The sequence below is a fragment of the Malaya genurostris genome, chromosome 1, assembly GCF_030247185.1.
Source record: "Malaya genurostris strain Urasoe2022 chromosome 1, Malgen_1.1, whole genome shotgun sequence".
NCBI lineage: Eukaryota > Metazoa > Arthropoda > Insecta > Diptera > Culicidae > Malaya > Malaya genurostris.
Genome location: NC_080570.1, coordinates 10,246,773 through 10,308,926, shown reverse-complemented (window position 1 = coordinate 10,308,926; position 62,154 = coordinate 10,246,773). Strand labels below are relative to the sequence as shown.

Here is a 62,154-nt window from a genome sequence, read left to right as displayed (position 1 = left end):
GAAAATAAAATGATTTACTTTACACTAATTTGCAAGACAATGTTCGATACTACTATTACTTCGATTTATATATTCGTTCTCGAATACTTAAAAACCAAGCCTACGATTGATATTGGAAATTTTAAGGACATTTCTATTAGGGCTCCGTAAAAATCTTTCTCCGGGCAGGACAAGCCTAGTGGCCGTGTTAAATAGCGTTGCGAGATCATATTTTCAAAAATCTGTATGAATAGTGAATTATTGGGATTTTAGGAGAACATATCTGTATTGCGGTAAAAAATCGGCATAAATACCGAGAAATCGGTATAACTGGTAAAGTTGGTGTGGAATCCGGTGGCAAAAAAAAATGTAGCCAAGAGTAGATCTACTTCCAGTTACCGGAAAACTTTTTTACTCAACTATAATTTCGTTCAACAACGTGTTGTTTTTAATGTGAATACGTATTACTTTACTATTGGGAGCGTCTTTTCGAAACTAACTTTGTACAAGAATGGGTAGAACTGAATCGTGAATATCTCTTGTTGTATTTAAGATAGCAACATAAATTTTTTACCGTACAATCATGAATATGTTCAGTAATTTAAGATCAAATTTTCAGTTTTATTAGATAATCACAAATAACTCAAAATTGAAGTTTTTTTTTATATTATGGGTATGAACTAGGGTTAAGGTGAAATTTAGTGCCAAAACAAGGTGCGCAAAAATCCCACCGCATGAAGTGAATGAACCGTTGCACAAAGCGTATGAAATACGGAATCTTTTTAGTGATTGAACGCTGTGGACTGACGATACGCTTTGTTCGTTAGTAAACAGGCACTGTGTATGATGTTTTTAATTGTGTTCAATTGATTAATATGATGGAAACACATTTGTGCATGTTGTTTAAAACGATCAATTTAGTCATTCGATTTATAATGTTGTAAGTTATTGAAATTGATGTCAAAACAACATAAATTTAGAAATCCTAGATGGCCACAAACGATTTGTTATAAATTTTTCAAATTAATATGAATTTATGAGTGAATTTGAACATTGCATTTTTATTGTTATCGCGATCAGTCTTATCCCCTACACAATCCTGTAATTTTGTGCTATCTTGTGTTCCGTTACAATTTTGCTAGTGAACCATTGAAAGTGTGCAAAATTCACACAGTCAATCAACCAGTACGTGCGAATGTCGATATTCGGAAGTGTGTAAAAGCATGTTAGTATTATTCGTATTCACGTCATTCAATTATGCCTGACGGCTGTGTAACATGGAAACGTTGCACAGTGGAAGAAAATTAATCAAAAACGCGATTTTACTAAAAATTGCATGGGAATCCAAGCAAATATTTTCATAGTCTCTTATACAAAAATATTCGTAGCGTCTACTGATAATAGTTGGAGTGGCCGCCATATACACTAACATGATTGTTATGCCGCAATTTCGCTCTTTAGAAATTACTTTGAAGATACACAGCAGAATATTATGAAATTTACAGATGACGCAAATCCTCATATGACACAATTCATAAGAACGTACACGAATGATTCAAATATAAGTCAAATCAACCCCGTCTTTTAGGCCAACGTGTAAATTTACATGTTTTAGCACTTAAAAATGTGTCAGAATGCATAAAATATAAGCTAGATTTACTGTAAAATCGAGTCGTTTTCGACGTTCATATATGGCGGTCTCAGAAGACGTAAATTTACACGATTTTTTCTAGGTGTGCAATTTTAAGTTGAGTTTGGATCTATAACCACACAACTAAAAAATTTGAATTTTACAGGTGACTTAATCCCTCATACAATGTAATTCATAAAGACCTAATTTGTCAAATGACGGAAAATCTCATTTGTAATGAATTAATGTTAGATGAGCTTGAATTTTACTGGTTTCGACTGTAACTTGCGTTCTGCTAACAGGTGCGACTGTATGAATTTAAATGCACCTTATACCAGCCAAGCAGATGTATGCTTCTGTGGCTCGGTCGATTAACAGACGTACTTGCGATCCAATGATTCTCAGTTCTAGTCGCGACGGTTGTTCCTCAGTATTCTTTTTTTTTTTTATTTCAATGAATTCCATGTATACTCCATAGACACAATATTAAATGTTCTTCCACGTAAATTTGCGTGAGCTGCGATGCTCCTTTTATGTGCATTTACAAAGATGTAAAATCACAGTTTTTTTTAAAGTGTGCACACACTTGGAAAAAATTACAACTTAATAGATGCACATAAAACGAGCGTCATGATTTACAGCTGAAGCTTACATCAACACAGACGCAAAATTTATTTTTACATATTAGTAGATGTTCTATTGTGTCATCATCGAAGAAATTACGTCATGTTTGAATTTAGGTGAAGCGTAAATTTCATTTTTTTTCTAAATGTGCAGATCAAATACGACCTACTAAAATTTGATGTAGAAAATTTATTCGCTGCTTTCATGCCAAATTCAATTTAGAACTAAGTTAAAATAAAATTCAATCGATCAATTAAATTATCTGTAATCTACTACATAGAGTGTTCTATGTAATGTAAATCAATTTTGATAGAGCACAATCAGCCTCCCCACTCAGCAAGCGATTATATTTTATTGATCGTTGAGTGATTGTTGATCGGCACACTGCACGAAATAATCGTTCAGTTTGCAGGAACGGTTTGTTGTTGTTTTTATTCCCACAAAAATAGTGTGGAAATTTGGTGTTATCTTCGTATAGAAATAATTAGTCCAACGGAGCTCAAACTCCTCATATTGAAAATAGCCCAACAATGGATCTCTGTCTGCTTGATTTACTGAACAAAAAAAAATGGCGCTCGGTTCAATGGTCTGTTTCAAAATCGGCAAACGAAGGTTTAACGATTAACTAGACGTTGATTGGACCATCAACACAACGTTTTGGACCAATGGAAGACCACCGTTGAACGTTTTTTTTCTAAGAGGGTCCTTTCGGAATGCGGGAGAAAGTTTAACTAATGATAGGTTTTTTCAAGAATTATTAGCATAGATCGGATTAAATAATGGGCACTCTTTCTTACTGTCTGAAATCAGATCACTGGAGTTTTATATATGATTAAGGCAAATTTTGGTAGTACACATTCGATATGTTTAAAAAAGTAGATTAAAAACGTTTCGCAATAATAAAATTTTGATCGCTTTTATCGAAATGGCAAAAACTAAAACAAGTAAAACCATAGCGTGACCACGAACCATTCTAATACAGTCTAGAAAGCGACATCTAGCGTCATAATTATATTTGCATGCAAGCAAATCTTGAATACAAATTCGATGTAAAGTGGCTAAATATCGAGGTTCCGAACACGGAAAAGATCAAATGCAATGAATTTCATTGCATACATTCGGGATATCAATAAAATTTATCTGATGCAAGCAGAATGCAAATTGAATTGAACAAGGTCTATGTTTTCGATGTTCATCGAATATTTACATGTAAACTAAAAGCTTTGTAATTAAAAATTAATTAAAATTAACGATCGACGGCATTGTAGATCCTTATAGTTTTTCATTAGTTCAAGTTACCTAAATGCAATTCGGGTCTCTTCATGTTAAACAAATTCATTTTTTTCTAAATTGATATTTATTAGTATGAAAACCTCAAATTTTACATTTGATAATCGTTATCAAAATCGTAATCATCCGCCGAGGACACCTTCTTTTTCTTCGACTGACCATCAAGAGAAAACGACTCCAGATCGTCCGCCACTTCCGTCACCCGTCGTTCACCCTTGGCAACGGCTTTCTTCCGGGCTTTCAATTCAGCCTTACGATTCTTGTTGACCGTTTTATTTCCATCCAGCTGAAACATGGGATCCTTACGGAATTTCTTTTCCTCCTCGGCATAATCGTTCAGCTTACGTTTCTTTCCCTTGGCAGTCGCTGTCTGCTCGTCGGTTTCGATAATTTTCCCACTTCCATTGTTGAACAGCTCGTCCAGGGCTTTCCGTTTTTCGTCCTCTTTCGAAAGTTGCATACTGACGGGACCTTTGGTATCGATTTCCATCGTCAGTATCTCATCTTTCGAGATGACTTCCATCTCTTCGCCATCCTTGTCTTTCATCTTGAAACTTTCTTCGTATTCGTTGCCTAAAGCTTGCATCACTTGATCTAAACTATCCAACTTAAACTCCGGGGCATCGGCCGACACTAGCTGGGCACTAACGTGAATGTCGTCTCCATCCTCCGGTGGATGAGTGCAGTATTTAATCTTACCAGCATTCCAGTCTTCGATCAACATGCGTGCCGCTTTCTTGACATCGGGAATACCTTTCTTAGCAAGCGCTCCCATTTTGATCGCCTTTTTGGCCAGGAATTCATCCGGCGAGTGAAATTCCGAAACATCATATAATTTACAAAAGAAGCTCATAGTCCCTCGTTTCAGAATGTCAGCTGCTAAAGGAAACGGATCCTGAATTTCCGTTACCTTTTGGGCATTCTTCAACGCGTAAAAGCGATTGTTGTCTTCGTCTTTTGGTCGTTGAAAAATTATTCCGGGACTGTCAATCAGTTTCACGTGCGAATAGATCTGGACTTCCTGCATTTGTTTGGTAATTCCAGGTTTGGCACCTACCAAACAGGCTCGCTTACGTTTCAACGAATTAACCAATGAGCTTTTGCCCACATTAGGAAGTCCCACGATTCCGACCCGTATGGATGTACGAATGTCGTCACTGCGGCAGTAGTTTGCCAACAGTTCTTTCAGTAAATCTGCTCCAATACAAGGAGAGCATTCCAAAGTTTTAGTAGCTTTAAATTTGCGATTTCCGATACGATACTTCTGAGTCTGCGTGGTCGCTTTGAACGGAATTACCGGACTCGATTTTCGAAGATACTTGAGCCATTTCTCTAAGTTTTCTCTCGGAACGAGATCGGCTTTATTCAGTATCAGCACCAACCGCTTTTGTCCCGGGGCTTCCCGTACAATGTGTGCAACCTCAGTGCATCTAGTGCCGAGAGGATCTCTGGCATCGACAACTTCCAATACCACATCGGCCGCATCTATCACTTTTTTAAACTCCTTGAAGTATGCCCTCAACGAACCTTCCTTCCCTTTGCCAACATTTGTATATTCTTCCTGACTTTTTGCGATAGCCGTTTCTGCTTTGTCTGGGTCGTACTCCTGACTGCGCTTATTTGCATCAGCAGCTATGGATTCGATCGTTTGTCCCTTGAGCGCTTCCTGTCTCTGTTGCTTCAGCAGCTCTCGCTTTCGTTCCTTTTCCTGTTCGTTAAATTGCTTATGCGCCGCAACATCTTCCAGAATCTCTTTCTTGAACGGACATATATTCGGTACCTGGATAAGTTTTTGCTTTTTGGATTTAAATTTAGGTAACTTTTTAGATTCCTTTTCCTTCTTTCTCTTACTGGCTGCAATCTTCTTAAGAACTTTGTACCTGAGTGAGGCTTTCTGTCTTTTCGATTGGCGACCTATAAAATCAGAATAAATCGACGTAATAATACACTAAAATTATTCACAAATCATTGTTTACTGGTAGTACTTACATTTTAGCGCTTTCAGTGCCATTTTCAGAGGAAAAACACGATTTCTCCGACAGAGCTAAGAACCCAGGCGAGCACGTTTTCACGTTTGTTTTGAAAAGAACGGGCAATGCATTTGACAGCCGGAATAGAAACACGTTTCGTTTTGTTACGAAAAATGTAACCAAAAGAAACTGTCAGACGACAGTGGGATTGGTGCACTGAATCGAATTTTCCCAGATCCCATTCTGTTTTCGAACACGGTAAAGCTGGGTGAACTAGGGTAACGGAGATATTTTGACCATCTATATTTGGTCGTGAAAACGACTTTACTCAGACAAAACGAGTAGTGAAAATCATGATTAAGATCATAGAAAAATCATCTTATGATGCAACAAAAATCACCAAAATTGCCATATCATGAAATCAATATGAAAAATATACCTATATTATAATGTTTATGACTCTGCAATATGTATTTCATGTATCTTTATTATAGTTTTCATACGAACGACTTATGAATTCCACAGTATATGAGAGAAATTATGTTTTTCATAAAGATTTCGCATAATGTGCTGAAAACTTCGTATATGAATTTCATAAGGCTTTTTATTGGAATTGAAATTTTCGTGTCATATTAAGGCGGTCTTATATCGCATATGATATTCTTGTGGCTAAAAAGCAATAATATTATTATGAAATTCCATGTATTTTTGCCTGAGTGTTACTTTACTGTGGGGCCCCTATTCGACATTTACACTGTACTAGAATTGGTAGAACCTAATCGTGAATATCTCATGTTGTACATAACCCAACAACATGATTTTTGTTCTCTGCTATCGGAAATATGATCAGCAATGTTAAAAATTTCGATAGTCTAAAATGACTAAAAACTACAGTTTTCAAAAATATTCGGAATATCAAAGAGAACAGAAACCGTCATGGCTCGTATGTCTTTCTCGTGTTCGGACGACCGTTTTGATACAGTGAGCAATATTGCATTCTCGCGGTACTTACTGAGGAGGCTTAAAATGTAAAAATTGACACGTAATGATACTTAATAATACTACTTTTTTGACTAATAAAGCAAAGCAATAACTTACGTTTTTTTGCATGATGGAATACACCCTCATACATACACTCGCGCCAATACACCGAATCGATATACGAGATATCGAAAGTGCGGCATCTTTAGTGACGCGAGGTCTCACCCGAATTTACCCTACAGACAAATCTGCGCTGGCATATAAAAAACAAGACAAGTTGTAGTACAAAAACCATTCTTTTCAAAACAATACAATGCTTCTGCAGAATATTCAATGCAATGCTTCTTTGGTGTTAATCTAGCCCATCCATTCCATAACACGCAAAGAACCACGAGATCTGTAGATACAAAAAAACTAACTGCGTATTTGAGTTGTTTCTCTATGGATAGTCAAAGTCGTAGTTTGCTTTGCAACCATCAGTTAAGTAATGTATTGTATCCACAAATCTTCCAAATTCTGGAAACATTTCTCGGATTAGTATTAATATGTACAAGATAAACAATATTTCAGAAAATTTATACGATTTTTTGGTTCAAAAACAAAGAGAAAAACATTGCAAAAATAACCAAATTTTTACTATTTTAATGAATGAAGTTGTTCCAACAAACGCTTTTGTTTGTTCATACATTTTTGTTGGTTTTGAGAATAAAATAATTTCTTTTAAACTAATTCTCAAGCTACTTTTATGTCGATTTATATTTGTTATCAAATTCTTAAAACCCAAGCTTTTGGTTGGTGTTGTAATCGCGAGACGATCGAATTTTTCACAATTAACAATCAAGTCATGATATTTTATTAGTATCCAATGATTCGGTGCTTCATCAGTCCTGTAAAGAACTCTGCATCAAATATTTTTGTTGGACAAATTTTGAAATTAATAATAATCAATACATACGCTTGATTTTTTTAAAACCCTCTTGGAAAAGAGAGCAGTCAAAATTTTACTTGTAAAACGTGTACGTTGAAATGTAATACATAGTTTAGCTCAACCATAAAATCGGCCGGAATATTTTTATTTTTCATTCGATTGGACCAAAATTTTGATTCAAATCATTGTTGACGTTTAAGGGAGAAATTAGTTAAGACAATCATTTTCTAATTAGCAATCATCATAAATCAAGCTCAAAAATCTACTAACAGTTATTCTCAGCATGCTGCATTTCTCTCCGTGAAGAATCAAAACTTTTCAGTGACCATAGGAATATATTGCAATGTATGTGATGTGATGTGAAGTGAAGCCACCATCAGTTCAAGGACTTGCCAGTGGATACGGGTAGACTTACAGTAGCTCCGATATGACTCATCCATTCCCCTTCTTACTATAGCTGTTACCGAAAAGCGAACAAAAAGGGTTGGGCGGATATGTAAGTAGAGTCACTTACTCGTATTCCGCGGGAATAAAAGATGCTCTTCCAACCATAATATCCAGTGCATGGATGAAGCATATCGCTATACATGCTTGAACCCGCCTGATGGTTTGTTTGAGAAGGGCGCGTCAGACTCATTTCAAACCTTCAGAAGGAAACAAGTTTCCTTCAAGTGACTTGGGCTGGCTATCCACAATCCCTCGTCCAGTCATCAATTCGTCCGATGCCCTGATGCTCCCTCCCCTTTACGTCCCCGTGATAAATGTTTTATATTGATAAATACAATGAAACATAGTGTAATGAAATTAATATAACATAAAATGATAGATGATAGATTACAAAATAATATAATATAACATAATATAATATAATATATTTTAATTTAATATAATATAATACAATGTCATACAATATGATATAATATATTATAAAACATGATATAAAATAACAATTAATGTAGAGTGTCAGTTATGCTCTTCTATCTTCGTTATACTGCTGGAAGTAGAATATTTCTCTTCTAATAACAATGATAATATCCACATCTATAAAAATAATATATGTTTTTATTATTAATGACAAATTAATAATAATAACAATAAATATAATAATGAAAATAATAATAAAAAACAATATAATATAATACAATGAGATATATAATAATTAATAGAATGAATAAAATGATATGTTGCGATATGCTATGATATTATATTACTTGAATTTATATGTTATTTCTCATCCTCTCATTCTGCCATCAACGCATTCCATCGACCAATTGTCACCACAGACACACGTGTAAGCAAGAAACAGGAACCAGTGAGGACCAAGCTCATCTTGTGACGACCTTGATATTTAGTTAAAAGATTACTTTAAAAATGATAACTTATAAGGAAAACAAATTTATATTTTGCGCAGAGGTACGTAGTACTACTCATAATAAACCCTATAATATAATATAATACAATATAATATGATATAATGCAATGCAGTATAATACCATACAACATATTATATAATAACATAAAAGACAAAAAAACACGTAAGACGATAATATATGAAATAATATGCTATGATACAATATAACAGTTAATGTGGCAGTGTAAGTTACGCTCTTCTAATAATAATAATAATAAAAATAATAATAATAATAATAATAATAATAATAATAATAATAATATTAATAATAATATTAATAATAATAATAATAATAATAATAATAATAATAATAATAATAATATTAATAATAATAATAATAATAATAATAATAATAATAATACATGATGTAATAAACAACAGAATCATATGTTGTAATATACTATGATAAACATTGCACTTTAGGATGGGCTTTAACTTATGAGTCAATTCGCACCCTCTCATTCTGCTACTAACGCAGAAGGCGATAGCACCCAGTCGACGCCGTTCTATTGACCAAATGTCATCATAGACACACGGGGAGGCATGAGATAGGAACTTGTGAGGACTTAGTTATCTCACCATTTGACGACCAGGAATATATTGCAATGTATTGCTATAAACTGTCCAATTATTTGTGAACAACCTTTTTACAATAGGTTTAGGTTGTTAAATATCGTAACAAATGAAATTACTTAATTTTTCAATAAATTTTCTCTTGAAAAACAACAAAATGTAAAGTTAGCCTATTGTTCTAAATACCACGAATACATTCAATTCAATTGTGAATCGTAACAAAGATATACTGAATCGTTAAGCATAAATATTTTCCTATCTAAAAAGATTGATAATCAATTGATTCTTATGTGGAAATAATGGTTCATAGTTTTTCGGATTTGTATTGGTGAGAGTAATTGAATTTATATGCGATATACTTTAACAATTTACGCCTTGGAAGCTATTCGATCAGTTTCGTCAAACCCACCGAAAAATGCATTGAATGAACTGTCAAAACTTTTCGCTCATCTCTTCTTGCGCCATGTGAATTAAGAAATCATTCGTTCGAAAAACCGCAGTAAATATTGCGTCTCGCGGTATTGTCCGTGGGAATCCAGTTGGTATTAAGAAGTCAACAGATATATTTTTCCTTATTCATTGTGTACTTTGTAATGTCGCCAAAGATATCGATTGACTACATGAAATGAAATCCCGGCCGAATCTGCTGAGAAGGACGATCCAATTCAACTAATATGCTCCGAGGGCTTATCAATTGCTTGAAGTATGAGAAAATACGACATTCGAACTTGCAAAATGTGTTGCTGACACATACATGGAGAGGGCACCCGCCCAGTAAAATATGGCAGGTGCCTATCGGAAAATTACCTGGCACGTTAGCTAGCGCGAAAGCGCCTTTCAACAGGAGTTGGCCATTAGATGCTAGGATAGTATCTCAGGAATGTGCTATTGTAAGAAATTTTAGTAGTCAAGTTAGTGATAAGGAAAATGAACCAAAGGGTTTACTACAAAAGCTGGGAAAGAATCCGTATGCTAGATTGATGAGGATAGATCGGCCGATAGGATCATGGTTGCTGTTTTGGCCGTGCGGATGGAGTATAGCGTTGAGTGCACCGGCTGGTTGCTGGCCGGATCCATTGATGCTGGCCCTATTTGGCACGGGAGCCTTCATAATGCGCGGTGCCGGTTGCACTATCAACGATATGTGGGACAAAGACATCGATGCAAAAGTGGCTCGAACGAAAGGCAGGCCTTTGGTTTCGGGACAGCTAAGTCAATCGGACGCATGGGTGTTTCTATCGGCACAGCTAGGTTTCGGGCTGTTGATTCTTCTGCAGCTGAACTGGTACTCGATTGTGCTGGGTGCTAGCTCACTGGGTTTGGTGATCGTTTATCCGTTGATGAAGCGAGTGACCTACTGGCCACAGCTGGTACTGGGAATGACCTTCAACTGGGGCGCACTGCTAGGCTGGAGCGCAACGCAGGGTTCCGTACTGTGGTCCGCTTGCCTTCCGCTTTATCTCGCTGGGGTTTGCTGGACAATTGTGTACGACACGATCTACGCCCATCAGGATAAGGTGGATGATATTCTTTTGGGTATCAAATCGACGGCAATCCGGTTCGGTGATCGGACAAAACTTTGGCTTACGGGATTTTCGACGGCGATGATTGGCAGTTTAATCACGGCGGGGATGGTCTGTGAGCAGACCTGGCCGTACTACTCGTCGCTGGGAGTGATCACTGCCCATTTGGCGCATCAGGTGAGTGTTGGTTTGTTTGTTTTCGAAAAGGCAACGGATTTAAAACTAGTTCTGTTACAGATTTACTCCCTGAATATCGATAATCCAACGGACTGTGCGACGAAATTCATCTCCAACCACCAAGTTGGTTTGATCCTGTTTTTAGGCATTGTGTTAGGTACCCTCTACAAAGGTTACGGTCAAATAAATTCATCACCAAATACGCTGGCCCTGGCCAACTCCAGCAGTTCTTCATCAGCCCTACTGATGAGCGCAAACAGTCAAACGGCACCGAGTCAAACTGGAGTTGCTAGTGGGCGCAACGTTGTGCTACGAAATTAGAAACTAAGTCGAGTTTAAGCTCTTCTAACTACAGAGAATTTTGGTGTAACGAAGGAACTATTGTGAAGTAAAATTGGTAAACATTTTATCAAATGAGCCATCCATTTTTTTAATTTCAATCAAAACTTCCCCGAACAAACAACTAACATTAGGAATTTACTACCGCGAACAATAATTTAAAAAAAACAACGGTTCCGATCATTCCTCGGCCTCGTAGAACTCCTGCGTTTCAATTTCATCGTCATCTTCAAAATCATCGTTCGATTCACGACCGGGCCTGTACTCGTCGGAATCGCTTTCGTACTCGAACAGGTCTTCGTCGTCATCGTCATCCTCGTCACTGCCGGCAAAGAGCCGCGGATTAGCGATAGCGGCTATGACTATGTCCCGCGCCAAATCACGACGTCGACGACGCAGCCTTTGATCATCGTTTGGTGGAGGCCTTCGAGGCGGTAGTTGCTGCTGCTGCTGCTGCTGTTGTGGCTGGTAGAGATTGACAGGTACTTGATTCACGCGAGTAACCGATGCTAAAAGTATGAACCTAATTGAATCCATGGTTGCAGGTTTTGTTTTCATATGATTGCTTTATTGATTAACTTGAAAACTCATATCATAATGCATTGCGTGAATAATAATAACATGTTTTTTGGCATTAAAAATGCCTTACTCTTCACTATATGGGGCCGGGTGTCAATTAAAAGTTTCAAAAATAGTCGCGTAACCTTTTTGTGTCATAATTTTGAACGTTAATAACTCGGTCATTTGTTGATGGATTGTTATAATTTAACAACCAATCGATCCGGAAACTTTTAACTTAAACATGTATGCCGACGTCGTTTCAGTATTTCAATAGCATACTATTGAAAAAATGGTTGGAATCGACCTATGTTTTCATCCACCAATCCCTGTTGTAGAAAATGACGTCAACTTCTTGTTCGGCATAGGAGGCTTTGCGTCATGCATAAAAAATACCGTATCGTTCTGCGTAGTATGAAGAGAAATCTATAAATATAGGCTGCACAATATTTATTTGCCTAGTTGATGTTTGACTGTGAATGAAACAAGTAGCTTGTCCAGTGATCTGATGACTGGATTGTATATGCGTTCACTTGCTGGATTGTCGCCTTTGCATTATGCGTTGGTGAAATTTCCTGTTGTCTGCAACACCGTGTTCGCTTGAGTATCTTATATATCATCTAGCTATTGAAGAACCGAATCAGCGTGGTTACCGATTCTTTTAAAATATCCCATGTATTTAGCAAATTTTTGGCCGATTTTGCCATTAAAAATGCTTTACACTTCGCTTCCCGAGGCTGGGTGTCAATTGAAAACATGCAAAACTAATCGCGTAACATTTTTCTGTCATACTTTTGAACGCTTATAACTCAGTCATTTGTTGATGGATTGATATAATTCAACAACCCATCGATTCGGAAACATTTAACTAAACCTTATGAGATAACGTCATTTGAATATTTTAATTGCATACCATTGAAAAATTGGTTTGAATTGAGTATTTTATGTTGGTTCTCTGGTAACTATCAGGCTAATTTAGAATTATCGGCGATTGATTTTTCGGATCTAATTTGCAGCGCTTGTTCCTCGAGGATTTGTTAATGGATTTTCCTCATTTAAATGATTCCAAAGCTTCAATATTGTAAGCTTAAAAATGTTTTCATTTTTCAACGGATCGGTTTGCATACTTAAATCTCCATTCCCATACGAACAAAACGTGACAATGTGACTGAACAAGTTGTTGTCCCACCAGGAATTAAACGCTTCAAAAGATTCAAAATTAAATTCTGAAACTTATCTAAAAGCGGTCTCCTCGGTTTAGTAGTATAATTGAGTTCCACAGGCTCACATATACAGTACAATTAGATGCAATATCATATAGTATCAAAGATAAACTCAAGGTAAGTTTACCTACGATTTTACATGTATAGTTTGAATAAGAACCCTCGTAGAATTTGGTTAACCGCCAGTTTCAGTTCAATTATTATTTGCTTCAAAACAATAAGCGTCTGATGGCTACACGCGTTGTAACTGTGACAAATTTTGGAATTTCGTTGCGTATCCATTCCGTATATTCCTAATATGCCAAAGCGAAAATCAATGTAAGTAACTAAATATTTTATGCGGACTGTTTCACATGTTTTCTTCCTCGTATTGTTGCCATATTATTTACCGACACTTTCCGAAGATTATCGACGATTTTGAAGAATTAATAAAATTACACCATAACTGAGATTACTCGTACAACATTCTCTTGGATCGATTAACTGTTTATAAAAATTAATAAGTCCACCCAGTGAACGACCATTATTAGGTTAAAACTGGGGGTAAATAAACGGTATAAATCAAATCAAATTAATAAGTTTGTACGTTTCTCGAAAATTATCAAAAAAATCATAAAATAGAATAGTTTCATTTGTTCAGGTTTAAATCTTTAAGTTGTTTGTATCTAAAATTGAGCTTTAAAGTAACTGTGAAGTGTAGTGAAGTTTAGTGTATCATCATCATTATCATCTTTATTTTTGTATTTATTATGAAGACCCTAGAAACATTTCATTTTTAATGTTATTGTGCTCGGTCGTGTCTTGAATACAACCCTCTAATTTTTTTCAATTGACAACATAATCTCTCAACTTAGCAGGTTGCTTAATAGTTCTTCTGGGACGCTGCGAGCCAGTATCGTTAGAATCGTCGTCGTCTGATGAGTCACCGGTGGCAGTGAACCGTGTCCAAGTGCATTGACCTGGTGTAATTTTTTTCCGTTCGTTCAATACAAAAATATGAAAATAATTTATCAATTGAACCAAAATACTATACAAACATTCACAACTGATGAGCATTTCGATATGAGTTTCAGGCATGATTACAAAAAAAAAAAACAATGACAACGAGAGATGATATCTTTTTTTCGCATACCTTTATACTCACTTGAGTCTGGATGCTGGTATTCACGAAAATGTTCCGGATTACGGCGGTAGCAGCTTGCCCCGAACGGACAGTACGGTGCATCTTCCGGAGCCGGAGGAAATGACGGTCTACGGTAGTCGACATCGTTGGGATGGGCAAACTGTGCCCGATGCTCGGCGTTGTGCCGGTAGCAACGGATACCGAACTCACAGGATGGTCTCGGCGGAGACCCAGTACTGTCTGCGGTTTCTTTCTTAATCTCCACTTTGACTGTCGATGTCTGTGGGGATTTTGGACGAGAAGTACCAGCTTCCGCTTCGCTAGCATCTGGATCGGGTTTGACCACCGGAGGAACATTTTCAATCGAGAAAGACGCTGGACAGACATTTTCCGACTGACATCCATCGGAGCCAGAAGGTTGTTCGGTTCTCACCTTTTTCCTACTTTCAGCCTCTGAATCATCTGTCATTTTGCGCTTTTCGATACTCTCGGCAACTTGGTCCAGTACTTCATTTGACTCACCATTGATCAAAGCAACACTGTTGACTTCGTCCATTGTCCTCACACGCAAAGTTCCGGCAGTAACTGACGAAGAGCTAACTGCGGCTTCTTGTTGCTCATCCAAATTTTCCAAGCTTCGGAACCGTATCTCGTACCAGTATTGATCCGGAAGTAGTGCAAATTTTTCCCCTTGCCTTAAGGTGGCCGTTAAATCTTTAGTTAAAATGTTAAGTACATTGTCAGCGGTGCGTATGAAAATCGGATTCGAATGGGTGGAGGTGATTTGAACGCTGCTGGTCTGTTCGCAGTTCACTTTTATAATACCGTGCTGACGCGATATTCGTTTATCATCACACTAGTAGTATACAGGGAAAAATTATGTAGATTAGTCAGTGATTCTTGAATGAACAGGAAAGTTCATTGCGGTAGGTGTACACAAAATAAACAAACCTGCAAAATTGAATCCCGTCCAATAACAGTTTCAGCGTCTGGAATGTGAATGTCCACCCTTCGTTCGCAGTCGTACAAATACAATTGATTTTCCATTTCTACATTGGTCGAAAGCTTACCGAGCACGAATTGAGAACAATTAACGCAAAACCAACTGATTAAATGACACTCGGAGCATTGCTCGAATACGACGCATTAAATAACACAAAACAAGTTTTGTTTATTTCTCTAATGGCGCTTTTTCATCATTGACTGTCAGTTTGACAGCATTACCGGCATGGGCCGGTAATGTCGACCTCGTCGAATTGATACACTCTAAAATCAAAGCTATTTGGAAATTCGAATGCTGTGAATTCTATCGTTTTTTTTCATCGAAAATTTTAATTCAAAACTCGTGAAGTGAAGTGCTTGAATTGGGCACTTTTCGTGTAGTAAATAATTCCAAATGTGCGCTATGTTTTAATGATTTGAACCACACGAAAAAATGCACTTTCGGGGCAATTCGCTAGCAACTAAGAAGGGGTTGTTTACTGATTTGAAATTTGAATAAAACTTGCCAAATTATAAAATGACCTTGTTTTATTTGGTAAAATAATTTCACGACTCTATTTTACAAAAATCATTCTAGAGGTTCAATTTTCGACCACGTTCGAGCTTTTGAGGACGTATTTCATCTATGACACGTTGAATATTGGTTTCCAAAGCATTATTCGTTTCTGGTTTATCCACATAAACCAATGACTTCACGTATCCCCACCAAAAATAATCGAGTGGCGTCAATACCAAGTTTTAAAATAAACAAATCTAAAAATACACCCGTTTTCTTTTTCAAGTAGCAACCAGTGCTACCAAATTATTTCAAAAGCTGAGAAAAAGTTAACAAAATGAGTCAGGTACACGGATTCTAAAAATGTCCGTTTAAAACTTGATAATGATCGAAATCTGTGGGTCAATAAGTATATGCATAAAACATTACATAAAACATAGAAGACGGACTTCTAGTGACCCGCACATTTCCATTGATCGATGTTGCTGCACATGATGGTAAGGGTACATCATTTTTTTGCTGGTTAGTTTATCAATAATATGTATGAAAAAGTATTTGCCTAATGCCAACTAATAAAGAAATACTGTATTAAGAGTAAACTTTCACCATTTTGTTTCGATCCGGAATCAATTCCGAACATAAAAAATATCAATGAAAAAATAAGAGTAAGAATGCAACATTTTCCTCCTCACTTTGGCTGCCAGCCTCTTTTCCTTCAGAACCGATGAGGCGAAATCCTAGTGGATACGGTTGCCTCATTTGAGGTTATCAAGTTCACATTCATAAAGAGAAAAAACGATTAAAAAAAACAATCAAACCCGCTGCATTGTTAAACGTATTGTGAATATCTTTTCGCTTCATCCTTCATTTGTATTGAAGACATTTGCATGTGCTGTAAATTTTCTTTGTTCATGTAGCGTTACAGTGTCCTCATCATTCGAGATAAATGTTACCTAAAATTCTTTAAACGTTAAAAGGATTCATTCTTGTCATTTACTAAAGTGAGTCATTTATTCTTGTACGAATCTTAAAAAGTTAGTCATTTATTGTTTATTTTGAAAAGACGTACACACTTACTTTCAGATTTTCAGCTCGGCAACATTTTTACGGAAGAATTATCATTTAGATGAAAATTGCGGATTCTTAGAAATTCAGCATAGTTTTGTAGTTTGGAATTTGGATGTTTAAAATAATTACAACGAAAGTTTATTATTTATTTACCGAACAGTTTTGGCATAGAAATAATTCGATAAATTGGAAAGAAATCATGCAATACCACAGACTAACAGACATGACAGTATGAATGAATTCTTATAAAAATAATTTTTCGTGATGCACTAGTTCCACCTATATTGTACTGCGCGAACTATTTACTATCTGTACACCCCTTGTATTATGTAAAAGTTTTTTTTACTAGTTGGATTCCCCTCGTTTGTCAACACCGATCAGCTGCTTGCAGGGATGCCTGATTTCATCAAAATATTTGAAAATGAATCGTCACAATAAAATATTGGATTACGTTGATAATATATTTAACATTTTCGCGATGTTGGAAGGTAACCATTTATTTGACTCAACGTTGTTCATCTAGACTATTTTTCATTGTGTTGGTAGTTTCACCCGAAATTAAGTGGCGGCAGACCCAACCAGTGGACAACTTGACAGCTCCCATACATCGAGAATATAAGTAAAACTTTTGGTTCTCTGGTTCCACAATGACGTCGTAAATAGAATAATATTTGGAAATAACGTATCTGTTTTTTCGAGTATAATAATTTTAATATTTAAATAAGTAAAATAAATTTTGCTAGCATTTCTTGATACCAATAAAATAATTATGATGATAAGTTACTATGGTTTAGCATAAGTATAATTTTTCTCTTTTCATCAATAGAAGGTTTAACAGTAGTTCATCACATTTCAATGAACAATGAACATAAAGTAATGTATTCTACTGAATCCTGAGGAACAATACTACTATTTTGCAAACCAAGCTTAAATCTATGGTTCCCTTATCTTCATTCGAGTCGTTAGAAGATCATCCAATGATAACAAATACTCCTACAAATGGCTACTAATTCCTTGCGTTTTAATTGACAAGACTAAATACGTTAGATACTCTTTAGCCACACACCACATTTCAAAAAACAGTTCATTTCTAACTCTATCAATTACTATTAATAGTTATCTTTTGTCGTGAATACGACTTACTTTACTATGGGGCGCCTTTTCAAAATTAGCCATATGGAAGAATGGGCAGAACTTAATCGCGAATATCTCGACTTGTATTAATGGTAGCAACATAATTCTTTCACCATTTCATCAAAAATATGATCAGGAATTCAGGATAATATTTTGAACAGTGTGCGATAACCACAAACAACTCAAAAATTAAGTTTTCTTAAAATTTGAAAACAACGCGGAAAACTTTTTACTTTCGCTTGGGTTTTTCGCGCAAGGACGACGATTTTGAGGTAGTCAGGCACATATCTTCAACTGAATGCGTATAAAAGGGGAACCGTGGTCGAACATCGATCATTTCTTTTCGTGCGTTCGATGGAAGCAGACGTGGGAGTGGAATCATCAACCAGCAGCGACAGAGAATGCACCTTCTGCGTGGTTAATAAAAACCTCAAACGCTCAGGTCGCATCTCTCATTCGCTTGCTGGCCATCGAGGCGAGAGGACCTTAACCAGCAGCAGCAGCGAGAGTTAACCAGCAGCGACGGAGAATGCACCTTCTGCGTGGTTAATAAAAACCTCAAACGCTCAGGTCGCATCTCTCATTCGCTTGCTGGCCATCGAGGCGAGAGGACCAGCCAGCAGCAGCAGCGGGAGTTAAACTTTCCACCAGCAGCGAGAGAGAATGCACCTTCTGCGTGGTTAATAAAAACCTCAAACGCTCAGGTCGCATCTCTCATTCGCTTGCTGGCCATCGAGGCGAGAGGACCAGCCAGCAGCAGCAGCGGGAGTTAAACTTTCCACCAGCAGCGAGAGAGAATGCACCTTCTGCGTGGTTAATAAAAACCTCAAACGCTCAGGTCGCATCTCTCATTCGCTTGCTGGCCATCGAGGCGAGAGGACCTTAACCAGCAGCAGCAGCGAGAGTTAACCAGCAGCGACGGAGAATGCACCTTCTGCGTGGTTAATAAAAACCTCAAACGCTCAGGTCGCATCTCTCATTCGCTTGCTGGCCATCGAGGCGAGAGGACCAGCCAGCAGCAGCAGCGGGAGTTAAACTTTCCACCAGCAGCGAGAGAGAATGCACCTTCTGCGTGGTTAATAAAAACCTCAAACGCTCAGGTCGCATCTCTCATTCGCTTGCTGGCCATCGAGGCGAGAGGACCTTAACCAGCAGCAGCAGCGAGAGTTAACCAGCAGCGACGGAGAATGCACCTTCTGCGTGGTTAATAAAAACCTCAAACGCTCAGGTCGCATCTCTCATTCGCTTGCTGGCCATCGAGGCGAGAGGACCTTAACCAGCAGCAGCAGCGAGAGTTAACCAGCAGCGACGGAGAATGCACCTTCTGCGTGGTTAATAAAAACCTCAAACGCTCAGGTCGCATCTCTCATTCGCTTGCTGGCCATCGAGGCGAGAGGACCTTAACCAGCAGCAGCAGCGAGAGTTAACCAGCAGCGACGGAGAATGCACCTTCTGCGTGGTTAATAAAAACCTCAAACGCTCAGGTCGCATCTCTCATTCGCTTGCTGGCCATCGAGGCGAGAGGACCTTAACCAGCAGCAGCAGCGAGAGTTAACCAGCAGCGACGGAGAATGCACCTTCTGCGTGGTTAATAAAAACCTCAAACGCTCAGGTCGCATCTCTCATTCGCTTGCTGGCCATCGAGGCGAGAGGACCAGCCAGCAGCAGCAGCGGGAGTTAAACTTTCCACCAGCAGCGACGGAGAATGCACCTTCTGCGTGGTTAGTAAAAACCTCAAACGCTCAGGTCGCATCTCTTATTCGCTTGCTGGCCACCAAGGCGAGAACCAGCAGCGACTGAAACTGGATTCTGAGTCTGTTATTGGATCTAAATTTAGGTCTTGAACTCAGGGTCCAGTTCTCTATTCCAGACTTCTATTCGGTTCTTCTTAAAACCATAATAATACTCCTAAAGGATTATGCGGAATTTACTTTACTGTACCTCTATACAACCCATTTTTTATTCATGGCGAAAAATCGTCTTCAAATTTCAGAGCTTAGTTCCGGAATATGAGTTTAGAATTCAGAGTCTGCGTGCTGAATTGGATTCTGGAAAATGATTGTAGTTCTAGAACTAAAATCCAATTGAGTTCTGAGTCTGTTCTATGTTCTAAATTTAATTCTTGAACTCAGTTCCAGTTATTAATTTCAGAATTCTTCAAATCGGTTCTTTTTAGAACCATAATAATACTCCCAAAGAATTAAGCGAAATTTTACTTTTCTGTACTCTATACAGTCCATTTTTAAATTAGTTGCAGTTTGTAGAACTTCCTTTTGATTTGCTATATAAAATGCACAGCACCGACTCGGAAGCCATTCATTTCGAATTTGGCTGTCGTTGTCAACGTATCGATTATTTTATTATAAAGAACTATACTGCTTATTTCATAATATTTAATTGCGTTTCAGAATGATTAATGTAACTAATCTGTAATCTAGTCTAGGCGCATCGTTTAAAATTCTAGTAATGAAAGAGGGGGAAGTTGCACAATTCAAACAATCGATCAACTATCAATTCGAATTCGGAAGTATAAATAAAGCGTGTCATATTCGTATTCACGACATCCAGTTATGTCTCTGACATTACACACCCGTACTTTTTAGACCAAAGGGAAGATGTTGCGCAGAGTAAATTAAAAGATAGAAAGATTAGAAAATACGCATGTTTGGAGATTTATGACGTGTGTTATTAATGAGTTTGGTGTAATGCAGCGCTGTTAGAAAAAATCGCAATATTTTCATTTCATTCAGGAGTTCTTGCGTGAGTCACAATATGAAAATTAAACTCCTTTTAAATATATTGCTGGACGCATACACAGTGAACGTAAATAACGTAATGAAGTACTTTTTTCTCTTGTAATCTTTTTGTTTCGTAATTCATTGCACCCGTATTGTTTAGGTACACTAGTGCCGTCCTGAATTTAGTGGAACACATATGAAACAGGCTTATTTCTGTCAGGTTGTGTATGGGTTGGGCAGACCAGAAGCAAGTAAATATTGTAACAAAACGGGTTCGATTTTGTATTGCGTTGAAGGATGAGAAGTAGGCACAATTATGTATTAAATCTGTATCCTGCATGAAATTCGCATGGACGTATACAATACAGGTAATTCTGTATGAATGGCAACTCTGTTGATAAATGAAAAAAATAAACACAGTCTAGATGACAGACAGGATGTTTTTGATAGGGTAACGTGGCGCCATCATGACACATGTGAGTACTGTCCCAAATAAAGGAATATTCGAAATGACCGTTAAAATGATTGAAGAATCTAATTTGAGTGTCCTGTCTGTTAGTCTGTGGCAATACGTCAAATTTCAACGGATCATTCGGTACAGTGCCATTTCTCGAATCGTTAGCAGTGAATCTCTCGAAACCAAGAGAGAAAGCTGAGGAAAGTTATACAGCTATTTGCTACATAAAAGAAGTACCAAAAAATAAATCAAAAAGTAAAACATAAATACTTTTTATTAAAAATTTAAATGTATTAAGATTAAGAGTAATAAATCAAAATTTATTCATTATTCAAAATTTATTTCCCGCTGCACTGCACTGTAATAACTAACTGTTGTGCTGAAAAAACATATATATTATATTTACCGAATCCTCATCACAAATTATTGGTCAGTACAGTTGGAATTAAAGCTCGAGAAAACTTCAATTTCACAGAACGTTCGTTAATAAATAGATTATTGAACTGAACATCTGAACTTCTGAACGAATTGATTAAGGTTCGATGCATAATAGAGTTTGTCAAATTGTTGGTTGGTTTGTTTTAAACTTGGATCTTGTAGAAAGAGCTTCATCAATTATTTTTGTGTTTTTCATTTAGGCAAATAAAAAGTAGATATTCAAGAAAGAAATCTGAGCAAAAGTTATTTTAGTAAATGTTGTTTCACTTTCCATCGAACTATCCGATAATTAATTTGCGCAAAAACAGAAAATTTTCATATAGTCATGAGTACTCACTTTTTTTCCGTTCACTGTTGTAACTAACTCTAAGCGAGTATCGAACTCTTCCAAATTATTTTTCAAAGAGCAGTTTCGTAAGCTTATTATTGTATTTGACCGGCCGTTTGCTCGTTTTGGAACGATACTAATGGCGTTTTCGTTTTTAATTTGCACTACACCGGTGCAGTGCTACACTGATGCATGAATAAACGCACAAAATGATGAAAACATAAACAGTAACCCTTGACTACAATAAACGATTTCATTGCACAGAGCTTCACCGAACTTTTGATGAGTGCTACACCAGTGGTATCGGTGCAGAAAAAGTGTAGCACTGGTGTAGAGCAATTGGCAAAAACGAACGGTTTCAGTGCAATCTTACCTACACCGGTGTAGTGCAATTTAAAAACGAAAACGACATAACACTCAATCGGTTCAGTGTATTCGCTTTGACCTACCCCTTGTGCAACCAAAAACGTTCGTCATAAATTTCATTCAATAAACCATAATCAAAACAAGACCGCTTACTAGTTGCCAGGAAAATCCCCTGATTTTTATATTGTTTTGTTACTTTGCAATGCTTTAGTGGTTCTAGGAACTTCGTTTGATTTCAATTCTATTTCTTTTGTATGATAAAATGACGGTATCACATTTAATAGAAAAACTTAAGGTATGTGTAGCTGCTATAGCGGACTATTGGAAATAGCCTGTTGATATTGATTCGATTTTACAGGTCGGAAAGCGATTTGTACTACTCGACCTGGTAGTTCAACCAGACTGTGAATTGCCATGGGATTCGGCAGGCCCAGAGAATAAGTTTCTGACCAGAGAAGACTGGAAGTTAATTTACCGAGAGTTGGATTCTATTTGTCAAAATCATTTCGGAGGCTCGACTGCTGGAGCTAGTTCGAAGTATTTACTAGATAAGGAATATCAGCTTCGCTTGACGAATAAGCTGAATATTCTAATAAAATATGAATTCAAATGCAAAAACCAGCGGGATAATTTGAATTTCATCTTTCACGTCTGCGACAGGAAGCTCCATTCCCATTGCCTGTACGTACAAATTGTGGATGACGTAAAGGAAATTTTCCGGGAGTTGAAAGACAAAAATGAAACAATCGAACGACAGCAGAAAGAAATCGAAAAATTAAGAAATTTACCGGATTTAAGTCAAGAGTACACTCCTGCTCCAATAAAAACTTCTTTAGATTCTTCGAGCGAACATTTAGAGTACATTCCTTTTGCAATTAATGGTAATTCAACACCAACCAAGACTAAGTACAAAGCTTCCAGGATAGAAGACACCGTAAAAGTTGAACCGGATCCATACACTCCAACTTACAGCCAGGAGATTGATATCGGGCTGCATTCTTACGTTCCTGCAACTTTTTCATCGCCAAATTTGCAAACAACCGATCAAAAAGTTGCGTCCAGCCCGAGCAAAAGTAGCTTCAAAGGTAAAAGAAGCCGTTCACGCCATGCACAGATATTCGGTGGTTCAGATGAAGAAGAGGATAATGAACCGTCATCTTCGTCGCTCGTGAAGCACGACTCTGATTTAAATCGAAGCGTTGAAAACATTTTCAGTGAGGATTCTCCTCCGAAAGTGATTGACCTGATTGGTAGTAGCAGCGGGGAAACGCGAAAAAGTGACGACGGTAAGCGAGCCCAACTTCCTAGGAAAACGAAAACCAACGCCATCGTTCATATGGAGGAAACCTGTCAAATGATCAGGGCTCCTAACTTTTCGCTTTCAAAACGTCGCCGCAAAGATAGTGAAATAGTGGGTGGAAGTTCGAAGAGTGCCAAAAAGTCTGCCAGTGCACTTGACAAAAGTGGCACAATGGATCAGTGGCTTATAAAAGAAGGCAAAAGAAATTCTGGATCGTCGAAGGACGGTGAATTGTCGTCTTCGTCTGGCTTTAAGCAACCTCACAAGAACAAGGAAAATGGTGGGCACAAGACCAGCAAGAAAGCGAAAAAAGAAAAAGTTGGAGTCACTGTTGTACAGCCCGTGGATCACGAGAAGCTTAGAGCGGAAGAAGATGCCATGCGTAAGACGTGTGCCGGTTTAGATAAGCTAGTCGAAATGCTGCCGGAGGATAAGAGTGAACTCGACGTGCCAATCTTGTAAGCTAACTAGCTCAATTCGAATGAATTGTTTGATTTTTGTGTTTGCATTTCAATTCCAGAGACTGCACAAAGATGTCGAATGAACAAATGCTTGCCACATTTGCGGAGTATCGCGGAGAGCTACGACAAATATTCGATCGCTACAAAGACAAAACCGAACGCCAGTGGCAACATGCACCGGAATTAGTCTACTACACAGAAGTGACGGGTGTGCTAGGAGAAGACCAAACCTATGAGATGATGAAACGTCTGGAGGAAGAATTCGTTCCGGCCGAGGATCGAGGCAAGGTAAAATTACGTTAAAAAACCAGGTCTCCGCTGTCGGTCTAACGAGATTTTTTTAACTGTAATTTTATAGTACACCGAATTTTTCTCGTCGATTCTGGTGATGGAATGGGGTATTCGTATTTGGATGAAGCGGTTCAATTTTACGGATCGACGGCAGGCCTTAGACCGCATCCGACTGCAAGAGGAGGCCAATCCAGTGGAACTGACATCGAGCTATCTGGCGTCTTTGACAGGTAGCAGTAAAAAGCGACGATAAACCGATGATCACTGATTGTTAAGAGTTGAAATGTTTTTGAAAATCGATTTCTTTTCATTTTCTTTGATTTGTATTATATGGAGGCCTTAGATCGACGTGATGGATACCGGCTGTTACGGTGTCTTGTTCGTAATAATATATAAAATGTTTTGATTCTGTAGCAGCTTTGTGTTTTGGAGTCTGTAGGCAATGCATAAGTTTTCTATACCGCAGGTTAACAAGACTGAAGATATCTGTTTCGGATCCTATCTGTTTGTTTTATCCTCTTTGAATTATTACAATAATAAAGATACAATGTGCAAAAAAATGATATTATATTAAATGTTCATGAGCAAATCAAATCTCCATTTCCCATCATGCAAAGTAAAAACTAGAAAGCCATATTTTCTGAATGATGGGCAGTGGATTTTTTAAAGTTCATCAACCAACTAATTGAAAACCGGGAGTTGGATCCTAATATTATTCAATATTAGTCAACCCTCAAACAATTTAACACTGGTCAACTCTCAATGCACCGTAAGTACTCTCGTTTCTCAATTAGGTTTGCTACAGCTGGTGAAACTCTCGCCCGGCAGGAATTTTGAATGTATTTAATGATAGATTTAAACTCCGGAATATTTAATCAGCGATGCATAGGAGATGCGCATTGATGCGTCTGAGTGGGTTCATCGTACTATCAGTGAAATCATTGAAAATTACAGCTTTTTATCGAAGAAGTAATTGGCAGGTTAGTGTAAATGAGGAATTCCCGAAATGCAGGCTCTGAACTCTACTTCAACTTCTGTTTTAGAATTTCCCAATATTTGTCGATTGTACGAAATCGAGGGCAACTGGATTGATTGATGTCCTTTCCGATGAAATCAATCCGGTTGTCTTGTTACCAGCTTGCAATAACAGGCCAAAACTTTACTTTCGTGTAACAGAGAACACACTTTTTGCAGCGCTCCCGTTTGTATATTTAGAAATTCGTAGTCTTTCGTACCTGGGTTTCTGTCCGCAGCTACAAATAGCTTGTCAAATTGTAAGCTTCAGGAATCTGGCAACACTGTTGACTTTAATAGTTGCTGCTTTCTGTAGCTACATTTGGAACCAAATTAAAAGTGTTTATTTAAAGTTTTCAAACGTCAACTTATATTTAACTTGTTATTAAGTGTATTTTTGTTCAGAGCTAGTTGTAGGATTGTGAATTCGGTGGCTGATTATCGGTGTGCTGGGCGAATTTGGTTCTGTGGATTTTGTTCTGGGAATCATTTTCGATTGACCATTTTGTGATCGGAGGAGTGGTAGTGCCCCTATTCGGATTACTCTAATCAGCCGTTGTGTTTGTTTCCCTCCTGTCCGGTGGCGCCGCAATTGATGCGCCTAGTGTCGATCGTGTAGTGGTGTGCGGGATTAGTGATTCGGTATATCGATCCGTACGCTGCCGGTGCTAGTACATTGTGTTTTTTTTCTGGTGTACCAACGCTCAACACACACTGCGTGCCTGGGACTCACTTCGCTAACGCTGTCTACCAACAGTAATAGTGATAGCTTGAGTTCTACTGGGTGGCAGTGGTTGGGATTGTGCCGGTGCAGTGGTTCTGCTTCTTCGGCAACGACACTCGTAGCATCTTTGTGCAGAAGGTTCTCGCTGGGCGCGTGCTGCTAACAGGCAGTAAGCGTGTTAGTGCGTACTTTTATACGAGTGAGGCTTGGTAGAGGTAGATTTAGTGGGCCGATATACTGGTAGCTGTCTTGCCGGTTCACGTTTTTTTTGATCGACAGGTTCAGCGCGATTCTTTTGCGGTGTTGTGGGTGGTTGGGCGCACCTCTGGCTGTGCGATTGATCAAGGTAGGTGTGCTCCATTATTCTTGTCGACAATTTGGCCAGTGCCGGTTGCCGTGCTTTGGTCATTGGTTTGCAGTTCGGCGATTTTCTCTAACAATAAATATTAGTTTAATTAGTTGGTTTTTTTCCCCTCCTGGGGTTTTTTTACCATATTTGGTGTGCATTTCATTCAGTTTTTTTTATTGTTGTAATCAAATATATCGTCATCTGTGTTTATTGTGTGCTTGCGTCTAGATTGCTGATCATTGTAATGGATCAGGATGGTATGGCTGATGAAATGTCCTGTGGAATTTGTCATCAGCCTGAGACCGACAAGAATGATCTTTCGACATGTTTGTACTGTTTTACGTCTGTTCATCTTAAATGTCGGGGTATAGTGGGTGTAGCGGCTCGACGAGCCAAACAAAACCCCTATTTTTGTTCAGTCAAGTGTACTGACATTTACAAACGTATCACTGATATGCATAAAAATGAAAAATCGTTTATCTCATCAATGAGCAATAAACTTAATGCTACTGTCTCTGCCGCGGTGGCTGAGCAGATGCAACAAGTTCGGGATGAAGTTAGGGTTATTACTAGTGCTGTGGAGTCTTCGCAGAATTTCTTGTCTGAGAAGTTCGATTCAATAGTTTCGGATTTCAAGGACTTGAAGTCTGAGAATGAGCGTCTACAACTAGAAATCGATACATTGAAGCTTTCACTATCTTCGCTGACTGCTACTGTTAATAAAATTGAAAATTATTATGCTAAGGAAAACAAAAAAACAGTAGCTAATAACGCGATGATATTCGGCTTGCCCTCACTCCCCAATGAAAATGTGGGGGAGCTTGTGCTAAAAACATTCAAATGTCTTGGTGTTAGTTTGTCCCGTGATTCCGTTGTTTCGTCATCCCGATTGTATGCGGGTAATAAAAACAGCGGCGCTCCAATTCCAATACGAGTGGTCTTCAAAGACGAAGCCATTAGAGAGACAGTTCTAGACAAGAAGCAGGAACACGGCCCTCTGATTGCTACTGCTGTTGACAAATCCTTCAAGACTAATGGAACTGAAATGGAAGTGGCAGTTCGTGAGGAGCTGTCAACTGCTTCTTTGGAACTGTTAAAAAACATGCGAGAATCTCAAAAATTATTAAATATTAAGTATGTATGGCCAGGTCGTGGAGGAGTTATATTAGTAAAAAAGGATGACTATTCTAAATTGGAAAAAATTCGTAACAAAATAGATCTGGATCGTGTTATACATTTTTACCGATCCACACAATTGACGTCTCCTTCCCCAGATCAAGTAACACTCAAGCGTAAAAGAACTTAATTTAGTTATTATATTGATGTTACATGTGTTGTTATTTGTTTCTCTTTTAAATGGATAATACGACTACCAAAAATTTTTTTCACGAAAATATTTATAAGTTCAATAACAACTATACAGTAAACGACAAAAAAACACTTAAGATTTTGCAATGGAATGTAAGAGGTATTAACGATATTTCAAAATTTGATGATATATTAATTGATATTGACAATTTTAAAACTCCTATAGATGTTATAGTTATCGGAGAAACATGGTTGAAAAATGAAAATTGTGCTCTCTATAAAATACCGCATTATAAAGCCTTTTATGCTTGTAGAGAACATTCTAGTGGAGGCCTAGCAATATATGTCAAACAAGATATTGAACATAGACTGATTAAGAATTACACGTCCGATGGATTTCACCATATAAACATCGAGCTTTGTATCAAAGGACATTTTTATAATATTCATGGTGTGTATCGTCCCCCTAGCTTTGATTTTAACGAATTTTCCGTTTACCTAGAAAGCTTGATGTGTTCAATTCAACCGAAGCATACGTGTTTTATTGTAGGTGATATAAATGTTCCTATAAATCTCATTCATAACAATATTGTGACAAGATATAAGGCTCTGCTAGAATCATATGACTTTTCGTGTACAAATTGTTTTACTACAAGACCAATTAGCGACAATATACTTGACCATATTATTTGTAAACTTGACGACGTTAATCGTATTCGCAACGACACAATATTTAATGAACTAAGCGACCACTCACAAATCTTAACAACCTTCAAAATACTGGCTGATAAAGAACCTATGACGTTAACGAAAAAAATAATTAACTATCGTCAGGTAAATCTTGATTTTTCCAATTTTATTAATAGTATTGATGTCATTGAGGACGCTGAAACAGTTCTTCAATCTATAGTTTTCGTATATAACTCTCTACTCGAACAACATACAAGAATAATAACTAAAACAGTCACAGTGAAAGGTAATCATTGCCCATGGATGAGCTTTGATTTATGGACACTAGTGAAAATAAAAAGCAATTACCTCAAACGTATCAAGGCAAGCCCCCACGATCAGCATCTCAAACAAATGCTATCACATATATCTAAAAAGGTCGACTCCATGAAAAAGGCGAATAAAAAAAATTATTACGAAAACCTTCTCATTAACGTACCTCATTCGAAATTTTGGACAAATCTTAAATCTACGTTCGGAATAACAAAAGAAAAGGATAAGATACGCTTGATCGACAGGGGCAAAAACATTAATGACAACAAGGAAGTTTGTGATATTTTCAACAAATTCTTTTCAAATATCGGTAACGAATTAGCTAAAGCTATTCCTGTAAACTCATCTTTTTGTCCAATAAGTAACGTTCGTCGTGTTTGTGATTCTATTTTTCTACGTCCTTCATCTGTAAATGAAGTGATACTGTTAATACAAGGTTTGGATAATAAGAAGAGTAACGGCCCTGATAACGTCTCTGTCAGTGTACGAAAACATAATTCATTTGCATTCGCAAAAATACTCTCTCAGTGCTTTAACGTAATTATTCAGACCGGTTACTACCCTGATTGCCTCAAGGTGGCTAAAGTCATTCCTGTGTTCAAATCGGGTGACCGTTGTGATTGTAATAATTACCGTCCTATATCTACATTGTCCATATTCAACAAAATATTTGAAAAACTTCTAGTCACTAGACTTATCGAATTCCTAAGTAAGCATAATATCCTCTTTAGATTCCAATATGGCTTCAGACAAGGTTCTAGCACCCAAACCGCTATAATTGAATTAGTTGACGAAATTATAGGCGAGATCGATAGTAAAAATATAGTTGGTGCATTATTTTTTAGACCTTAAAAAAGCTTTTGACACATTAGATCATAGTATACTTTTGGACAAACTCGATTGCTATGGGATCAGGGGCATTGCTAATTCAATTATCCGTAGTTACTTGACTAATAGAAAACAATTTGTATCCATCGAAAGTGACAGTAGCAACCTTGCTCCAATAAACATTGGTGTTCCACAAGGAAGTAATATTGGTCCACTATTGTTTCTTTTATATATTAATGATATAGGTAATTTACATCTTAAAGGAACTCCACGACTATTCGCCGACGACACAGCTCTGTTCTATCCTGACAGTGACATCAATGCTATTATTAACTCAATGGAAAGTGATTTAAGAACTCTTGATCAATATTTCAATGCGAACTTATTATCATTAAATGCCACAAAGACTAAGTATATGATTTTCCGTTCCACAAGGAAAATTATACCAACGCATAATTATCCCCAGCTTGGACACAATATTATTGAAAAAGTTGACTATTTCAAGTATCTGGGCATATATTTCGACCCCACATTAACCTGGGCTCACCACATAAAGTTTGTTGCCAAGCACGTGGCGTCGTACTGCGGTGTTTTATGGAGAGTCAAGTCCTTTGTTCCCCAGCGTGTGCTGTTAAATTTTTATTTTGCTTATATCCATTCACAGCTCAACTACTTGGTATCGGTGTGGGGGCGAGCCGCTAGTTCTCATCTGAAGAAACTCCAAACTCTACAGAACAGATGCCTAAAAATCATTTTCAATAAACCCTTACTATTCTCGAGTCTATTGTTATACTCTGACAGAAACCATAATGTTTTACCAATAACATACTTATGTGTGTCCAAACGTTGCTATTCATCCATGATAATTTGTATAAATCCACAGTACACCATAACCTACAGTTCCCAACTATATCCCATTCTAGAACAACACGCCGTAGTAACAATTTGTTTCGTGTTCGAGCAGCTACAAGCCTTGGTCAAAGACGGATCCTTTTTGTTGGTCCAACTAAATATAATGCACTTCCGCCTGACATGCGAGGAATAAGCAATCGTGCCACATTTGCGGCTAGACTAAAGTACCATTTTAAGCACAGACTGAACGAGATATTTAGCTAATTTAGTTTTTTGTTTCACAATGTAATGTATTTATCGTCAACAGTATTTCATATTAATAACTAATTACCTAATTTAATTTGTACTTTCTTTCCAACATAGCGTAGTAATTAAATTGTGGATCCCTTAAAAGGAAATCTTTTCCACTGGGATTCCACTTTAATAAATTGCACATCAAACCATGAATAAATAGAATCTCAGCGGACTTTGAATCAAAATTAAATTTGTATTTCTAGTATTATTATTGCCAGCGTCTATTTGTTTCTTGTTTTTCCGCTGAGACTAGTTGCGTCCACTACCAGGGGGCTTCAAATTGAAGCTTTTTGGTGTGGGGGAGTGTGGTGGGCAAAAAAAAAAAAAAAAAAAAAAAAAAAGCTTTCTAGCGAATTTATCGAAAGAAATCGACCATCGTTTACGTTACAGCTTCTAATTCTTACTTCCATTACGACGCTTGCTGTAATGCTGCCGATCGAGCTACTTTGGGAACTCTGCAATTTCAACCCTAACCCTAATTTATTTCACGGTTCACGGCTCAAACAAGATCAATCATTAGGAAATTTTCTGAAATGAAAGAGGAAACATTTAAAAATAAACTTTTGTCAAATATTCCAGATCCGACAACTAAGAGCGTTGCAGTGTAATTAAAAAGCATGTCCGAATATTCATTGACTCAAACTTTAGATCTAACTTTTTGTGATTTGACTTAGGACATGTTCAGGAGTGTTCAAGTTTTAGATGCATAATTTGGGTCAGCTTTAAAATTTAAATCTGATAATCACAACAAGAAAAACTAACAACACTAGCAGCGTTAAAATAACTGAATTCGACCGTCCCACGACAAAAGGGCCTAACTGCAAATGACAGTTTCTCTTTGTTTACTTTTTCTTTCACGATTTACCGAACTGATTTTATATTTGACGCATAACTCTTCACAAAACTTACAAGGTAAAACTACAAGCTTTCGATTTAAATTGTAAACTTTAGAGAATTTGCAATAATGGATCCGTAATAATCAAAAGAGAAAGTACACAAAGAGAGGCTCCCATTTGCAGTTAGGCCCTTTTGTCGTGGGACTATCGAATTGAGGTTTCACACCACGGTTTATTTTACTGAAATAGTGACAGCAGAAAATTTGGTTTGATGTTGAAAATATTGTTGCGTGAAACTACAAAATTAGTTTGTCAATTTCACAGTAAATTTTGATTTGAATAATCAGTTTGAATTAAACGAACTTTCGATAAAGTTAACATTACGCTTTTCAATTGAAATAAATGATATGATAGTAACTTATAATGATTAGTTATCTCCATTTATGCTTTTGTATATTAAAATCATACATTTTTGTTAGTTTGTAAAAAAATTTCTTCCAAATTTATTTCTAAGGTCATTTCTCAAACTACTACTGATCGTCCAGTTTTACGTATATTTTCATTTCAGAATTCTGTAAATAGATATACAATTGATAAGGTAAATCTGAATAGACGCCGAGTACGGTGAAAATCATACACTCAAATAAAAATTCACGTTCGATTCACTTGAAAAATCACGTAAAATGGTTTCAAATGTCAAATTAAATCTTTTACGTGACGAAAATGAATGTTATACGAACATCCCCTAAAATGAATAGAGTCATCACATAAGGTTTACGTGAATTGTCCAAACGTCAAACAATCTACGTGAACTTCCAGTGTGAAAAACCTCGATTTTGAAAATGGCGAGCAGTGGCCCTCGAAGTGTAAGTAGTGTAAATATTTGCGAGAAAAGTTATTTAACTACAATTTTTTACTCCATCGACCGGACCATTCCACTATGAAAGTTTCCCGGTGTTCAACTGGACCGAGTGCCTGCGTGAAACCGGAAGTTTACCCGCTCCTGCCGAATGCTTCAAACAGGCCGTCGGTATGAAGCTAGAGACACTGGAACCATGTAATGCGACTTCAACTAGCATCGGTAGTGTTGTGGGAGTTCTTGGATCTCAACTTCGGCTTCGGTTGGATGGCAGTGACAACAAAAACGATATCTGGAGGTTTGTCGATTTGTGATACCACGACGTTATTAGTTGCTTTTTAAGCCATTGGAATTATACGATAATTTTCTGAAATAAATGTTTTATATTTTATGGCATTTTTCATTTCATAGATTTATATAAAAATCTGAAATCTCTCTTTTGACTTCAACCAGACCCTGTCAGCTTGCAGCGAAATCAATCTTCAGTTCAGCAACGCCATCGAACGGTGTCACATTCAACATATCATGTCAATTGTATGGGTGCGCAGCCCTGCTATTTTGGCGCGCACGAATTTGACAGTTCTCTCCCCTACTTCTATGTATGAGATTCGATGCGGACTCACCTGAGGGCGACATGCTCGCAAAAAAGGATGTTGCCAATGATTTGTTCGGGAAATGTGAGAGCTGGATATCTTGTTAATATGATGTCTTTGCTTCAACCAATATATAAAATAATAATTCTCTGGTATCTAAATTTGATATGAACTGATAGGTAAATGGGATATGAACAGTACATTATATTTTACCTATGAAACACGTAACTTTTACTGGATTATGCATTAAACAGCTTTCAAATGCCAGTCCATTAAAACCTACGTGAAAAGTAGGGTGGAAAATATTCACATAACTTTTCACGTAACTATAATATGATTATTATTTTGAGTGTACTGTCCGTAAGGTAAAGTTATCTTCCAATAACTGAACTTTTGTGAAAACTGATAGTCATTAAACTAACTGTCAAACAGTTATAAAAATATTCAGTGAGTGTCTTTTAATTAACCAAACGAAAAAAATCGTTTTGACAAGTTTCAGCAATTACCGAACGATCGGTAATCAATCCAATTACCGAACGTTCAGCTGTTGAAAATTCGGTAAAAAATTACCGAACACTGCTAAATTTTCTAAGTGTGTAATTCGAAATATTCATACGAATCACCTCAAAGGTAAAATGACCTCTCAGTTGCTTCTCGAAATCTACGATTAGTTGAGTTTCATATTTCTCCAGAGTCAGCTAAATATTTTTCGGAGATACATACTATTATGAATTAAAATACATTTGTGAGTGACTAATTTTTGTTTTTCCAATGTCGTTTTCGCTTGATACCAAAGCTAACCCAGTTTTCACCGTAACTACTGTCGTAACCGTTGGTTTGAAGCTAGTTTTGAACCTAGTTTTACCGTTGTTGAGCTGAAAATCGATTAAGTTTCGAACCTGGTTTTTATATCAGGTTTGCTCAAACCCCCATTGCTAAGTGCGAAATCAACACAGTTTCGTGAAAAGTGTTTGTTTGATGAAACTACCCTGGGTCAGTCTCAGTTTTCTCAAGCGAAAAAGACTTAAGTATCATATCTTCTTGCTTTTATGTATTTCACTGCAACTTGAATCAAATGTTTATATTTCTTCATATGAACAAATTTACGGTTTTCGATTTCAATATATGTGCCGGTTTGTTCAGACCACATATTTTTTTCCTTGTTTATATTGATAAAACAAACCGAATGCGTAACCAAGGTAATGGAAACTGTTTTTCGACAAACCACATTTCATCGACTTGTGTTACCAGTTTCGAACGTATTTCAAATCTCGGTTGATTTTCCAGAAGGCCGTAACAGCAAGTGACAGTTGACATTTCGAGTTACTGAGGGGTAGTAAAATTTGTGGCACAGTTTTCAGACAAGAGTGGCAGGTCGTGTCGTCGGTTAGGCCCTTTTGTCGTGGGACGATCGAATTATGTATTCAAGCAATCAAGCTCTGGTATAATAATTTTTATTATATCCGCGATGGAGCTCCGTTAGTCTGGTCAAAATAGAGATCTAGTATTAAATAATTTTTGTAAAAAACATGTTATTAAATGCTACGAGATTGTTAGTAATATTAATAACTATCCCTACATACACACTTAAAATCGATTTTCGAGCTTGGCATAATGAAATACCGAATTAGATCGGTAACACAAAATTTTACTGATTGTTCAGTAATTCACATGCTCATTGCCGAAATTCGATATTGTAGAGTTCTGATATCTTGGTAAAGCGCATTTTTGCCAAAGTTTGGCATAATATGTTGCTGAACTTGTCCGTAAACATCAAATATGCCGAAATCAGCCAATCCTTTTTCCGGGATTTTGAACAGTGTGTTAGCTTAACACACTGTCCGAAAATCACACAAATAAGATTGAAGTAATCAAATTTTCTTGATATTTCGAACTGATAATGTAGGCTAGTCCAACAAATAATCACGAAAATATGATCTATGAAGGTGAAGATGAAGAAAGAAATGGAAACTTTTTTCTAGAGTCAATCCACCGTCTTGTTTTAATTACTTTTACAAAATACGCGTATTCAGTGCGGTAAAATTTCATTTTCAATCGACTAATATAAGATGAAAATGAAATTTATGGCCGCTGACAGTCAGCATATCCCTACTAATTCATTTGACTTTTGCTGCCATTTTCAAGTGAAGCTCCCGGAATTCATCGTCAGTTGATTAATCGTACCTAGTCATTTGAAGTTTTGCTTGCTCAGTTTCGAGTGCCAAGTAGTCTACCTGCTTCAATGCCTTCGCTCTTGGTAGTAAGCAAATTCGAACGAATAGAATTATAAATGGACTAAAGTATTAAAAATGAAAACTAAAGGAGGAAACAATTAATTTATGTGTATTCTGTGATTGATATTTCAGCTATCTGGTTTGTCTTTCATCTATTATCTTGAACCAATTCGAATGTTTACATGAACCTCATTTGAAGGCCGCTCTCATACTATTGAAAGAGATATTTTGTCATTTCAAGAGATCAACTGACGGTGGTTAAACTGAGCCTCGATTGAAGAGAAACGAGTGATGAATTGAATGCTGCCCGTTCGGGCCGTCAGCAAACATTGTGTGTGTTAGAGAGTGAAGTTTACTGCATTAGAGAGATCGTCAATGTGTTCCACATTCAGTTTCAATTGAATTGAATGAAGTTTTACAGCACTGCGCGTATTATGCTTGAAGCTGTCACATTCAAGAGAAAACTTCAAAGCGTTCAGCAGGCAACAGAGAGCGTGGGAGCAGATTCGCCATAAGAAAATCGTTTTGATTAAATTTTCCACTGGACTTTTGGCCGAACAAAAGCAAAACCACGAATAACAATTTATCACTTAACGAGTACAAAACTCTTGAAGAATTGTCCCAACGAAATGTGAAATGATTGCCTGGTTATGGTCCTTCTATTTCTGAATGAGTTCCGATACCTGCTCTGATTTATTCGAACCGATTGTTTCGATTACGAACATCAATTTGGGTGCTAAATATTGAGAAAAGTGAAATTTCGATTCGGGTTCGAAGATGAAAAACCCTCGATTAGAGGGTTTTCTTCTATTCGTGCTCTTCTCCTCAATCGAAGCAGCCAGACAGACTGTCTGGTCCACTCACCAGCCTACTGGGTGAGCCTGTTATTGCCTTCCACGGGTTCTTCATTCATAAAATTTTGCTCGGACAAGTTGAATTCCTCTTTTTTTTTTATTCATTCACTCTGACTGATTCTTTTTGTACTCTGGTTTTTTTGTTCCTTGATTCCAAGTACAAATTTCTAAAGAAGCATTAAGCGGGTGGAAGGTGGTGTAGGTGAAGAGAATGAAATAGGTCATAAACTAGCCAAAAGCAAGTGTTCCTTTTGTCTCGCCAGTGGGACGCTGTGCGTGAGAAATGATTCCCTAAACAAGATGAAGATCATAGGGGTTGTGACATTTGTATTCTAACAGTGCGAGCTGAGCGGTTCCACGCTAACTTGGACCCATTTCAACTAAGAAATTAGGTGTTCTGTTCTGTCAGAATGAGTGAACCTTTCTCTGAAATCATCTTGAACGGTAATGCGCGTTGTCTTGCGGGAAAAGAATTGGCATCTACGTGCTCTTGGTACAGGCGAAAGAGGAAGACACAACCAGGATATCTTGCGCCTTTGGAAAGGAAAAGTGGGAACGACATAATGGGATGAGAATGACGATAAAAAGGCGTGTAGTGTCCATTTACTGTCAGTTCAGGATGGCAATCCTGTTACGTTCTTCTATTGATTATGATTGGTATTCGGTTCTACTGGTGGGAAAACTTCAAATCTAGATTGGCAAATTATGACGTTTCTCTGTGTCAGCGCTGCCAACTATACCGATTTCTCGGTATTTATACAGATTTTTGGACTCGATACAGGAATACAGATATGCTCTCTCAAAATACCGATATTTCAATTTTCATACAGATAAATACCGATTTTCAGTTTTTGTGTTGGATTCCATAGGGATAAACCAGGTCGAGGGACCTTTTTTTTTTTTTTGGTCGCAAAATCAGTTTCCGAACTAAATCGATGTTTGATATTTCGAGAAAGGTATTGTACAGATGGATTTTTCCGTCAAATACAGATTTTTGGAAAAAACAGTTGACAGCACTGCTCTGTGTTGACTTTTTCTATGGAATAATTCTGAAAATCTTTTCTGTATACTGACGAAAATGTAGAAAGATTGGGATTTCATTATTATTATATTATTATTATTTATTATTTTTCTTGTTTTAAAATATAGGGTCACTGAAATGGTGTGATATCTTTTGAATATTTGCAATCATTTAGGCAAAGATTGTAGATCTTATGAAAAAATGAATGTATGAAAGATTACCTTTCCAGTCGGGGTTTCCCATTCGACTTCATAATCATTCGAGAGTAAATGCAAAAAACGAGGTAGGAAAAAATTTCACGGATACTTAAGGTGAGCCGTAACATAATTTTTGCACCAAACTGTGACATTGTGACTGTCGGGCTTGACACATTTGCTTCTATCCTTTCCTTCCGAAAATGGGCTTGGAAGCAGATTACCGGGAACTGCTGCTGCTTTAGACACTAACAGAGTCATTAACGCCCCCCTGATTTCAGGTGCTTTGATGATTGACCGCTGAATAGGTGTAAGGTGTAGGGTTAATGGTAATTATGATCGGTAAAATTAGTCGGCACCTTTTACGAGCTGTGAAATTTTTAAACAAAACCACCCTATGATACATTTGCCCGTTCACTGTCATGCTTTTTGACAAATGATGTTTTGCTTCTGTTCTCATGGGTCTCATAGGACTACACTCGGAACGATTATTAAATTCATTGCAATGGCTATGAACGAAATCGAATGTAATCTTGATTTGATTCATTACCTTTCGAGCAGAGAGAGAATCGTGTACAAAGTCTACACGGTGTTCCAAAATTTCAGATAAACCTTCAAAATATGTTTAAAGAATAAGAATATTTTTTCTGGGTACATAATAATAAAAAGAGAATTCAAATCCGAGGAACTGAGAGCTGGGTAATAACAAAGACATAACAGGATGGACGTGAATACGAGTCTAATTGAAACACTTCTTCTCTTATTGTAAAATTTCCTAGTTCACTGGAAGAAAATATTGTAAGGAGTATTTTTGGTATAAATTTGTTGGTATCGAATACGATCAAATTGTTGGTTTAGTAAGGTTATGGCACAGGCGATTGAAATTAATACTAAACTAGAATATGAAAAACCAATCGCTTTCTTCTTTCGTTGCTAAATGGTAATAATTTACAAACATTACACTTTATAATTTACCGAGGATATATGTATCAAAAAATTTGACCCTTTCAATTGATACGATATTTCACAATCTATACATATTATTTATAAAAATTTGCAGATAAAATATGTTCGAAACTTGTTTTCGAAATTTGCAAATTTACAGACAAATCTACAGATCTGGCATCTCTGCACCCGAGGGAAATTTTTTAAGAGCGCCCCATGCACTCAGAAAAAAATATTGTGAAAATAAATGAACTCCCGGATCGAACATCTGGTTTGAGAGTAACGAGATAAAATGTGCAAAAAATAAATGAAAAAAGTACAATTTATTTTCTCAGAGACCGCATAACCGGGGGTCTGCAGTCCCATAATAATAATGTGCAGTTGGTCAGATCCGACTTCCGGTTCCGAAACTGTGTGAGTGATGATGCAAAAACATGGAAAAATCTACTAAATTTAGCTCAAAATTGTTCTAATTTGTAGGTTGTGTTAGTTGCTGGTCGAACGGTTCCCTGTACCCGGCTTCGAAAGTCCCGGAAATAGTCGTCTAAAACTCAAAAAACGGAACTATCTTCACTTTCTCAGAGACGGCTGAGTTGATTTTTACAAATTTAGGGCTCAAATGAAAGGTTTTATGATTATCGTAAACTGCAATTGACTTTTTTCGGATACGACTTTCCGAAATCAGCGTCCGTCGAAATAAGTTTTATATTTTCTTTGCCGATACGTTCACCCGTGTCGGACGTCAAGACTTTCCGTGACGGTGTCGTTGTGTGTGAATGTCTACATAATAATGCATTTAACTAGTTTTGACTGTGACGGAAGATGACGGACCGTCTGAATCGTACAAACACTTAAAACCAATTCTTGAGCTCGGTATAGTACAATGCCGAAACAAATCGACAATACACGATTTTATATCGCTTAGTTAATATATCGATTTTTCAAAGAAGTTTATCTTTTTGCCGATTATCCCGAAAGCAGTAAATGCGTATGTCGAAATTTCGGAACATGTATCAGCTTTTGTCGATATTCGTCAAGACAACTGTCATTTACGTTTTCGATATTCGTTTGGCACTTCGCAGCTATTTTCTGACGAAAAATTTCGAAGAAATTTTTCGGTGGTCATTAGACAAAATGGAATTAGTCCAAAAGGAAAACGTGAGGTTCTATCAAAGATGAACTCAATATTACAATGTCCCATACGATTCATCGAAAAATTTTGGACCAGTAATCGAGAACCAGTGAACTTAGTAATGGTGTAATTTTATTGACCATTCGTTAAAAAGCGTCGATAAACATGTGAAAATGACGGTAAAATACCTTGATAACAATACAAGATTGGAAGGCAGTAAATATATGTAAACATACCGCCCAAAACATTTGGTTACTTCTATTCACTTTCAATGCCTCGTAAGATAAGAAAAAATAGATTTTTAGTATAATCCTAATTGATTTCGGCTTTCATATTTCAGGAACCACTCGATATGCAGCAAAATACCACAATTTCTTTCATATTATAACTTGAGCTTAATTCTACATAAACAAACATTGTCATAGTTGCGGCGCATGTAGCGATTAGACGCTTGTTGTTTTGTTTCAAAAATTAATTGAACTTAAACTGACGGCGAACCGTTTTTATCGAGGGGTCTTATTAAAATGACACACAAGAAATCGCCGACTACTTATCTTTGGTTCTATGATCCTTTCAGTAAGTATAATAACTACAAATTGTTGTTGGTTATCTATAGAATGCACCTTCCAGATTCTGCTTTATCCGACGGGAAGTCATTATAAAATATACAGATGAACTTCAACGACATGTAAGCCAACATTTTCGACAATCAGCGTTTGGACCGAATTACATATTTTATAATTGTACCTACTCGAAACAAGTAATGTACATTTTTTGTGTGTTCATACAAACATGTAATGAAATGTTGATTATTTGGATGTCTATAATTGAAAAAAAAAACGAATGCCTTGTTTACTTTGCTGAAGGCTCAGTAATTTATGTCGTTTTCGTTTTTAAATTGCACTACACCGGTGTAGCGAAAGCTGCACCTAAACCGTTCGTTTTTACCAATTGCACTACACCAGTGCTACACTTTTTCTGCACCGATACCACTGGTGTAGCACTCATCAAAAGTTTGGTGTAGCTCTGTGCAATGGTATCGTTTATTGTAGTCAATGGTTACTGTTTATGTTTTCGTCATTTTTGTTCGTTTATGCATGCCTCAGTGTAGCACTGCACCGGTGTAGTGCAAATTAAAAACGAAAATGCCATTAGAAATTTTACTTCGTTGCTTCTGCCGAACACTCAGTGAATATTATGCTAAATAGACGGTAAATTTTTCGCTGACGATTTCGATAATAACTGACGTTTGTTAAATTTGAGATTACCGAGTGCACAGCGGTGCAAATCTCTGCTATTGTTTTGCCGAAATTCGGCGAAAAAAAGTGTGTGCTCAAACAAGTGTCAGTTTATCTTTGTCTACTATCTCTTCCAATTATTGTGATTTGACTATTAGGTTTTTTATCGTCACTGCTAACGCCAATTTATTTGGCAATTCTGCTGTACTGTTAACATGCTCGCAAGACAGGAGATCGATGGTTATTTTCCGACACTGAAAAAAAAACTTGCAATGAAAATTCAAATATCAATTCTTTAGTTGAAATTATTTCCAGTGGAAAATAAACCCAAATAACTTTCCGTCCGTCAAATTTTGAAATGGGCCGCAGCTTCAACTACTCGACACAAAATAACCACTCAAGTGTTAGATTTCAACCAAAAGTTAAAATTAACCGCGAAATGGTTCACAGCCTTTGAGCTAATGCAATGTGCCTTATAAATACATTATTAAAAATTGTTATTGTATATCTGCTTATTTTAAATGTTTAAAATTTGTTAAGATCTAAGTTGAGTGTTCAGTCACAAGTGGTGACTTTTCAGCCCCGTTTTGTGCATGCTTTGGTTATTACCATTAGGACATCATTGGCTTCCGCAATTCTGTGTTTTTCGTAGGGAAAATTGTGATGTGTACTACGTCTGCTTAGCAGTTTATATTGAACTGCTAAGTCGCGCTAGCAGCTATATATAAGCTGATATCGCGTTGATTAGTCGAAGACGTAAAGCGAATAAATGGTTGCATTGAATGCCGAATTCTATTCAGAATACAAATGTTTCGTTCTTAGAATCAAGAAAAGCAAAATTGACCAATCTGATCATAAAACAACTCAAGGTGCAGTTCAAAACTAACAGATGTTTGCATCGGAGTTTATTCCTCGCTATAAATTTAAAAAAAACACGACCAACGCTTCCTTCATTATATCAAATTAATTGTAAATTCGTCGAGAAACCACCAAACCACGCACAAAAGATGTCCAGACCACAGCGGTTCAAACCACTGTGCCCCGTTCTGGGTCGATTCATGGTATGGCTGTGTGCCTTTCGCGCTAAACGATACCATTAGGAAAGTGCGAAGAAAGGTCTAACTGTCCTTCACCACCCAAGAAGATCCGATCGTCGAGATAAGCTCGATCGATCTTGCATTGTTTGGACAGATTTCAGCCAATAAATAAAGCACCCATTATAACACAACAATTTCGACACGGATAAAGACCGTGCAAAAAAAAAAAGAATCAATGAAAGACCCTACCTTTCATCCAAATCCTGGTTCCAATGAGTCTGTGCTGATCAATTTCTTCATTATCCAATTGGTTGTAATTCAAGCTCAATTTGATCTCGGGTTACAGTTCAATTCACCGAGCGAGTCGAGATCTGGTTGCGCAAAAACCGATGATGTATCCTCATCAAAGTGTTAGACAATAGATGGATGTGAGATTTCCACAGAAACATAACTGTTCCATTCAGGTGAAAGCGATTGACATTTTAGAATGGAGGAATAAAAAAAAGGACAAGATACCCAACGACTATCTTTCTCCCAATTGATGCGTAACAAAAGAGAAGTTTTATTTGCGAGATTTCAAGAATTGTTGACACTTTTCCTCGCTCTGTGGGGGTTCTTTCGTTTCGGGGTGGAACTTCGTAATCCAACCAACGCATAAGGAAAGTGCTATCTAGACAGTTTGGCACCTCTGGCTATTGGTTGGTTGGTCAGAAACAATTGTTCGATCGATCGAAGTTCGACCATTGTTTGGAGGAAATAAACTGAATCCAGTGATCTACGGATGGAATTCGCTTAGAAATTGTGGAAGTGATGAATATGTGGATTGTGGATCGATTCCCAACGCCGCAGTTGCCGAGATTTTCACAACCAAGTGTTCGGTAATCGTCTCGGCAAAATATTAAATTGCTGTGATTCTCGGCAAATCCGAATGTCAGTTAATACCGAAACCGTCTGCAATCGTTTTAGTAATTCAGACCCGAAGTAATTCATGAATTTCCAAGTTATCAATAATCAAGCAAGGATCATCAAGGATTAATTTTCAGTTTTTTACAAAATAACGAACAATCGCTCTGAAGGCTCCATAATAGATGCATTGTGATTATTTATCAGATCAGAAGTTTTCTGGAACAAAGGCACGAAATGAAGCAAACGTGAGACTCGAGTCGTGATGTCGCAAAAATTTGACATTGACTTAGTCTTAATCAATAGTTCTTTTCTGATTCATATGCCTTTATACTCGGCTGATAATATAAACTACAAATTTTCCGAATTCTCATGTTCGGAAACACATATCCCCAGAAACTCATCACTAGTCTTGAAAAAGGAGTCCTCTTTTGACGCTATCCATGAAGCAATCCATTTTTCCAACCTTTCGAAGGATTGAAAATGTTGATCTGCCAGGCCGAGTGCCATCGAACGGAATAGGTGGAAGTCAGAAGGGGCGACATCTGGGGAATACGGCGGGTGGGGCAAGACTTCCCATTTCAGAGTTTCCAGGTACTTTTTGACCACTTTCGCGACGTGAGGCCGAGCATTGTCGAGTTGGAGGATGACTTTGTCATGTTGCTGTTGATATTGTGGCCGCTTTTCTTCTAGCGCGCGACTAAGGCGCATCAGTTGCGTTCGGTAGCGATCTCCTGTGATGGTTTCACTCGGTTTTAAGAGCTTGTAGTAAATCACACCGAGCTGGTCCCACCAAATATAAAACATAACCTTGGCGCTGTGAATATTCGGTTTTGCCTTCGACGATTTTGTCTTTAAAGCAGTTGCTCAACACAAATAGAAGGCGCTTGATATCTCTCGGCACGGCACCCAGTTTCCTTGTTTCTGAATCATGCCCAGGGCTTTGAGACGTTTTGGAATGGCTTGCTGACTCACTCCCAACGATTCGGCAAAGCTCTTCTTGGGTTTGGCACGAAAATTTCATCAAGCAATGTTTCTAGTTGTTCATCTTTGAAGGTTTTTTCTCTTCCACCACCATGTTTGTCCTCGACATCGAAATCACCATTTTTAAAACGTTAAAACCATTCCCGATACGTTCTTTTACTCAGAGCAGCATCACCGCAAGTTTCTGAGAGCATTCGATGCGCTTCAGCTGCATTTTTTTCGAATTGTAACAGAAAATGGCGAGAATTGGGCACATAAACAGACATTTTCGAGCGTGAATAATCCGAAAACAAGAACAACTGTCACTGAAACGACGATGACAATTCGTTAGGCACTGTACACACTCACTTTAAAAGCATTATCATTTATGTATTTTGACCAGCCTCAGCCGGTAGTTGTACATCTGATACTATGTTCACACTATGAGTTAAAACGAGTTTTAACTCTGATTTGATGTTCTAAGCGAAATAACATGTTTTACTTTTGCGTTATTTCATATTCAGAAACGTCACATTAAAACATGTTTTCCCTAAATAACATGATATAATTGTCAGTAAAGCACAACACTGCTAGCATTTTTTGTCACTTTTCGATTATGTCACTTGACAAGCTGTTCACCAATAGCAGTTTTCCATCAAAGTAGCCATGTAATCATGAATGAACAAAATTGGAACGGGTAGAACCATTTTTGTTTTTTTTTTTGTATTAAGAGATGACTTTTTTGGTCATTTGTTGCTCAAAAATATTTATTTCTCTTAAATGGCCAACGTTTTGAAGCAAAAAACCATCGAAACGTTGGTAAAAAGCGTGAAACGGTAACATCATCCATAACTAGAAGAAGTACCTGGCTTATTTCTTACTTTCCGGATATTGCCAGACATTTTTTTTCATTTATACCTGCGACGTAGACGTTTTTGAAGTTTGTTTCTAAAGTTAAAACCACACAGTTCCTAGTGTGAACGGTGCAGTTTTAACTTCATATTACTATCGCTAAAACATGTTATTTTCTGCAGGTGTGAATATGGTATTACGATTGATTACTTTCTTAAACAGAATCAGGAAATTATTCTAGTTGATAGGTATTGTTAGTAGATGAGCTTACATCTAGCTCAGAGCCTCATAAAAGACTCTTCAAGCTGTAATTTTTCTCACAAATAGATTGGTTTACAATGTTTCGTGTCGACAATTTGAATTACGCTTTACAATTTATAATTCAGTGTGGGTCTATTCGAGGGAACCCAGTAAACTTTGCTTTTGTCAGGCACAAAACCGCTTGTGCTATGCGACTCAACTTTGACACAACCACATTGAAGAGGAAATCTAGGCGACCGATGAACAATAGTGTATCAAGGTGACCACCGAATCATCCGTAATTGCTCTTCGATTTGGATGTTAACAGATGGCTTATTGATCGTTAACGAATTTCGTGTATTTATCATGTTCTGTGTAAGATTTCGTCGCGCGAATTTTTGTTATATTGTTTCCGCCTCGGAAAACTGAAACTAACTTAGGTTAGTTTCATCAAACAATTTTTTCACGAATCTTTGTGAGGTTCGCACTTAACCGGGGTTTGAGCAAACCTTACACCACCAGGTTACAAACTGACTCGAATTTCAGTTTAACAACGTTGGAACTAGGTTTGAAACTGGCTTAAAGCAAACGGTTCGACAGCAGTTATGGTGGAAACTAGGTTATGTTTGGCATCAATCGAAAACAACATTAGTGTATTCAATCGCAGTAGGCACCATACCATTCAATAGGTTCCGGCTGCTCTGTCATCAAATGTCACAGTTGTCATCATCATGACGACCACCTGCATACTTCCTCATTGTGTTGCTTACTTCCCAAGTAGTCTGATGTCAACTGGACTCTAAATCTGATTCCTAACCTATAGAAGAAATGAAATGAATGTGCTTTCGTGATTTAAGTACTAATTGATCAATGATCCTCGAATTGCATTCAATCAAAACGGATGACCTTTTTCTGCCAAGCAAAAACGAACTCTCTTCCTTTTTCCGAAGCAATAGCAATAATGAAAAGTTAGTTCTTTTCAACTAGGCTAAGCAAACGGGAAAACAAGTTAATTCTTCCTGATGTGTTTGGTGTAGGTAATCAACTTCCTTATCCGTCGTGTCCTTCGTTAGCTCGCTTCGGTACCTACGATCAACGGAAGTAACAATGATTATTTCATGGCTTTTGTACAGCATCCTGACGAAGAAGGACTGCTCTATCCGGGGTTTGATACCACCTCCGAAGTGACGTTTTGTGTGTTTGTTTACAGTTGTTTTGTGCAATATAATCTTCCCGCTGAGCCCTCCTTTCTTGGTTGGCTGATGGGCAAACAAATGGGTATTGAGCTGTATTCGGAAGAATAAGTATCGTTTCTTGGGATGGATTGCTGATCGAATATTGTATCATTGCGAGCTGGTAACGAGACCTCCAGGACCGTAATTGAGTTTCCTCTTCACAGCTGGGGGTTTTCTTTCTGAATACTCTGGCTTCATTGTTACGAACCTAACTTCTTGAGGCTTTACAGTAAACATGACTGTCATCGATAGGATCCAGTTCGTATAGGGAAGGAATATCAATTACCATCGGGAAGTAGCTCGTCTTTGATTTATGTCTCCACATGTGGCCGAGTGAGTTTGGTTGCAATTTCAGTTTTGACGGATCCATAAAATTTAATTCTTCGGAAACAAATGGATAAACTCAATTGAAACAATGTCACATAATTTGTTCAGAGTACTGTTTCACACGCGCAATAACGAAATCGGTTACGAAACCCCTCGATATGAAAATGCAACTGCCATTTTGTTCCGAACACGACAAAACCACAGCATCCCTCATCCCAATGCCGGCACACTATCGTAAAACCACTTTAGACGATCTGCAAAAGTGAAACCGTCACGAAGCCATGGAATCGCTCCCTCCAAATTGAATTTTTCCTCTTTTTTTTCGTCCTTTGCCGCAAGCACAGCAGGCGCGGGTCAGCTGCGCGTACGAGGGGTGAAATATCCACACACATTTGCTTATTATTTATTTGATCGAATCAAAAGAGTGTAACAATGGAACGATAGACGAGATAGCAGGAGTAAATACGAAGGAAAAATGGTCGAAAGATAATGGTGTACCGTGCATTAGTACAGTGTGGCAAACCGCGAAATAGAAAAGAGACGAATAAAACTGGAGGGTGCGATACTCGTCCCCTCGATTGGCGTCTGATGAGAGCGTAAGATTTGGAGGGTTTATAGCTACGCCAAGAATAGAGTGAAGCACTTTGTATTTTTTTTTTGGAATGATATCATTAATTTCTCTGCGGAGTTTGGATATCTTTTCCATCTCTGTACGCTGCAAATTCTTCAGAATACTTTGAAGCATCTTCGTTTCTAATCGAAACAAATCTATGCGACATGTAAATTAGTTCACAAACCAACCCTATTCCAACAACACTTTCGGATCTAGGAAAACTCTTGTCAATTTCCCAATAATTTATGGACCTAGGGGTTGTATCCTGAATCATGCTAAACTAACATTTGTTACTGTTTTTTTTTGCCAATGCATGCACGAACTGGCGTAGAAGGCGCTTCAGAAATTGAATTTTGCACACAGCCTGCTACTGTCACTATCTATCCCCTGCTGTTTCCATAGCCGTAACGCGCCAGCTAGAAAACCGCACCGCAACGTTTGCCAGGAGGAGTGCTAACAAGTCAAACTGTCTACATTCAACGGTTCAACTTCCGAAGCGACACTAGCGAACGGCAGTGAAAAACCCACCGAGTTGCCCCTAAACTAACTTTCACTGCCTCGTTATGGCCTCCGCGCGCTGAATTCCTATTTTTCCGACGCTGGTTTTCGGGGGGTTCTGCTCATGCACGGCGTTATGGCCTGGCGAGCAGACAATCGACAGTGCGCCTACTTTTCCTTCCGCAGTATTTTGCGCTTGCTACGCCTGTACCTACTGGGTTTTCCTGTTACCCTTCGTCAACGGAATTTTCCTTTGCTACGCCGGTACTAATATCAAGTACCAACATTCATATTCAACGTTTCTATCGCTCTCAACGGTTGAATGAGTCTGCAATTTTCCTTTTACAATTCATCGATTTCTGGGTCGGACCGTGGCGGGGTGTGCCGAGCAGAAGTTTCATCCGAATGGGTTTGCGGTGGGATGATTACTGGTTTTCTTTGCGGGTACTTTGTATAGAAGCTTTACCTGTACGGGATGAGTGAAAATATGGACTTCATCAGATTGAGAAGCGTATTTATTTGCTAGTTATCAGTTTAAGAACATACTCAATACGAAAATGATTTTGATTGAATTTATTCTGTTATACTTTACGAGCGAATTTAGTGAGATATAGGTATATACAGGGTGATTTTTTAAGAGCTTGAGAACTTTTTTAAACAATAAAACGCATAAAATTTGCAAAATCTCATCGGTTCTTTATTTTAAACGTTAGATTGGTACATGACATTTACTTTTTGAAGATAATTTCATTTTAATGTTGACCGCGGCTGCGTCTTAGGTGGTCCATTCGGAAAGTCCGCTTTTTTATCGACAAATTTTGTTCAGCGATGAGGCTCATTTCTGGTTGAATGGCTACGTAAATAAGCAAAATTGCCGCATTTGGAGTGAAGAGCAACCAGAAGCCGTTCAAGAACTGCCCATGCATCCCGAAAAATGCACTGTTTGGTGTGGTTTGTACGCTGGTGGAATCATTGGACCGTATTTTTTCAAAGATGCTGTTGGACGCAACGTTACAGTGAATGGCGATCGCTATCGTTCGATGCTAACAAACTTTTTGTTGCCAAAAATGGAAGAACTGAACTTGGTTGACATGTGGTTTCAACAAGATGGCGCTACATGCCACACAGCTCGCGATTCTATGGCCATTTTGAGGGAAAACTTCGGAGAACAATTCATCTCAAGAAATGGACCGGTAAGTTGGCCACCAAGATCATGCGATTTGACGCCTTTAGACTATTTTTTGTGGGGCTACGTCAAGTCTAAAGTCTACAGAAATAAGCCAGTAACTATTCCAGCTTTGGAAGACAACATTTCCGAAGAAATTCGGGCTATTCCGGCCGAAATGCTCGAAAAAGTTGCCCAAAATTGGACTTTCCGAATGGACCACCTAAGACGCAGCCGCGGTCAACATTTAAATGAAATTATCTTCAAAAAGTAAATGTCATGTACCAATCTAACGTTTAAAATAAAGAACCGATGAGATTTTGCAAATTTTATGCGTTTTATTGTTTAAAAAAGTTCTCAAGCTCTTAAAAAATCACCCTGTACTTCAATTTACTGAATACTCTTTTATTAAGAAAAGAACTATTGTTGAAATAATCTTCCTTCAAAATTAAATACAAGTTTTCGTTTCGATAAGATATGTCATCGTGGTAAATTTGATCAGTGTATTCCATGTCGTTGTGAGATCTTTTCTAATCATTTCATAATTTAAACATTTCCAGTAGATTTTGCAAATTAATGACACTTATAACTTACGAAAAGTAACACATATAACGCTTCGTAACACACAAGAGTTAAAAAAGAGTAACGGATGTAACGCCCCGTAATGCTAGTACCTTTGAAAAATGTAACACATGTAACGTTTTTAAGACCATCGTCCAAGCATCATGCGCGCGAGTGGTTATAGGAAATTTTTGATGGAAAATTTGAAAAATTTGCCAAAACCAAAAACATACAGGCCTTTGAAAAAATCTTTAGGGTGAAAGTGACTGGAAAAATTCGGAAAATGAAAAATGAATGAATTTTTCACAATTATTTGGAAAAATAATGCGATGATACGAACTTTTTTCCCAAATAGACCTTATACTGGCTACAAGGATTACATTCAAACACATTTTTTGAAAAGCTTTTCACTCTTATCATGGAACAGAATTCGTTGTATTTTGACGATTTGGAAGTACTAAATGAAATACAAATAATTCGCAACGATGCCAATTCAATTTATGAAATGCACATTATTTCGCAACGATGATAGTTTTCCACAGAATAAGATCTATTTTGCAATGAACTGAATAAAATCCGCTTCAGTTTTAATGTGTGTGATAATTGTGAAAGATCACAAATACACTCATTTTTCAGAGCTATTTTTGATAACACTCTGAAAATCCTCCGAATGTTTCAGCCATTTTTGCCCTGCAGATAGATGAAAGTTTGTCAAAGCGACAATATAGAAACTAGCAATATTTTTAGTGTTTGAGCGACTTACTATACATTTTGTTAGTTTGTAAAAAAGAGACTAAACATATCCTAATTCAATCTTTATTGCTATTGATTACTATTACACTAGAACTATGAATCATGAGTATCTATAATTGACTAACATTCAAGTATTTACGGTATCTTTGCCGGTACCAAATAGTAATTCATCGCATGAGAGAGCGCCGTCGAATTTAATTTTTCAATTTTTCAAAATTTCCATCGAAAATTTCCTAAAAACCACCCGTGCGCTTGGTACTTGGACGATGGCCGATGCGATTTGTAATGCGTATAACTTACAAGAAGAGTAAGGTATGTAATGTTTCGTAACGCCTAAAACATATTTAAAGTAACGAATGTAATGCTTCGTAACTTACAAAACAGTAACGCATGTAATACTTCATAACTTCATACTTTACCACTTTGGTTATTACTGGAATAGTAGGGAAAATGTTCGTGATTTTTACTTGGTTGCTTTTTATTTGCTCTAACCTCTCCGTTTCCTTTATAAAAATGCTTTATATATTGCAAAGTTCAATGATCTGTAGTAATAACCTTAAACGAGCAACGCTTCGTATCGTCTATAACTCATAAAAAAGAAACGCTTCGCAACGCTCCGTAACACCTATAACTTACTAAAAAGTAACGCATGCAGTGCTTCGTAGCGCCTATAACTTACAAAAAAGAAACGCTCCGTAACGCCTATAACTTACTAAAAAGTAACGCTAACGTAACGGGTATAACTTACAAAACTATAACGCATGAAACTCTTCGTAATGCCTATAACTTACTAAAAAGTAAGACTTGTAACGTCTATAACTTCCTAAGGAGTATCACATGTAACGCTACGTAACGCCTGGAAAAAACACAAAACTAACGTTCCGTAACGCCTACAATTTACTAAAATGTAACGCTTCGCAAAGCTTATAATTTATTAAAAAGTAACGCTTCGTAACGTCTATAACTTACAAAAAGTAACGCTTCGTAACGTCTATAACTGACAAAGAGTAACGCGTGTAACGCTTCATAACGCCTATGACTTACTAAAAAGTGACGCACGTAACACTTCGTAACGCCTAGGACTTACAAAAATATAACGCATGAAACGCTTCGTAATGCCTATAACTTACTAAAAAGTAAGACTTGTAACGTCTATAACTTCCTACAGAGTATCACATGTAACGCTACGTAACGCCTGAAAAAAACTAACGTTCCGTAACTCATACAATTTACTAAAATGTAACGCTTCGTAACGCTTATAATTTATTAAAAAGTAACGCTTCGTAACGTCTATAACTTACAAAAAAGTAACGCATGTAACGCTTCGTAACGCCTATAACTTACTAAAAAGTAATGCATGTAACGCTTAATAACGCCTATAATTTACAAAAAAAGTTACACATGTAACGGCCTTGACTCACAACAAAGTAACGTATGTAACGCTTCGTAACGCCTATAACTTACAAAAAAATAACGCATGTAACACTTCGTAACGCCTATGACTTACTAAAAAGTAACGCATGTAACGATTAGTAATGCCTATCACTTACAAAATCGTAACGCCTGTAACTTCCCTAAAAATCACACATCGTAATTCGTTTACCGCAAGAATCTAACGCTTATCTTATAACGGTTTTTAACATAAATAATTTCCACAAAATAACTCTTATGATTAGTAACCCTCAACTCAAATTATCGTATGCAACGCTTTCTAGCTTCTTTAGTTTAATGTAACGCTTCTGATCTCACGATAATTTCAAGTGAAACGCTTCGTCAAATGTAACATTTCTTCATATTGGGGACGGATATAGCGTAATGGGTAAGTCGATGCCTTTAACGCAACCCGCCTGGGCTCGACTCCAAACCTCGCAGTTTCTAGCCCGAAGAGGAGAATGATCTTAAGGTTAAAACCTCTATAATCGGAACAACAAAATAGTACCTTTGCTCAGGCGTTGACTCAGATAGACCTCAGAAAATTTTGTAAATTCAAAACCTAAACTCCTATTGTATGTATTATTTTTATTGTCATTTATTTTACTCCTTCATTTTGTGTGGTTTTTTCGGATTTGGCTCATTTTTTTCGGATTTTGCTTAACCGTTTCCAACAAGTTTCGAAATCAAATGGCTAACGCTTCTGGTTCCAGAGATACGGTCGTAGAAGTGACATAACCGACAAATCGCTTTTTGCCGTTTCCTATAGAGAAAGCGCATTTATTATATCTATTTATTCAACCCTGGCTTTAACCTAATTAGGGCCGTTCGCCGGGTGAGAAAGTGTTTATATCTCCGCTAGAACAACGCATTTTTTTCTCTCGCTCAATTTTCTCGGATATGACTTAACCGATTTCACTAAGACTAGACGCGTTTGTAAGCCACTATTGAGTTGTGAATCAAGTTCGAAGATCAATTGACAGTCATTTCCGATTCCGGAGATATAATGGTATAAGTTACGTAACCGACAAAACGCATTATTTTTTTTTCGCTCAATTTTCTCGGAGCTAGCTACAAACCTAAGCTTATCCGAAAGCTACAATTGGGCTATGAATCAGGTTAGAAGACTAACTTCACTTCTGGTTCCGGATCAAGTTCAAATGTATTTTTGCGATTTTTCTGAACTAATCGAAACAATATGAATGAATTTGTGTTAAAAATCAGCCCAAGTTTGAGTCAAAAAATATTCTAACGACAAAACAAATGTTTGAATGAGACTGTTTGAATAACAAAAGAAAGGCCTTATCACACTACTAGGCGGATTAAGGTTCTTTTTCTATTGTTGTGACGCGATCACGAAGATTTTGATTCATTTCTCAGTAATAAACGAAACACGATAATTTCAGGCTTCGTTTCATTTGCAAAGAGTTGTGAGGAGATCGTGGGAAATGTTTAATAATTATCAGAAAAAAAGTAAACAAAACGAAAGAGTTTTTTAAAAAATTCACCGAGAATTTCTATGAGTATACTTACTGTCCACAATTTCTAGGATATGTCGTTCAAAGTCAGATTAAATCGAAGTTCAGTAACAAAAATCAGTGTAAAAACTTAAAATTTCAGATTATATTGATAAATTTCGAATCGTACAAATACAAGAGTCGTATGAGAATTTATATTCCAAATCGTTTTATTTTTTCTTACAAAAATACTAGAAACTCTTTACCGCGTAATATAGTGCTTTTTACAAAAAATACATCAGTCATAATATCTCTAAAATAGTCTTCATCTGAAACATGGCAATTCACTGGTCCCAACGTATCACGTAACAAGTTTTTTTCTTATTCATATTTACAACAATTTCCCGCAGCGGAAAAGGCCCGTCGTCTTCCCGGGGCTAGTATCCGTACAGGTGCGACGCGGCCGAGTACATCGGCATCAGCATGGCGGCTGGGGCCAACCCGTACGTGTACCGTTCCTGAGGCATATGCGTTTTGGTGTGCTTTTTCAGGTGATCCCGTCGGCCGAACTTTTTGCCACAGGTTTGACAGGCGTACGGCCGAATTCCGGTGTGGATTCGTTTGTGGCGGGTTAGTTCCTCGTTTCGGGTGAAGGTTTTACTGCAACTTACTTCGTCACATTTGAAGGGACGTTCGCCTGAAGAAACGAAACAAGGAATAAAATTTCGTTAGTGGAATTGAAACGAGGAATCGGGTTAGTTTCGAACTTACCGGTATGAATGCGGATGTGACCTTTCAGCTGACCATTGTTGGAGAATGCTACGTCACAATGGGGGCACTTGAATTTCTTTGGTCGTTGCTTTCGGCTGCTCAAAAGTTTCGCTTTGGCATCCTCACTAAGCACACGAAAATATTCCTGTTCCATTTGCTCATAAGTGATCGGATCGATTGGTACTCCGGTAAAGTTCAATGCCGCTGGTAGTAAATCCATTCCCAATTTCTGCTGACTGCAGTAGTAGTAGTACGAAGCCAAATCCGCCGGGTGCCCCAGGAAAGCACTAACATCATCCAATTCAGGTGTTTCGATCAACGGAAACTTGACGGGACTTTGCATGGGTGATTTGGGTTCCGATGAAACCGGACTTTCCAGATCTAAGCGAGCTCGAATTGCAGCATCAAACGGTTCATGCTTGAACACTCTATCACTTTCACAATCACTAGATTTGCTGGAACTGACCTTATCCCGGCCCTCTGTTGCATCCCAGGGTCTGAACAGGCGCGAATAAGTTTGTGGCGGCATCACCGATTTCACGGACATGATTTTGCACAATGCTCACGAAGGCGAAACGAAACGTCAATTTTGGTTACGAAGCACAAACACAAACTCTTAGGAGCTAAGGAGTGTTGTTGACACTTGGCAATCTGACTGCAAACTGAAGAGTCCAGAGTCAAAATCAACAAATTTAACACAAAACCAAACAATACCGAAGGGATGGAACGGCCAGAAAGATCAAAATATACAACATCCTTTTCTCTAGCCCTAAGATTTTTTGTCACATTCTTGTACATCTAATTGAAACATACGCACGGTCATGCGAAGGGTCGGAAAAACAGAATAGAATCGTCGTACACAGACGGAGGGGAGGCTCTAAGTGGGAAAGATAGGGACTAGCAGCTCGAGAATGGTAAGAAAAGGGTCGCTGCCTCCTCCCATTTTTCGGTGTTCTCTTTGGCCGTAAATTCGTCGATAGTGAGAGTCCCCTATCGGTGATGTGCATTTTGCCAAATATGGTTGCAGATGTGGTGAATTTCGTGGCTAGAAATATGGAGGGTTGCTGTGGTGGTGAAACAAGGTCGGCAGTTGTTGATAAACGCAAAACAGGGGGTGGAACGGAGGTAAATTCAGTGACGGCTCGAAGTAAACAATGGGTTTGCAAATAAATGATCAATTAAACTTTATTTTTCGAATGATTCCAGCTGTTCAAGACATTTGTCTGTCTTACAAGCCAGTTGCGATATGTTCGAGCCCCGACCTGAAAGGATTCGTAGTGTCGATAGGATCCGCTGCGAAGTTTGTTGAAACAGAATGGTAAAATTTCACGAAAGTGATTTAATACCAAAAATTTGTTTGGTTGAAAGACACTCCAGTTGATGTTTGTAAAAGGTAAAGACAGAAACAAAAAATAGTAGGCGATGCGTACTTTCCACACGCGTTTTCTACACTGATGAAAATTCGCATATTATTTAATTTGAATTTGCGAAAAGTGTATCGAAAAAAAAAACATAATCCAAGAGCCAGGGTCGGCCTAAGGCTCATTTTTGGTGTACACACTAAGATTTTATAACGCTGTTTGGTATTTTTTTAGTGAAAACTTTCCGTGAACATCGGAAATAACCGAATTTCCGGTATACGAGTTTTAGTTTACAAAAATTATGCAAATTTTTACAGTACAATCAGTTGCACGCAATTTTTTTACAGAATTCTGTTACAAAAAGGACAATTGATACGGTAAATATTAATAGTCGCCTAGTACGGTAAAAACAGTAACCATTTTGAGAATTTTAAACGTAGAAACGTAGAAATGAAATCATTCTTAAATATTAATTTATCGAGTGTAGATATAACAGGTAGTCCAGCGGGTACAGGATGAAGACGAACGCCTTATTGAAATTTTCAGTTAGTATTCCTTAATTTACCAATATTCATAATTTTCAGGTAATAATATGTTTTTACTGCCGGGAGCATATCTCCAGGAAAAAAGGACACTTCTCAGCGTCCTGACGACAGGAGCTAAATTTTTTCACACTTTGCAGTGAAAAATCAAAGAATACACATTTCCAAAATAGAAAAGCGTAATCAATGAATGAAAAGTTGTATTTATTAGGAAAATCCGAAAACCTTTTAAATTTATTTTTAATTTTAATTTCAACCAAAACAAAACAAAAATTACCGAACCGTCCGTTAGTTGACACCACTGAATTTACTGAATGTTCAGTAGTTGTTTGACAGGCCAAAAAAAATTTTCCATTACCAAATTATCAGCTGTTTAAATATTACCGAATTCTGCGAAATTTTCTAAGTGTGTAAGCAAATTTTGTTGTGAATCATCTGCAATCTATACCAATCATAAAAATGACTCCTTATGGTTTAAATCTTTAACGTCCTCCATCCTTCCTCGCGTTAGAAATTCCGTTTGCTGAAATCGCACATTGCAATTTTCACGATAAAACAATCAAGAATAAGAAAAAACGTTTTTCAAATTTCAGATTTTCGGCGCCCTAGGCGACTGCCTACTTCGGCTCTGCTAAGAGTTTACACTGCCAATAATGGCTAAATAAAACCAAGTATTACTGACCGTTCAGGCCACAGTATACAGAAAAGTTTTTAAGAAGTAGTATGTTACAACAATCTGAGTTAATTTTCACAAAAAAAAATGCAAAAGAAAAACTTATCAAACCGGGAATTCAATCCCCACAATCACTCCTTCTCTATAATCACCAAATTGGCCCACATAACATCGGTAAGTACCTTATGATCAAAAAAGAACCGGAATTCTTTTATTCTCTCAACGTTGGCAACACTTTTATACACATTCTGTCAAATTTTGACGCATATCGTACGATTAGTTTTTTTTTTTGGTGTCTATACAAAGAAGTGGAAAAATTTTCGTGTGGCGATTTTTATAATGGATGAAAATTTAGAACAACGTGCGTGCATCAAATTTTGTGTTGCAAATGGATTTCAGTATTCCGAAACGTTGAAAATGTTAGCAAAGGCCTTTGGTGAATCGTGTCTAGGAAAAACACAGGCATACGAGTGGTATAAACGCTTCAAAGGTGGTCGTACAAGCTTGGATCATGATGAGATCCCTGGCCGCCCAACAACATCTGTTACTGAAGGAAACATTGCATCGGCGAAGCAAATCGTGTTGCAAAATCGTTCTGTACCGATTGGAGAGATTGCTGTGTTGTTGGGCATCTCTTATGGATCAGCCGAACACATTTTAACTGATATTTTGGGTTTGAAACGCGTCGCTTCTCGGCTGGTGCCAAAAAAGCTGAATTTCATTCAAAAACAGCGTCGTGTTGATGTGGCCAAAGAGATGATTTTTGGCCAAAAACTCAACCAATATCATCAACCAAGTACCGTACTCTCCAGATATGGCCCCGTGTGACTTTTTCCTCTTCCCCAGACTCAAATTGCCATTGTGGGGAACGCGTTTTGAGACCATAGAGACCATAAAAGAGAATTCGCTGCGTGAACTAAAGGCCATTCCTTCGGCGGCCTATAAAACTTGTATGGAAAATTGGATCAAGCGTTGGCATGCATGTATTGCCGCAGGAGGAGAGTACTTTGAAGGCGATAATAAAGAGATTTATTAAAAATTGAAATTTTGCGTTTTTTAATAAAATTCCGGTTCTTTTTTGATCATAAGGTATAAAGAGACTTTGATTCAATCTAATCGAATATGAGCCAGTCTAATTTAATATATTGAAAATTAGATATTTTGATTTTGATATTTTGAATTGAATATACGTTTTGTAATTTTTCCTTCGAATCACGCATCTCAATTTTTTTTAGTACAACTGACCTAATTAGTTCAACCTATTTGAGTTAAAAGCAATTATCAAAAAACTGCGACTTTGTTTTTATTCTCTCATGCAGTTTAACCTATTAATTTGGATATTTCTACTCTTATTTCAAAACTTCTTGCCTTTCTCATGTTGAAAGGTTATGCAATCACTTGAAAAACCAACTGGTAAAAATTGGCCAAGTGTCATATATAATTCGACTCAGAGCAATGTCTGTGTGTGTATGTGTCAAATAATCTCGCTAGGTTTTCTCGGAGATGACTGAACCGATTTTGACAACCTTAGATTCAAATGAACGGTCTCACGGTTCCATACGGAATTCCTGAATTTGCATTCGACTTCCGGTTAAGGTGTGTTAAATATTGTACACCGTCACAAAAACCGTAAAAAATTCTAAACTGGACTCAGAACCGATATTCCCAATCTTAGGGTCCAATGAAAGGTTTTATGGTTCTACCTAAGACAAGACCTGACAACTGGCTTCTTATTCTTCCTTTCGAATCATCCTTCTTGTCATTTTCGCCCTGTGGAATAAATACCAACGTATCGGCTACAGTGTAGCCATATTTACAGATTTTTTTAATAATTTTATGCTAAGGAAAAAATATTTATTTAATTTATATTTTTACACTCGGTTTTTGATTTGCAATAAACATGAAAAAATGTTTTGGTGAATGCATTTTTTTATTATATAATAATGCTTAAAAACAATTAATTGAGCTTTGATGACAAAACACGAAATATCTCATGTTGAACTCAAAATCGATTCCATTGTTGACGTATTACCGGATCTTTTGGAAACCGGAAAAAGTCAAGTTTGGATAGAAATGCTTAGTGCGACCACAATGTGGAACAGAACAGTCCATTCTTCTCGTAAAACTAAGCACACTTTCGAGTTTACACTAATTTAATAAATCTTTTTGGGTTACACTTTAATTCACTAAAAAGAAAAACAGCTTGATGCTGATTTTAATTACACAGTGCTTCCACTATAAACATTTATTACAAATGAGATGGAAAAAAGTGAAACATTCTCTAAAAATTTTCATTTTCATTGGTGAGCTAAAATTATACATTTTAATAAACTTCTGATTTTCTGTATACTTGGCATCATTGTTCGCGTACCCTGCAAATGTTTTTTCTTTTCACAATGTGCGGGTAACAACATCAAAATCAGCCAATCAGAAACTGGTCCATTTTGGAACAAAAGCAGCTTCCCAGTTGTCAGATCTTGTCTTAGGGTTCTACCAAAAATTACTGCATATTTTCAGTTTTTTTTCTTAGCTTTGCGGTTTTTTTACACGGATTTCCGAAGTTACGCGGATGTTCGAAGTTACGCAGTTTTTCCTGCGCGGTTTTTTACGCGGTACTTATTTCCCACATAAAAAGAAACCTCAGTGTACTCTGTATGAATTGAGCTTGGAATATAGACATGATTTGAATTTTATTAGAAAATTTCACCTAGTTATACTAATATCCCCGTTTCGGGAGGGGCCCTCTAATAAAAAAAATTAATGTTACTGAAGATTGCTTATGTACCTAATTCTCGGTATGACCATCACCGGCGTTTTTGACAAACACCTTAAACTTTTCCACTGGAACTGACATTATTGAGTATTTACAAAAAAATTTGTGACTGTTCCCGAAAGAAGGTTATTATATTACATTTCTTAACGCTTATTTACAAGAAATTTCTGTCAAATGTCTAATCAGCACAACAATCCACAAGACTTGTGATGATGCGATAGATTCTGAAATCATCTGAATTCACTGAATAGATCATTCGCGAGTAGCACGGAAAGAAGTAATCCGAGCCAGCCCCCTTACTCAGATTAGTGGAGAACGGAAACATCTTCTAAATTTGTAGGTCATACTCACATCGATTTCTCAGAGATGATTTCAGGATTGAGAACAGATAAGAGCTCGTGGAAGCCAAATTAGGTGAACAAGGTGGATGGGCAAGTAATTGGAACTCTAAACCGTTGATTTTAACCATAGTAACGATGCGCTCATGCTCATGTGCTTCATGTAAGGCCATTTCACAGTGGTTTTGGTCTTCATTCGCTGTGCATTATTGCACGTGAATACTTACATTTTTTATGTTTTCAGGTACTCCTCCAAAAGTGTACTTTGGCAATCCCAGAAAACCGACATCATCATCGTTCCGACCCATTGAGCCTAACTTCCAGTCTTTTGGCGGGTAATTCTGTTCTCTGGCGTATAGTAATGAATACAGCCAAACATGTATTCAAAGTGCGCTTGCGTTCGTCTTTTTAAACACAATAATTATGGCACACTCGCGCATTTACTCCGAACACTCAGTACAATTTTATGTATTATTATTATTGTCGTTTATTTCATGTAGTTTTGATACTGTTTATCGGCATTGGAGTTTCGACCATCACGAAACTCTCAAAACCTATAGCCGACGATGTAATTTGCAGAACCAACAGTCTTTCTTATAAATCTCACAAAAATTGAATGATTTACTATTCACCTTATAGTTGCTACTAATATGTTGGCTTGATCCTAGACGGGATTTAGCAATGATTTCTTGAAAATTTCTCTACGCATCTATATAAAATCGCCATAAATACATTTGCTTTTACCCTTTCTCAGATAGATTTTTTTAGATGGACAGTGAAGTTTCATCTCGCAAACCAGTTGTCGTATGTTGAAGAACTTTTGTCGATGACTTTTTAGTTTCTATTGAAAAGTATTAGTGAAAACATTCTTGATGAAATAAGAAAAAGATATTAAAGACCTTCTCCACAATACTGAAAAATCAGGAACAAGAAAATATTTTCAAAACAATCAGGCAACGAATCTAACATTTGATGTACGCGTCAATTGGATGTATTCTACTTCAACATTGAACAACTCCGCCATTTTGAAGCCAATGATTTCATAAAATCTAGTTAATTTAATCCACAAATTGTTACACAAAAAACAGATTTTTTACAAGCATTTTGCATGACATTAGCTTCGAGTTCGTCAATGTTCTTCGGCTTGCTGGAATAAACTTGGCTTTTCAAATAACCCCACAGAAAAAAAAAGAATCGTATTTTTTGAGACAATGCATCCGGGGAATTTGCTATGCAAGAACTTGATCTTTTCAATGTAAAGTGCTACGATCTTTTCAATGTAAAGTTCTTCGATTCTAGTAAGTCTTTTTTAGTGACGTTTCTTTCAAAATTTGCTGAAAAATGAGTTATTCATCACATCCTGAAGGCGAACTATGCGTTAAAAATAGAATAACTTTTTAAAAAATACTGGCAGTAATTGAGTTGAAATCCAAGTTGAAAACATTAAATCTTAGCTAGAAAAGAAATGGATGCAGCCGGGTCTAGTTTGGTGACACGTGATCTCTGTCACTTGAACCCAACTGGAATCCCCGCGTGCTACAAATTGTCCAATTGATTCGAATCACCACCAGCAGCTGCTGCTGCCGGACAGTCGCGCATTTGCGGCGGCAACAAAAAAAAACCCCGCGTTGATCCTTCGAAATGTCCCAATGTGGCTTCCAAGCCTCGACAATGCCTCCCCGCAAACCCAACCGCAATCGGTCGCAATGCCCAGATCGAACCCTCATCTTTGTGCGGCGGGAAACCGATTACAATGAATTAAACATCCAGCGATGAAAGACTGGCCGCGCTACCTACTATTCACTATCGCCCCGTTCGATGATAAATGATTAGTTTAATTCGATTTGTCCCCTTCGCTGCGGCGATCCCTTGGATAACACTTAAACTGAACAAACAAGACGGCTGCCATCGCGCTGTCGACTTCATACCCGAGAAAGCACACGAGTGTGAAAAGGCTCTATCGGAGGCAACCCAAAACCATTCAGAAAACGTGCGTACTCAAATTAATATTATTTATGGATTTCGATTTCGAGTCTCCGTTTTGTCACATGTAAGCGGTGGTGAGATTACTATTTCAAGTAGACCCTCTTCCAATCGAACCCAATCTCGTGAAATTCTATTGTACTGTTCCACCACCCTGCAGTAGTTTTATAGACGATTCAGAGCCAAACCATGCTCGCACTTCTTGGAAAACGCGCGCTCGGTCCTTTCGGCAGCTAAGAACTGCTGCAGCAGGCGTCGACCCATCCTCTTGACAGTTATGATCGCAGCAGTCTTGAACACCCGGACGTCAATGTTACGTGATTTGCTTTGATCCAAACACCGAAGAAAAGTAGCACGCGGTTACATTGGCTCAGGTACAAACCACGAGTGTCATTTCTAGAGAACACAAGAAAAAACACCCGTACAAAAGGACGCAACTATTCGGTTCTACCTTTTCACGGTACTTCAAAATGTTTGCCAAAAAAAATCGGAAAAAAATTCCAAATTCGAACAAAGTAAAATGACAATTTATGATCCAATTTTTGATTCGCTTTCTTTTGGCGTATACTCAGAAAAAAGGCAAACCACGCAAAAAGATTCATCGATCATTCGAATCTAGTTTTTCTGTTGTAAGGGAAGCGAACAAAAGAATCCGACCCGGCCAGACAAAGCGGCAACAGTCCTGACCATTGATTCCCGACGCAATGAAAAGGATCCGTCAAAAATCGGTAAAGTTGCAATAAAACCCGGCCGCACCGTTTTGCGTTGTCCATTTTGGCCGCAAATTTCTGAATGGTTTCTGAGAATTGATTTTTGTTGTTTTTGTTGCTGTTTTAGCTGCTTTTTGGTCGATTTTCAGTGATCGATCAAACAATTTTGGACAGATTTTTCGAGTGGTAAATGCAATTACAGTCCGTATTGTGCGCACTTGGCGCAATCCGTCTCAATTAGCCAGGAGCCCGGGAGGTTCCTTGGAGGCAGGCGCTTTGTACA

The 62,154-nt window shown here is 37.5% G+C and overlaps 5 protein-coding genes across 9 annotated transcripts; 2 read left to right on the top strand and 3 right to left on the bottom strand.

The window, feature by feature from the left end:
• Nucleotides 1-3,571: 3,571 nt before the first annotated feature.
• LOC131432171 (guanine nucleotide-binding protein-like 3 homolog) lies at nt 3,572-5,627 on the bottom strand. The gene is made up of 2 exons (XM_058598287.1): nt 5,513-5,627; nt 3,572-5,437 (listed from the first exon to the last, which is right to left on the bottom strand). Exons 1-2 carry the CDS (start codon nt 5,532-5,534, stop codon nt 3,615-3,617), a joined length of 1,845 nt encoding a protein of 614 aa, XP_058454270.1. The 5' UTR covers nt 5,535-5,627; the 3' UTR covers nt 3,572-3,614.
• Nucleotides 5,628-9,830: 4,203 nt separating this feature from the next.
• Nucleotides 9,831-11,498, top strand: LOC131432133 (4-hydroxybenzoate polyprenyltransferase, mitochondrial). Of its 2 annotated transcripts, XM_058598247.1 has the most exons (3): nt 9,831-9,928; nt 9,992-11,086; nt 11,147-11,498. In XM_058598247.1, exons 2-3 carry the CDS (start codon nt 10,061-10,063, stop codon nt 11,405-11,407), a joined length of 1,287 nt encoding a protein of 428 aa, XP_058454230.1. In that variant the 5' UTR covers nt 9,831-9,928; nt 9,992-10,060; the 3' UTR covers nt 11,408-11,498. The 2 variants fall into 2 exon arrangements, with proteins under 2 accessions (XP_058454230.1, XP_058454221.1); XM_058598238.1 differs by having other exon boundaries at nt 9,831-11,086.
• An 8-nt stretch (nt 11,499-11,506) lies between these two features.
• Nucleotides 11,507-15,613, bottom strand: LOC131432145 (aprataxin and PNK-like factor). 4 transcript variants are annotated; one of them, XM_058598259.1, is made up of 3 exons: nt 15,281-15,560; nt 14,339-15,185; nt 11,507-11,934 (listed from the first exon to the last, which is right to left on the bottom strand). In XM_058598259.1, exons 1-3 carry the CDS (start codon nt 15,374-15,376, stop codon nt 11,606-11,608), a joined length of 1,272 nt encoding a protein of 423 aa, XP_058454242.1. In that variant the 5' UTR covers nt 15,377-15,560; the 3' UTR covers nt 11,507-11,605. The 4 variants fall into 4 exon arrangements, with proteins under 4 accessions (XP_058454242.1, XP_058454248.1, XP_058454256.1 ...); XM_058598265.1 differs by having other exon boundaries at nt 14,351-15,185; nt 15,281-15,555; XM_058598273.1 differs by lacking the exon at nt 11,507-11,934 and adding an exon at nt 13,959-14,165 and having other exon boundaries at nt 15,281-15,613.
• A 6,862-nt stretch (nt 15,614-22,475) lies between these two features.
• LOC131432124 (uncharacterized) lies at nt 22,476-24,955 on the top strand. Its single transcript, XM_058598227.1, has 4 exons — nt 22,476-22,651; nt 22,715-24,114; nt 24,177-24,405; nt 24,476-24,955. The coding sequence occupies exons 1-4, from the start codon at nt 22,619-22,621 to the stop codon at nt 24,659-24,661; spliced, it is 1,848 nt and encodes a 615-aa protein (XP_058454210.1). The 5' UTR covers nt 22,476-22,618; the 3' UTR covers nt 24,662-24,955.
• Nucleotides 24,956-53,157: 28,202 nt separating this feature from the next.
• Nucleotides 53,158-54,038, bottom strand: LOC131440284 (Krueppel-like factor 3). Its single transcript, XM_058611455.1, has 2 exons — nt 53,492-54,038; nt 53,158-53,417 (listed from the first exon to the last, which is right to left on the bottom strand). Exons 1-2 carry the CDS (start codon nt 54,036-54,038, stop codon nt 53,158-53,160), a joined length of 807 nt encoding a protein of 268 aa, XP_058467438.1.
• Between the last annotated feature and the right edge of the window lie 8,116 nt (nt 54,039-62,154).

What these genes read in the sequence shown, in the direction of transcription:
- LOC131432171 (XM_058598287.1), bottom strand. Translation starts at nt 5,534, where the DNA reads ATGGCACTGAAAGCGCTAAAAT. An exon ending in GGCACTGAAAGCGCTAAAAT is followed by an intron (nt 5,438 to 5,512) that starts GTAAGTACTACC and finishes CTGATTTTATAG; the next exon opens with GTCGCCAATCGAAAAGACAG.
- LOC131432133 (XM_058598247.1), top strand. Translation starts at nt 10,061, where the DNA reads ATGCTCCGAGGGCTTATCAATTGCTTGAAGTATGAGAAAATACGACAT. An exon ending in CTGCCCATTTGGCGCATCAG is followed by an intron (nt 11,087 to 11,146) that starts GTGAGTGTTGGT and finishes GTTCTGTTACAG; the next exon opens with ATTTACTCCCTGAATATCGA.
- LOC131432145 (XM_058598259.1), bottom strand. Translation starts at nt 15,376, where the DNA reads ATGGAAAATCAATTGTATTTGTACGACTGCGAACGAAGGGTGGACATT. An exon ending in GACGGGATTCAATTTTGCAG is followed by an intron (nt 15,186 to 15,280) that starts GTTTGTTTATTT and finishes GTATACTACTAG; the next exon opens with TGTGATGATAAACGAATATC. An exon ending in AGACTCAAGTGAGTATAAAG is followed by an intron (nt 11,935 to 14,338) that starts GTATGCGAAAAA and finishes TCATACTTTTAG; the next exon opens with CATCGGTTACTCGCGTGAAT.
- LOC131432124 (XM_058598227.1), top strand. Translation starts at nt 22,619, where the DNA reads ATGACGGTATCACATTTAATAGAAAAACTTAAG. An exon ending in GAACTCGACGTGCCAATCTT is followed by an intron (nt 24,115 to 24,176) that starts GTAAGCTAACTA and finishes TTTCAATTCCAG; the next exon opens with AGACTGCACAAAGATGTCGA. An exon ending in CGGCCGAGGATCGAGGCAAG is followed by an intron (nt 24,406 to 24,475) that starts GTAAAATTACGT and finishes GTAATTTTATAG; the next exon opens with TACACCGAATTTTTCTCGTC.
- LOC131440284 (XM_058611455.1), bottom strand. Translation starts at nt 54,038, where the DNA reads ATGTCCGTGAAATCGGTGATGCCGCCACAAACTTATTCGCGCCTGTTC. An exon ending in TCACATCCGCATTCATACCG is followed by an intron (nt 53,418 to 53,491) that starts GTAAGTTCGAAA and finishes TCGTTTCTTCAG; the next exon opens with GCGAACGTCCCTTCAAATGT.